Below are 72,089 nucleotides of genomic sequence, written 5' to 3' on the forward strand. Positions count from 1 at the left end.
TCGTTGGAATCTTACCGGGACTTCAAGGGGATTCATCTGCACGAAAGCCCCGGCCTTTGTAATTAACCCTAAAAATAATCCCAGATTATTACCACATTTCAAAGTTGGATGAGGAAGTCAAAACAAATATGGTAAAAATGACCATTAAAAAAGGAGAGATAAAACAGGTAGGTCGAGTAGAAAACCTCCCATGAAGAAGAAATAAGGAGAGATCATTAGCGCTTTCAACACTAGAAAAGGCGTTACAATCTCCAAATCAAAACCAATTGCAACTGTACCATCAGATACTTCTAGAGAAGATTCGAGAGAACCAAGGAGAGATAAGGGAAATGAGCATTTCGATCATATTCCCATGACAAATAAGGAGCTTTATTAACAGCTTTTTGACGCATATATGGTGTCACCATATCCATAGAAACCTCTAAAGCCTCCATACCCCAAGTAGCATGATGAAAATACGCACTGTGAATTCATGGAGGTGTTCCATGGTACAGATAGGGAAATGAGCATTTCGATCATATTCCCATGACAAATAAGGAGCTATTGAAAATTGCCTCGCCTTTAAGAAATTATCCAAAGAATGCACAATAGGAGCTAGATTCATTTCATAATTCAGAATCCCCAACGTTGCATAGAACACTCTGTCTAATCATCAATATAACGAGGAAAATGCAATCACCAAGGAGAAAGGTAAAAGCCAAACCAGAGTTTCCGAAGGAAGTCACTCTTGCTGGGTATGGAGGTAAATGATAAATGTGGGTTTCTTATGCCGCATCCTAGCATATCAGATTGCAAAGATGGTAATCATTGTTGTTATCACAATGAGGAAGGACATGATATATAATAATATGTTGAATTTAGAGCCTTAATCCATCTAATGATGGACAAAAAAGAGCTAGAATTTTACAATGAAAGCAATGACACTCCCGAAGTAGAAGGAGCCATGGCAAATGAAATGATGAAAGATAGGGCATCATAATGAGGCTTTATTCTATTCTGAAGCATCCTGTTGAACTTGTTTTTTGAACTTATCTATTTCTTTTTGCAATTTGTCTTTTGAACTTTCTTATATTCTTTTTATAAGGTTATTAAATAATTTTTGAATCAAATTTGTAGACATAAATTCTTTGAATATCAACTGAATTAAAAAACTTTGTAAATGATTCAGAGTACAGATTGACAAGTGACATGATAAAAATTGGTAAAATAATGACCCTCGATTTTACCCCAGTAGACACGTTCGAACATCATACCCTTCTCTTGCAAGAATCGATATAACCTCTCCTCTCATAAGGGAATGAATAAGAGGTTGGTATTAGGTGTGCATAGGTGTGGACAACATGGGGCATCCCTTGCGTATGACATTACTATACTTTTTTGAGGATGTTCAATGATGATCATGATCTTATAGATGGAATAGTACATTAGTGAATCTAATTTAGGTCAGTTGCTTGAAAATTGAACTCTAAAGACTTTATTTTGACTTTCAACGACACCTAGACTATAACAAGTTCTTCTTAACAAACTTAAGAAATTGGATCCGTATACCCATATTATAATATTATATGTATACAATAAAGCTTGAACTGTCCCTATAGAGAAATTGGTTAAACGCCTTATATTTATGGATAAGATTCAGCTAGCCTGATAAAGGTGATTATAATATCTATCAATAAAGCTTGAGCTGTCCTTCTAGAGCAATTGGTTAAACGCCCCCCAACTGTGTAGATAAGATTCAGCTAGCAAGACAATGCCAAATTAAATAAAATTTATCTAAATAAGAGTTTCAATAGATGACTAAGGGAGTTAAGGAACACCTATATAGTCAATTTCACACGAGCACTCAGGAATTTCATTTTTAGATCAATATTTTGGCACTGCCTTTGTTAGAGGAGTCTACGAAGCTTGAACAAATGGAAGATTTCAAAGAACCGAAATAAAAGATCTAGTAATTGATTATGCTAGTTGCGTCATTTTGTCCGCATCCGATTAAAATACCAAGCCAAGAAATAGGGTCATGTTGCAATGTTCAAAAAGACCAAGAAAGAAATGACATTTGGTGGCCAAACCTTAAGAAATAGGAAGTCACCTGAAACTGACTCATTAACTTGGTATTTGTCAAAGAGCTACAACTATGAAAACATTAAAGAGATATTGATTCTTTTGATTTTCTGCGAACTCATGTTTAAGATTTGATTTAATTTGATTATGAGCCTGAATTAAGGGGCAATGTTTTACAAAATTCTTATATTCTCATATCCTTATTTCCCTCCTAAAATAAAAGAAAGGATAAAAATATTTTCAAACATGACAGTCTCAAATGTGAAGGTCCTCAACGCTGGTGAGGCTCATTTTGCCTTATTGAAGAAAGCAATGCCAAATAATGGAGCATTTCACATCTTAAAAGCAAATTGATTCCAAGGACAAGACCAACAGATAAAAATGAGACTCCATCCAAGAGATAAAACAGAACTAATTCATGTTGCATGCATCTTAGACATACTTAAGAGAATCACATTTATCATTTTTCGCATACATAATTTTTTTTGCTGTTTTAGAGTCAAATTTTAACTTCAAGACGAAAGATACTTGATTCCAAAGAACCTTTAAAAAATATCGATGGTGGATGCTAAACTCAACGGTAGAAAGCTACATCTAAACCAACTTGACAGACTGGTTCGAGAGCCAATTCAGAACGGATCCAGTTCAGCTTAACTCAATAACGAGTGGCTATTTTCCAGTTAAAATTTTCAAGCTAGATTTCAACCCCATGAAAGATGATATCCGACTTACAGACTACCTCACTTGTCTTTCTCACAAAGAGGAGTCACTCGAAGAACATCTCACATGGCTTTCTCGTGAAGGGTAGTTATCCAAATATCATCTCACCTGGTTCAGACCCATAAAGGGGACCACATGACAGAATATACCACTTGGCTTTCCCAGGAAGGGGAGTCATTTAAAGAATTATGACCAGCTTAGACCCGTGAAGAGGAGCCATTCTTCACTTAAAGAAACTATTCGCAACATAACTCAACTATCTGTCAACAAAAACCTTCAAGTTCGATTATATTCAGCTTAAGGGCATATCAAATTTACAGCATAGCTCAAGGCGAGAAGGACTAACTGTCAACAAAAACCTTCGAGTTCGATTACATTCAGCTCAAGGGCATATCAAATATACAGCATAGCTCAAGGCGAGAAGGGTTATCTGTCAACAAAAACCTTCGAGTTCGATTATATTCAGCTCAATGGCATATCAAATTTACAGCATAGCTTAAGGCGAGAAGGGTTATTTGTCAACAAAAACCTTCAAGTTTGATTACATTCAGCTCAAGGGCATATCAAATTTACAGAATAGCTCAAGACGAGAAGGGCTACCTGTCAACAAAAACCTTCGAGTTCGATTACATTCAACTCATGGGCATATCACATTTACAGGATAACTCAAGGCGATAAGGGCTATCTGTCAACAAAAACCTTCCAATTCGATTCCATTCAGCTCAAGGGAATACCAAATTTACAGCATAGCTCAAGGCGATAATGGTTATGGCAACAAAACCTTCGAGTTCGATTCCATTCAGCAATGACAACGATGACTACTTTCCGGTTAAAGTTTAAGCCGAGGTCTTTAAGTCAATAAGAGGATATGGGGTATACTTAGCCTAGTAAAACATAGCTTAAGTCGAGAAAAGCTATCTGTCAACGAAAACTTTCGAGTTCGATTCCATTTAGTTCGAGATCCTATCAACCACATGGTAGTGTCGAGGAACTACTTTCCATTCGAATTTTCAAATCGAGGTCTTTAAACCGAGAAGAAGACTAAGGTCGACTACAATTTGGCAACAAGAAGTCACCTTTCGAATCAAATTCTGAACTATGATTTCAATTTCATATAATTTCAAGACGGACTCGACTTTGCGATGGATGAGTCATCCACAACTCAATTTAACAGGGAATTATTTCTAATTGCAATATCAGAGTCAATTTTTAACTCCACAAGGGAGGCAACCCTTCATATATGGTATATAGTATAATTTTTGAAAATAATTTTGAAAAAAATATAATATAGTTTTTTTGAAAACGGTTTTTGAAAACATATAATATATACTTTTAAAAAAATCGATTTTTGAAATATATATATATATATAATATAGTTTTTGAAAGCATTTTAAAAACATATATGATATATAGTTTTTGAAAACATTTTGAAAAATACATATATTATATAATTTTGAAAACATTTTTGAATATATATATATATATATTATAGTTTTGAAAATATTTTGAAAACATATATATAATATATAGTTTTTGAAAATAGTTTTAAAAATATATTATATAGTTTTAAATTTTTTTGAAAATATATATTATATAGTTTTAAAAATGATTTTTGAATATATATATATTATATGGTTTTGAAAACAATTTTGAAAAGCATATATGATATATAGTTTTAAAAATGATTTTTTATATCTTATATTAATATTATTTATTTTTATTTATTATATTAATATTTTATTTATTTTTTATTTATTTTCTTGTCAGGTCCATTTCAAAGTCTAGATCCAAATCCAAGGGCCCAAGCCCATCTACCTAACCCAACAGAGGGCTAGGGTTTCGCCATTTAGTCCTAGCGCCACATAGCCTATAATAGTTAGATCGATATGGGGATCAACGACCAAAATTGTAAGAGAGCTAGGGTTTGTTTAACCCTTCGATATCATCACAGCGCAGCTAAATCTGGACCGTAGGATCTGACCTAATCCAACGACTAGAAAATGATCTCAACAGGAATAACACATTACCAATCGGCCGAGATCCCTGGGACTGAACCATCCAGGGATTTTCGGTCAACCCACAACCACACGAACGCACAACCATGGCAACAACCCACGTGAATCCCGGAGATAGCCTCCGACGGTGGGGTATAAATACCCCTACCGAAGCTGTTGATGAGAACACAACACAACAGAACCAAACAGAGAGCCAAAAGCAGAATCTAAAGTAAAAATATCACAAAAACACACGAAGAAAGCCGATCAACCAAAGATCGAACCCCAACAGAAAACCGCAAATATCTATTAACACAAAAACAACCCAACCACATACGAAAATACCGAAAAACAAACAAAAGCATCCTAATATGGGCTTGGAGAAGAAGGAGCCACCGGAAGTCGAACAGTTCATCGGAAAAAGTAAAAATCGAGAAACTAAAAGTAGAGAGGTTTTCTAGAGAGTGTTTTGGATGGAAATGATTTTTTTTGTTTAGGGTTATTTATAGCCGAGGGACATGTGTGTAATTAGCTAGTGTAATTATTTACATGTTTCAATCCACTTTGAATTAATCATTTTTCACATGTTTCATTTTGGTATTTTCAATTTATATTTTCAATTTAATTCATGTTTATATTTTTTATATTTGCGAATTAACTCCCTAATTTTATTTTTTTCTCTTGCAGTTCATTTTTAACATTAATTTCAGTCCATAAATTCCAATTTAATTCAATTTGATCCTTTGATTTTTATCTATTTATGTATTTATTTATTTTCTATTTATTTTATTTTATTAACATTTATTTTCTTAACATTTTATATATTTTGTTTATTTTTACTTAAAAAATTTAAATTTTTTCTTTTTATTTTTTATTTCATTTTTATTGTAATATTCTTAATTTTATTTATCTTTAATTATTTTTATTTTATTTTATTTTTATTTTTTCCCTTTTTATATTTATATATTTAACCATTTAATATTTATCTTGACTTTTTAGGGACAACTTTAACCAATCAAAGGTGAGTAATTTGAATCAAAACCTTAAATTTCAATTTAAATTTCAAATTTTCGCCATTAAGACAACCGAAAAATTAAATGGTACCGAAAGGGTAGTTTAAGGGTGCTAATCCTTCATTGATTATAACTGACTCCCGAATTCGATATATTTCTGGTAAAACGCAGATCATGTAAGATTGTATCCGATCAACCTAAATATTTTTTAAATGATCGGTAGTGACTCTAACCTATTTATTCAAGTCAAAGCCCAATTCCGAGCCCACCCGAAAGACAGTTGCGACATTATCATTTTTTATTTCTTCTTCAATTACTCAAGATATTGATGAACTCATCTCATTATCTTTTTCTACTCTATTAATTTATTAAATTACTTTAAAACTCATAAAACTTAATCTAAACTCAAAACTCGTGAAAATTCAAATCATTCTAATCTATAATATCTATCATACTATTAATGTGGAATCAATATATACAATTTAGCAATAATCTGACTTTTTTCTCTCCAAGTTGATCGGTGGTAACATCAACTTTATTGTTTGTTGTCGAACATCGATATTTCTTATTATTTTTTTTAATTTTAATATCGAATATTTATATATTTTGTTTTTTATTTTCAATAAATCTTCATTTGATTTTTTGTACGCTTTTCGATTATTTAATCGTTGTTTTCACTTATTTTTTTAAAGGTTGATTTGACATCATCACTATTGATCAATATGATACATAACTGTTATATTGTTGATCTTCTTTGCTTTGGACCCTTGGATTAGATTTGGATACTCGTTATGCGTTTGTTCATGGTTTTTCACGTCGCTCGAGTCTGATTTACGGTTTGTCGGTGGTCTTTCAGTAGCTTGATTCTCTTTTATGGTTTGTTTACTGATGTGATTAGATTTATTTGCATCTAACTTTGTATGAGTTTCTTAGTTAGATTTTTATCTTCCTTATATGGTCCTTTTGTGATCTTAAGTTGCTAGTTTTTTTCAATGATTATAGGAAATTGTTTTAATTATATATTTTTTACTATTATAATTATAAATATTTTTTATAGGAGCCATTAATTTTATTCAAAATATTAATATTTAAAAAAATATTAATAACCACAACTAACTTTATAAATTAATAATAAATATACGTACTCAAATGCATTATCAACAGAGTTCATACATGCACCAAACAAAGTGGTACGAGGGAACAATAAAATACAAGCCAAAACTACAAGACATTAATTATCATGAAGTCTGGAATACCAATGATAATTTGAACCCATTTCAAATAACATATGGTTATATAAAGATAGATATAAAATTTTATGTTAAAAATGATAAATTTTTAAAAAAAATTAAAAGATAAAAATATATTATCAATATAAAATATAATATAAATATCTAAAATATATAATGATTTGAAATTTTGTGAGCAACGATTGACCGCTCCTCTCATTCCTGGTGCTGCAGTCGGAGAGTAACAAAAGTGACCTCACCTCCCTCTTCACCCATGAAGGCAAAGCAAAAGCAGCCTTATGCATCTGTCCATAACAACATAACCATATCATGTGCATATACATAGAAGACACATCCACATATGACAAATTATCTGTAAACGAGTTCTCACCTCAAAGTTCCCACTGGGCATTAAAGCTCTATCTATGGTCTCAAAGAATGGTTTTTCACAAGCTCTTGAGCAGGACCTACAGAATCCGATGAATCGACGATGATTGCATCGTACTTCCCTTCCGGAACACGACGGAGAAACTCAACACCTGTTAATATCATGCATGAAAAAAAAACTACCAGCTTGGGAATATGATAAACGTCCTCAAAATCCAGATTGTTTCGGCCTACCGTCACCGACAAGAAGACGAACAAGACTGTCCTCGAATCCGGAGGCTAATTCTGGAAAGAACTTCTTAGAAACCTGGAAGAAGAGAAAATGATAAATGTTTACTGAGTGGCATTTTAACATATAAATTAAGATGAAAAGAACAAGAGATGCATACGTCTATAACCATCCTATTTATTTCACATATATCAATGTGCTCAACTGAGCTGTGCCGAGATCTCTCTCTAAGAACCCCACCATCACCACCTCCAACAACAAGGATCTGTATTCAAGCACGGATATAAAATTTTATGTTACGATGACGAATTTATAAAATTTTAGGTGTGAAAACGGATTATAAATATAAAAAGAATATCTTAAATATATAATAATTGAAAATTTTCGGATTAAGTTTTAGGAGATGGAATTGAACAAAGGGGAAGATGAGTTATCATCTCTTGATATGCAAATTCATCTTTCTCTGAACCATACCATCAAGAACAAGAACTTTCCCATAGCTTGATGACTGCAGAAAAAAGGGTATTAGTCATTAGGAAGAATATGAAGAGGCACTAGAGGTACACAAGAATGGAGATGGTAAAAATAGAGTTGGAAGACCAAACCTCAAAGACAAGAACCTCTTGATAGTCCGACTTTTCCTGGTACAAGATGCTTTCAACTTTTATACAATGTGCTTATCCTGCAAAATAAAGAATTAATTTAGTATGAGAATCTGTCTCTCTACTCCAACTCAAGGCTCGGATTTTAACTTCATAAATTATCAACGCATGATGTTAAGAAATGTAACTAAAGATTTGATTAAATAGTAATTTTGGTTTTATTCATTTTTTGCAATTTGACCTATGATATTTTGTTTTAGGGTAAATTTTTTTTATAATGTTTGACTAAAAAATTACTTTAGCTCTTATTTGTTTGGAGTATTTTGACCCCCTACATTTTAGTTTAAGGGAAAAAAAACCCACTTATTTAACGTTGTTTGTCTGTTGATTAACGGTTTTCATCTATGAAATATTTTTTTTATCTAAAAATAAAACATTAGCGTCAAAATGTTCAAGGCATGATGTTAAAAAAATGCACTTAACATTTGACTAAATAGACATTTTAGCCCTTATTATTTTTTGGTAATATTTTGGTCTCAACGTTTCGTTTTTAGGCAAATATGTCCTTCCATCGATGAAAACAATTAATTAAAAAATGGTCGATGCTCTAAAATAGGGTTTTTTTCCTAAAATCAAAGAGGCCAGAGTAATTATTTAATGAAATGTTAGGACTAAAATAACTATTTAAACATTAGAAATATTTTTTAATATTATGCTAATATTAAAAAGTACAAACTTAATTAATTATTGCTAATTACACATTTAGTATCTAAATTATTAGTTTTGATCCGTTTTAGTACCTAAATTTATAATTTTTTAAAACCATACCAAAAGTTTAGTTTTTATTTCATTTTAGTATTTCGTTGTTAAAACTTTAGTTTTTGTTTCAGTTTAGTATCTTTGTTCAAAATTTAACGATAAATTTTGAGAAAAAATTGAAAAATTTAAAAGCTTAGGTACTAAAACGGACTAAAACTGATAGTTTAGGTACTAAACACGGGTACTAAAATAAAATGAAAACTAAACATTAGATATAATCTTAAAAAATGAAAGTTTAGATACTTAAACGGACCAAAACTGATAGTTTAGATATTAAATGTGTAGTTTACTATTAACTATTTGTTGGGATTACAATGAAGCTCAATTGAACAACCGAATATTGCCAAGAGGGGGTGAATTGGCTTTTTGAGTTTAGGGAGTAAGTAGTATAAAGAGATAGACAATTTGCACAAGGATTTATAGTGGTCCGACTTCTCAATCAAATCTACATCCACTACCTTAACTCCTCACTAAGGATTTTCTAACAAATTCACTAATTTGTTCTTTCTTTTTGCAGGATAAAGAGATAACATTTACAACTCTCTAGCTTTTCAAAGGTTTAGCTAGAACCAATCCCCTTTGCAAAAGGTATAAAAGATGTAAACAAGAAAAACCTCTAAAAGGTAGGTGTCTACAAGATTGAGCCCACTAAAACACTAATATTTACAAGAGAAAGGAAAATAAGAATGAAAAACTCTTCTCTTGTGTTTGATTGCTTGTACATGTATTATAACCCTTCTTCAAGTGTCCTCAACTTATTTTTATATGTTGGAATGTGTTTGTGGTCGTTTCTAGCCGTTGGGGATATTTTTTTTTGGAAAATAAAACTGTCGAAGACAGGGAGTATCGGTATTCCTTTAATGAGTATCGGTACTACCTTTTTAATTTTTAAATAAACTAGTCGTTAAAGACCGTTGTGCTTGACCAATATCTATACTATGCTTCATTGTATCGATACTACTGTGTAAACTAGTATCGATATCCCTTAGAGTATCGGTACCTATTTTGCATTATGAAATTTGAGCTATTTGAAAAACAACTGGTGGTATCGATACTGCCTAGAGAGTATTGATACTTCTCTTACATTTGGTATCAATTCCACGTGAACAATATCAGTAATGTTCATGCAATATCAATACTATAAGAACAATATCGATACTATACGTACGTACCCAGAAAAACAATTTTGTGCTCAAATTTTATTTTAATGAACTTTGAATTATTTTTGAAAACTTTCGAAAACTTTGAACAAATTCAATCAAGTCCAAAAACATTTTGCTTTAATTTGTTATATCAAAATGTTATAAAACATGGTTCAACAATCTCCTCTTTTTTGATATAACAAAACATTTGAAAAAAAAATGTTTTTGGTAAAACTCTCCCTTAATAAAACATTTAATGAAAAAGAGACATATTTGGAAAATATCAAAGCTCCACCTTTTTCATTCTTGAAATTGAATTTTTCAAACCTATATTTCTCCCCCTTTTTGTTATATAAAAAAATAATTCAACTTAAAGTTTAAAAATAACAATGGAGAGTAAGTGGTAAATTTTAGCATAAAAATCATTTGAAAAATCAAAGCTCCCCCCTCAATAAAAGCATTCCAAACAAAATTTTGACTTTAAAAGCTTGACAAAAAATTGAATTTCAACAAAGATGAACAAACATGTTAGTATCACATGAAATTCAATATATCCATGTCTAATAAATTTTATGCAATACCAATTTTTGTATTTAAGTGCATGTGCATAAAACTATCCAAAAATGTTATGCATTTGAAAAATTGATATCAATTGTTAGAGAGATATCATTTGCAATAAATTAAATGCATAAACATTTAAATTAAGGTCAAAAATTAAAATTTGTAAAAAAAACATTTAAAACCAATTTTGACCAAAATTTATTATGATGAACTAAAAATTATGAAAATTCATTAAAACTTTAAAATGTCCATCATAATACACTTTTCAACATACATGAGATGACAAAACATAAGAGTATTTAAAATCAAAACTCATGCATGCATACAACAAATAGGCAACCAATTAATCAAAACAAAAACATTAAGCTTAGAGGTTACCCATTCCTTTTCAAGTGTGACTAGAGTATTTGAGTGTCTTCACTTTCATCACCATTGCTCCCACACACCTATAAGAGACATTTATGTGGATTTTGGTATCCAAATTGCTTTGGATCCTTGGACGTTAGTTTCAATGCCCCATTGTTCCTTTAGGAACCCATACTTGTCCAATTTTAAAACATTTTCCTTTATTTAAAGGACAAGTATGTTTCATATGACCATGAAAATGGCAATGTGAGCATTTTTCCATTCTTAACATAGATGAATTGTTTTTAGAAATGATTTCTTTTTCTTTGTTAAGCATTCAAGCTTAACTTTTAATTCAAGATTTTCTTTTTCCAAATCTTCAATTTTGGTTTTGATAGCTCAAAATAATTTTTCAAAAATTCCATTTTGCTTTTCAAAATCCAATTTTTCTTTCAAGAGAAAATCATTTTCAACTTTGAATTTTGAAATCAATTTCTTATATTTGGAATTCATGGTCTCAAATTCCAAATACAATTCATTATAGGCAACTTGTAACTCATTAAAAGAATATGAATTTAATTCACTAGAGCTGGAAGTTATCATTGAATCTTCTTCGACGGCCATGAGGCATAGGTTGGCTACTTCATCATTGGAGTCATCTTCATTACTACAAGCCGCCACAAATGCTTTTTTCTCAATTGACCCATTCTTCTTTAGGAGGGGACAATCATACTTGACATACCCCTTCTTTGACATTCGAAGTACACTGGGGGACCCTTCTTTTTGCTTGATTTATGCTTCACTTCCTTAGAAGTCATGAATCTCTTGAATCTTTTGAAGAGCTTGGCCATCTCTTCTTCTTCATCTTCATCATCCACCTCTTCACTTGAGTCTTGATCACTCTCATTGGTGGATTTGAAGGCAATGTCCACCGCCTTCTTCTTCTTGTTTGCGAAAGGATATTCGCAACAGACATGCTTAGATTATAAGGAAACTTACAGCCCGATTGTGAAGCTAGTAACTGTTCGGATACTGTTTAGCTTTGCTCTTAGCAAAGGCTAGATTCTCAGGCAAATTGATGTGGACAATGCAGTTTTAAATGGGGATTTACCTGAAGAAGTCTACATGCATCAACCACCTGATTTTAAGAAAGTCGGAAGTGATGGAAGTCCATTGGTTTGTTGGTTGAAGAAATTATTGTATGGAAAATTCAAGGAATATCTTGTGAGACAACTTCGTTTTACTGCTTCTTTGGCTGATAGTTCTCTTTATTTTTTGAGAAACTAATGGTTCCAAAGCTTACATTATGGTGTACGTTGACACTGTAGTAGCTACTAGTGATAATGCCCAGGAAGTTGACTTGGTTATCAAGGACATTAATTTCAAGTTTTCTCTAAAGATCTAAGGAAGTTAAACTTCTTTATTGGAATGACAATTCACCACGTTGATCAGGAAATAGTTCTCAATTAAAGAAAACATATTATAGAGCTTTTTGAGAAGTTGAAGATGCTAGAAACAAATCCAACGCCAACTACAATGGTTACAACCTATAGCCTTTCTATTGAAGGTGGTGACCCTTGTTTAGATGTAACTTTGTACAGGCAAGTCGTGGGTGCACTTCAACATATTTGTACTATGAGACTGGATATTTTGTTCGCTGTAAATAAAGTAAGTCCATATATGCAGTCGCCTCTTGATAAACATTGGAAAGCTATTAAAAGGATTGTTAGGTATCTCAAAGGAACAGTGGATCATGGTTTAATTTTTTTTAGCACCAGTCCAGCTCTCACAACTTTAGTTGGTTACTCTGATTCTAACTGGGGTACAAACTCTGAAGATCGAAGGGCATTGTATGTTCTTAGGAGGTAATCTTGTTGCTTGGAGTTTGAAGAAGGTGTGATGTCTCGATTGTCAACTGAAGCTGAGTTTCAGTGTTTAGCCAATGTAATGTGGGACGCCATGTGGATCAAGTCTTTGTTAACTGAGCTTAATATCCAGTTCATCATACTAATCATGCTAAGCTCAAACATGTGAAGCTTGATTTGTGCTTTGTAAGGAGAAAGTTATGGATGGTTCTTTTCAAATTAACTATGTCCCTGCGGTGGATCAAGTTGTTGATGTGTTAACTAAGCCTTTGTCTGCTCCTTTCTTTGTTCGGCTCTGAGAACAACTAAGGGTAGTGTCAGCAGAGGAATTGAGGTTGAAGTCTGTCAACAATGTTTTTCTTCATCAACAAAAAAGTTTAGAAAAGTAGGAAGATAGGAAGTATGTTACAGTTATGGTTAGGATGATGGTTAATAAGTTAGGGAACGTTATAACTATTTTGTAACTACTGGAAGGTTAGTTGTTCAGTCTGTGTTTGCTAGAGGCTGTGTATAAACTAGTCATGTGTTTGTAAATAAGATGGGCTGATTTTGAGGTTATCTTTCTTAAGTTTGTTCAACATCTTTCACTCAATTCTTAAAAAATTAAGACTTATCATACATTTATAGGGAAAACAATTTGATCAACAAGAATCCTTGTTATATATCTTAATTAAACCATAGAACTATAATAAAATTCAACATAATTTTCAATTAAAATTGAAGTTAATACCAACTATTTTTATATTACGGGATGATATTCTAAAAGGACACCGATTTTTTTCATTGTCTCTTTCGAGCATTCATGCCATTGATTCTTAGATTTATGTGGTGCAAACACATAATTCAAATAGACGGAACATTCTTGTATGAGACGTATAAAGATAAGTTGGTAGCAACGATAAACTCCGATCGTGTCATTGAGCTCTCTCTAATGGAGAGCTGAATAACCAAGTTTATTTTTTTCTTTTATTCTTCTCTCAGTCTTGCAAACCAACAATTATCTGAATTCGTTTACATTGAGGAGTTATATCGAGACGTCGACGACTCAATAAATTGTCGATCGTTCATGGCATTTTATGAAGCTTTTGATAATTCTTATAGGCATTTTCCTCAATCAGAAGACCGCGACCCTGATTCTAACGAACACAACTTAGGTGCACAACCTTTGATCCCTAATACTGAAGCGTCTCATCAATAGGAGAAAATCGTTTCTTACCTTGACGCCCCGCCGTCACCTGAAAAATACATATATAAAATTATATATTAATACAATATAATATTATATATTAAATCAAAGTTTATATATAAATTCTATATTTATCCATATATAATACTTTATACGAATATAAAATCATACATTATTTAAGAGGTTTAATATAAAAAAGAAGTATCTAAACTATACATTTTTTAAGTAGTGCCTAAACTTTTTTTTATCAATCTAAATGTTTAACGTTTTAAACGTTATTATTATTAGTGTCCGGATCGTAATAATCATTAAATTTTATCGTTAAATGACATATGTCATATTATGGTAATTTTATTTTTTTAATTAAAATAAAAACTTAATATAATTATAATTTTAAAAAAACTCAAAATTTTAGAGAATCATAAAAAAAAAACTCAAAACTTTGAAAACTATTACTCCGATCCTTATACTCAGGTTGACCCCCTATTTGTCGTCATTACCATCGACAAACTTCACTAGACCAAACCGCCACTGATGACACGTCCACCCAACGACAAAATAACTCGAAAAACCCTTAATCAACATTACGAAAAGGAGAAGTTGCTGAACTTTATTTTTTTCACTCATTGGATACGGAAGGAATAAATGAATAAAAAGAAGAAAACAATGATTATTGATGATTCCAATTTACAACATCCAACGAACCTTCTGAGAAGAAGCAGAGCAGAGACGAAAGAAGAAAGGTAAAGTGAAGATGGGAGCAGAGCAGGCTCTTAAGATAATTCTACGCATTAAGTTCCCTCAAAGGCACTCCAAACCCCCTGCTTCAGGTTACTCTCTTCTCTCTCTTTTTATGTCTTCTTTTTGGGTTTCATGTCATCTCATCTCTGCCTTTTACTGTGTTGAAAATTTGAGTTGCTTACTATTCTACAAATTGTGTTCTGAAATCAGCCTCTGGGTTTCCTTTATCTACCTTAAAGGATCTGGTCTTGGGGAGTTTCTTGAGCGTTTAATTGAATTCACTAACCTTTTGTTTCAATTCTGGCTTTCTTTCTACGTTTAATTATCAAGGTATTAAAGCTGCTTCTTTGTTGATTTCGCATGTTGCAAAATGGTCCACTGTGAACTGCTGATGCTGGATTTAGTATATACTTGGTGATGGGAATAAGTTTGGGTAGTTAGTGATTCACACTTTTAATTCGGACGGAGAACCGAAAGATCGGCTGTTGGCCCGTGTTTGGAGAGAGAAGAGAGTGAATTATCACGAGGAAGGAGAAGGAGGTTCGACTGGTTATAGATGGCTCATCTTTCCTCTTCGTCTTGGTCGGGTATTTAGAGGGACTCAATGTCAATAGTATGGCTATTATGGCTATTTTTAAGTTAACAGGTTAGGTAGATCTGGTAGTTCGATTTTGGATTTCGTTCTGATGCATTATGTGGCCTGTTGAAGGTCTTGTTTATGCATTGTAGTTGATCAGAGATATGTGTTTAGAAAATATAGGCAAGTCAAAAGTTCGGAAGTTTCCGGAGATCTACCCCGTAGGTATAACAATACAGATTTCTTATTTATTCCCAGGGACTTGCCATTTTTGTTATCTGAGCATTTCATATGGATATTTGCTAAGAACACTTACCGTTGGTTTTAATGAAATCTAGACAATTGGGATGGATCTGATTAAAGTTCCAACATGCACCAGCCTTACCTGGAAAAAAAACAGAATCCCAAAATAGATTTCATCATAGTCAAGATTCGAACCCTAAATCCGAAACAATAGCATGTATTGGAAACAAAAAAGCTTGACGATGCAAAGCAATACATGTTGAACATAACAACTCCTGAGAGCTAAGAAATCTACCAAATTTGGCTGTGATGTAAGTACTTGTAGTATTGAAACATTGCTGATGTAGTTCTAGTTAGAGATTGAAGTTTTACGAACTTTGTTTTCTTTTCCTTGGGATGATCAAGGATGGATCGTTTCGAGTTAGTGATATCAGAAAATAAGAGTGCTTTATGCATTCGATATCATTGATTATCAATTTGTCATGTTAAGTTGTTTAAGACTAGGATTATATAATCTGAATACATGCCTTGAGTTGAATGAACTAATTCTTCTACTGAGTCATTAACTCTTAACTAGAGGAGGCATACGGGTGGATCAGGTTTGGTTCTAGTCGATTTTTAGTTGTTTCAGATTTGAAAATTTTCATCTTTTAGGTTTGCGCTATGTTTAGGGAAGATATAGCCATTTTAGCATATTCCAAATCACTTTTAAAGTTTGTGTTGTTGTGTAGGATCTATTGCTGAAAATCAAGCAACAAACAAACATGCAGAAATCGTCAATGGCTTGATTGCAAGGTCAAGTTCTGACGTTCCCGCTCCACCTATCAACACTGCTGTTGGAGAAAAAGCATCTCTTTTACCGAAACGTACTCCTGCCTCCGAGAGGGAGTTCGAGGCTATTCTGGTAAGTAAAATGATCTCCTGCAGTCTTAGATTCTTGCTTCATTAGAACGTAGCTAATCCTTTAGAGTTAAAACATATGAATCCAGAACCTAATTTAGTTGGCTTATGCTATCATTCTTAGGAGCTATGTATCATCTAGCAAGTTTGACATCTGTCGCGATCGTCTTTCAGTGGGTCCGGAATTGATATTCGACTTGAATGGAATGATTAGAGTCACCACTGATCATTTAAAAATAATATTTTAGGTTGATCGGACATTATCTTATCTGATCTGCGTTTTACAAGAAATATGTCGGTTTCGGGAGTCGGTTACGGTCTAAGAATGACTAACACCCTTGAACCGTCCTTTTAGTACCGTTTTAATTTGTCGGTTATATTTACTTGTGAAAATTAAAATTTAAATTGAAATTTAAAAATTTAACTCGAATTAGTTACCTTTGATCGATTGAAAGTATCCCTAAAAAGTAAAAAATGTTAGATTGTAAAAAATATATATATAAAAAATATTAATATAATAATAAAAATAAAATAAATGAAAAAATAATAAAATAAAAAATAAAAGTAGAAAGGTAAAAGTAAAAGAAATGAAAAACTAAAAAAATGAATAAAAAGAAAAAAATAGTTAAAGTAAAAAACATGAAATAATAAAAAAACCTAAAAAGGATTATCTAAATAAAAAAAACTTGAAACAACAACAAAAATAATATTTAAAACAATTTAAAAAAGAATAAAAGAATAAAAAATAAAATAAAAGAAAAAAATGACACGAAATTCACCAAAAAAAAAAGATAATAATTAACTCAAATTCAATCTAAACCACTATACAGATTAAAATAATTAAATAAAACACACCTTAAACCACTATACCTTTTAAAATAATCAAACCACTACACTTATTAAAGTAATCAAATTTCTACACCTATTAAAATAATCAAACCAATATCTATTAAAATAATTAACTCAAACCCACTACAAAATTAAAGGAAAAAAAACCATAATACCTAACCCCTCTAATCATATCACAGAGAAGACTTTGGGTAAGAGAAAAAAATAATGGGGGCCTAACAAATAAAAATAATGAATGTTAGGTAATATATATATATATATATATATATAATATAATATTTAATAAATAAAATAAATAAACCCAAAAAACGTTATGATAAAATATATATATATATATAAGAATGTTTTTTTAGAAAATAACTAAAAAGAACAAATAATATATATATATATATATAACGTTAGAAGAAAAGAAAAAATAATAAAAAAGGAAATCGAAACGGAAAAAAATAGTAAAAAATAAAATAAAAATAAAATATATAATAATAATAACCAAAAGGGCTAAATTAAAAGAAAAAGAAAATAAATGATAATATTTAAAAGGAAATTGAAGTTAACATGGGGATTTAGGGGTTAAACGAAAGCTTTAAAAATTGTGAGGGACAGAAATGTAATTATCCCTTTCGTGCTAAAAAAGCACGCAGATCCTCTAGTTGGGTGGATCGGGTCACGGGTTGGACGGGTCAACTATATAAGCCAAACTTCATAACCATGTTTTCATTTTTTCACTTATCTCAAAATGGATAAAAAATCGACTCTTGCAAATCCTCTGGTGTTCTTAATGTTCTTCGTGAAATGAAGAACACCATCGAAAATTAAAATTAAAATTTTAAAAATTCAACTTGAATTAATTACCTTTGATCGATTGAAAGTATCACTAAAAAGTAAAAAAAGTTAGATTGCAAAAAAATATAAAAAAAGAATAATAAAAAATATTAATATAATAATAACAATAACATAAATGAAAAAATAATAAATAAAAAATAAAAGGTAAAAGTAAAAGAAATAAAAAAAACTAAAAAACTAAAAAATGAATAAAAAGAAAAAAATAATTAAATTAAAAAACATGAAATAATAAAAACCTAAAATAATAAAAACCTAAAAATGATTATCTAAATAAAAAGAAAAACTAAAAACAACAAAATAATAATAATAATAATAATATTTAAAACAATTTAAAAAAGAAAAAAGGAATAAAAATGAAATAAAAGGAAAAAAAGGACACGAAATTCACTAAAAAAAGATAATAATTAATCCAAATTCAATCTAAACCATTACACCTATTAAAATAATTAAATCAAACCCACCCTAAACCACTACACCTATTAAAATAATCAAACCACTACACTTATTAAAATAATCAAACCACTACCTATTAAAATAATTAAATCAAACCCACCACAAAATTAAAAGAAAAAAATAAAAAATAAAAAAACCTAATACCTAACCCCCCTCTAATCATATCACGGGGAGAGACTTTGGGTAAGAGAAAAAAATAATAGGGGCCTAGCAAATAAAAATAATGAATGTTAGGTAATATATAATATTTAATAAATAAAATAAATAAACCCAAAAAACGTTATGATAAAAAATATATATAAGAATGTATTTTTAAAAAACAACTAAAAAGAACAAATAATATATATATATATATATATATATAAACGTTAGGAGAAAGGAAAAATAATAAAAAAAGAAATCGAAACGAAAAAATAGTAAAAAATAAAAATAAATTAAATTAAAATATATAATAATAATAACCAAAAGGGCTAAATTAAAATAAAAAGAAAATAAATAGTAATATTTAAAAAAAATTGAAGTTAAAATGGGGATTTAGAGTGTAAAATGAAAGCTTTAAAAACTGTGAAGGATCGAAATGTAAGTACCCCTTTTTTGCTAAAAAAACATGCGGATCCTCTAGCTGGGTGGATCGGGTCACAGGTCAGTCGGGTCAACTATATAAGCCAAACTTCAGAAACATGTTTTCATTTTTTTACTTGCCTCAAAATGGATCAAAAATCGACCCTTGCAAATTCTCTGGGTGTCCTTCATGTTCTTCGTGAAATGAAGAACACCACCGCCAATACCCAATTTTCGGTCGGCCACCGCCTCATCGGTCGCCGTAGATCGACGCCGGCCGCCGTTCATCGACGATGGCCAAATAAAAAAGTTTGTTTTTTCAAAAGCTTTTCCCCTCTCCATCTCGAAAATCTGAACCATTTTTTAAAACTAGCCTCGGGGACGGCTAGATCTGAGATTTAAGATCTCAAACCCCCTTAAGTTCATCGGCCATTCGATTTATGGGGCTTCGAATAAAAAAACAACAAAATACCACACGCAAGTGCAAGGCCGAACAAGGTAAGTGAAAAAAATACATGTTTTATTCAATATTTCCTTTCGAATATTACAAAAGTATGCTTCGTTTCTCACTATTTTCTCGTGTGTTTTCTGTTGTGTGTTTTTACACTTATTTATAGCTTAAGAAAAACCTATTTATTTTTTATTCATTTTGTGGCGGTAACCGACCGGAAACTGGGTATTGGCGGTGGTGTTCTTAATTTCACGAAGAGCATGAAGAACACCTAGAGAATTTGCAAGGGTCGGTTTTTTATCCATTTTGAGGCAAGTAAAAAAATGAAAACATGTTTATGAAGTTTGGCTTATATAGTTGACCCGACTGACCCGTGACCCGATCCACCCAGCTAGAGGATCCGCATGTTTTTTGAGCACAAAAGGGGTAATTACATTTCGATCCCTCGTAGTTTTTAAAGCTTTCGTTTTACCCCATAAATCCCCATTTTAACTTCAATTTCCTTTTAAATATTACCATTTATTTTCTTTTTCTTTTAATTTAGCTCTTTTGGTTATTATTATTATATATTTTATTTTTTATTTTTTACTTTTTTTCATTTCAGTTTCCTTTTTTTATTATTTTTTTCTCCTAATGTTATATATATATATATATATATATATATATATGTTGTTATTTTTAGTTGTTTTCTAAAAAAACATTCTTATATATATATTTTTTATCATAACGTTTTTTGGGTTTATTTATTTTATTTATTAAATATTATATTATATATATATTTTACCTAACATTCATTATTTTTATTTGCTAGGCCCCCATTATTTTTTTCCCTTGCCCAAAGTCTCCCCCGTGATATGATTAGAGGGGGTTAGATATTAGGTTTTTTTTCTTTTAATTTTGTGGTGGGTTTGATTTAATTATTTTAATAGGTAGTGGTTTAGGGTGTGTTTGATTTAATTATTTTAATAGGTGTAGTGGTTTAGGTTGAATTTGGGTTAATTATTATCTTTTTTAGTGAATTTTGTGTCCTTATTTCCTTTTATTATATTTTTTATTCCTTTTTTTCTTTTTTAAATTGTTTTAAATATTTTTTTTTGTTTTTAGTCTTTCTTTTTATTTAGATAATCCTTTTAGGTTTTTTTTATTATTTCATGTTTTTAAAATTTAACTATTTTTTCTTTTTATTCATTTTTAAGTTTTTTTTTATTTTTTATTTATTTTACTTTTACCTTTTTACTTTTATTTTTTATTTATTATTTTTTTCATTTAATTTAATTTTATTATTATATTAATATATTTTTATTATTCTTTTTTTTATTTTTTTACAATCTAACATTTTTGACTTTTTAAGGATACTTTCAATCAATCAAAGGTAATTGATTGGAGTTAAATTTTTTAAATTTCAATTTAAATTATAATTTTCGCATGTAAAGATAACCGACAAATCAAAGCGGTATCGAAAGAACGGTTTAAGGGTGTTAATCCTTCCTTGACCGTAACCGACTCCCGAACTCGACATATTTTTGGTAAAACGCAGATCATGTAAGATGGTGTCCGATCAACCTATAATATTATTTTTAAATGATCGGTGGTGACTCTAATCATTTTATTCAAGTCAAAGCCTAATTTCAGGCCCACCTGAAAGACGATTGTAAAAGCTTGATGACTCTGCTGGGGACAAGTAAGTGAGTTAGGTCAGAATTAATTTTCGGTTGTCTTTTTAAGCAAAAATGATAAATTTTAATTTTAATTTATTTATTCGATTATAATTATTTATCTTTTATTATTTTTCAAATAAATAATTGCACTGATGTTTTCTTTCAATGATTTCAGAATTTTGAAAAAAAATTTATCTCTGGCTCTATACCCGAGCTCCAAACCCTTTTAAGTGGGGTGAAAGTGACGTATTCGTGGGAATTTATTCTCCGTATGGGCATAAGAGAATGTATCCTCTCAAGTTTAACTTAGTTCACACAAGCTTGTAATGGGCTTAAGACTAAGGGTCTGGCAAGCTCAAGGGGACACCATCAAGGAGAACTCGGGTACCCTTATTTAGAACCTAAACGGAAGACTACAGAGAATTAGAGCTCACCCCAAAACCTCATTTCAAACCCTAGGTTGCTTTGAGATTATTTCATGCTTTATTTTCTGTTCAAAACATGTGAACTAAAAATTTTTATAACTGGTTGAAAATTAACATGTGGGATAGAAATCATGTTTGGCTAAGAATAATAACCATGTGGGGTAGGATTTTTATTTTCACTATTGTTTTGATTATTATCATTACCTCACTAACTCTTTTCATGTTTGTTATCCTTTATTTTATTTTCATCATTTGCATCATTCAAAAGAAGTGTTGATCCACCAAAAACGTGTTTGTTAAACGTAAATAATTTGCATTAATGAACAAAGGGATTATAATACAAGAGGTGAAAAACACAAAAGTCCGACCGCGGTCAGAAAAGACTCAGAATGGACTAGGTTTACACAAAGTACATTAAAAGTCAACTTTTTCAAAACGGGTTGGCAAAAGTTGCAGGGGCAAGATGAGAAAAAGGGTTATTGATATGGGGAGTCCCTTCGAAGACAACTAGAACAAGATGACAAAACGATAGCTAAAATTGGAAGTCATTTTTGACAAATTCAAGAAACAAGCAGATAAACTTCGGATAGTTCCTATCGATGGAGAGTTCCAATGACGCTTTCTTTGAGAGCAGACTCAGCGGGGAGTGAAATCCAGATATGCAGTCATTCGAGACTTCTTAGGACAAGTACGAAAAGAAACTCAAAGAGGTCGGAACGGTTCAATAGGGTATTCAACCGGTGACAGGTAAAGGCAGAAGATAAGTTAACATGTCAGAAGTTGTTCGGGGTCTAGAAAAATTTACATTCAAAATGTTTTTTGCCTTTTAAGAAATAACACTTTTGTCCCCAATAAGAATTATTTATAATAACAGACACATTTTTGGATCAATGCCTCGAACATCTCATGCATCATGCATTTAGATAGATTCTACATTTTGTTATTTTCATTTCTTTACATTCACATTAACTAATAGAATAATGTCTCATAAAAAGGAACAAATACTGGATACACTACCTCAATCATTGGACACACCCCATCCGCATAACACCCGCTCATAAAAGAAGAAGATGAAAGCGAAAATTGCTCAACTCGAGGAAAATATGTTGAAGTTACAGAGAGAGCTATATGATAAGATAAACCAGAGCAGTCTGAGCACTCTGATACAATCACGAAGAACCAAGAGTCCTTGGTCGATCAGATTTTTGCCAAGCTAGCTGACCTACGTCAGACAAGTGCACCTGGGGCAGGTTCATCGGAAGGGGTAACTATGCCACCTACCTCGCAAGTGGTTGTCTCACCTGTAATCTTATCATAACTTCAATGGGACTCATCCGTTGCAAAAGCAAAGACCCCATCTGTTGCAAAGATACAAACTGTTGTATCTAACCTTAAGAACAATCCGGGTTATTACCATATATCGGATTTGGACGAAGAGGAAAAAACAAAGAAGATAGAGGAGAAAATCAAACAATTGGAGGACCAAATGAATGTAGTTAAAGAAGACCATTACTACAATGGAGTCAATGCCGTGGAACTCAGTCTAGTCCCAGACTTGGTTCTTCCTCCAAAATTTAAGTCCCCAAAATTGGAGAAGTTCAATGGAAACAGCTGCCATCTGCCCACATCACCATGTTCTGCCGAAAGATGACAAGATATGGAGGAAACGACCAACTCCTGATCCATTGCTTCCAGGAGAGTCTGTCGGGCTCAGCCATCCGGTGGTATAATCAGCTAAGTCAATCTCATATTAAGACTTGGAAGGATTTGGCCAAGTCATTTCTAGAACAATACAAACACATCAATGACATGAGGCCAGATCGAGTTATAATACAAAGCATGGAGAAGAAGCATAACGAAAGTTTCAGACAATACGAACAGAAATGGAGGGACTTAGCTGTGCAAGTTCATCCACCTTTGGATGAGAAATAAACCCGAAAGCTCTTCATGCAAACACTAAAGGCTCCTTACTTCTGGCACCTAGTTGCTATCACATCCGGTAATTTTTCAGACTTAGTCATGGCCGGGGAGATGGTGGAAACGACCATAAAGCAATGAGAGAATGAGGAAGGGGAGACAAGCAAGAAACCTCCTATGAGGAAGAGGGATGGAGAGATTAACAACGTCAACACCTACAATACTAATAAAGGTGTTACGATCTCCAAACCAAAATCAACTACAGCTGTACCGTCAGCTACTTCTAGTCAAGATTCCAGAGAGCCTAGGAAGAAAATGGAACATTTCGACCCTATTCTCATGACCTACAAAGAGCTTTACCAATAACATTTTGACACCCAAGTAGTGTCACCATATCATGTGGAACCCATGAAGCCCCCATACCCCAAGTGGTATAATGAGAATGCTCATTGCGAATATCATGGCGGTGTCCCAGGGAACATTATTGAGAACTGTTACGCATTTAAGAGAATCGTGCAGAAGATGCGTAACAAGAACTGGATCGACTTCAACAACTCGGAGGCATCCAAGTGAGAAGGAAGATCATTTCATCATTTGCAGGATCCTGCTTGAATTCGTTTTTTGAACTTTCTCATATTTTTGGTGTAATTTGTTTTTTGAACTTTTTTTATATGAATATTTAAATAAATTTATGCTACTTCAAAGATTGTGAGCAATGAATCAAATTTGCAGACTTGAAATTCTTTGAATATCAACCGAACTAAAAAAACTCTGTAAATAATTGAAGTTATAGATTTTTGACAAAGTAGCAGGATTAAACAAGGACTTTTGACCTTACCTAAGAAGATACGCTAAAACACTGTATCATTCTCCTGTAAATAACCAATATAGCCTTCTCATCTCATAAGGGAATGAAAAAGAGGTTTGGTATTTAGATGTGCATAGGTGCGGAAAACATGGGGCATTTTTTTGCATATGACATTACTATACTTTTTGTTTAAGATGTTCAATGATGATCATGATCTTTACAGATGGAATAGTTGAGTAGGTGAATCTAGTTTAGGTAAGTTGCTTGGAAATTGAACTCTAAAGATGAAATATCTTGACTTTCAACAACACCTAGACTATAACAGGTTCTTCTTGATAAACTTAAGAAATTGGATCCGTATACCCAGATTGTAATATTATATATATACAACAAAGCTTGAACTATCCCTATAAAGCAATTGGTTAAACGCCTCGGCTTTATGGATAATATTCACCTAGCCTGATAAAGGTGATTATAATATATATACAATAAAATTTGAGTTGTTCGTCTAAGACAATTGGTTAAACACTGCGGCTTTATGGATAAGATTCAGCTAACTTGATAAAGGTGTTTATATATTGAGTTGTCCCTCTAGTGCAATTGGTTAAACGCTCCGGCTTTATGGATTCAGCTAGCCATACAATGGCAAATTAAGTCAAATTCACTTAAATAAGGAGTTTCGATAAAGATGGACTAAGGGAGTTAAGGAACACCTGTTATAGTCAAATTCACACGAGCACTCAGGAATTTCATTTTTAGACCAATATATCTACACTGCCTTTGTTAGAGGAGCCTACGAAGCTTGAACAAATGGAGGATTTTAGAGGGCCAAAATAGAAGGTCTAGTAGTTGATTATGCTAGTTGCGTCACTTTGTCCGCATTCGATTAAAATGTCAAGCCAAGAAAGAGAGGCATGTTGCAATGTTAAAAAAAGACACTTTGGTGGCCAAAATCTTAGAAAATAGGAAGCCAACCTGAAACCAACTCATCAACTTGAATATTTGTCAAAGAATTATAACTCTGAAAGCATTAAAAGAGCTATTGATTCATTTGATATTCTTTGAACTCATGTTTATGATTTGATTCGATTGCGAGCCTAAATTAAGGAACAATGTTTTACATAATTCTTATATCATTTTCCCCTCCTAAGATAAGAGAAAAGAGAAAAATATTTTCAAACATGACAATCTCAAATATAAAAGGTCCTTGAAGCTGAAACCCGAGAAGAAAATGGGACAAGATTGATTTCCAGGACCAGATCGATTCCCAATACCAGATCGACATACAAAGAACGAGACTCCATCCTGGAGATAAAACAAAACTAATTCATATTACATACATCTTAGATATACTTAAGATTATTTTTTGCATACATAATTTGTGCAGCTTTTAGAGTCAAGTTTCGACTTCAAGACGAAAGATACTCGATTCAAAAGCACCTTCAAAGATCGATGGTGGTTGCCTAACTCATCAGTGAGAAGCTACACCTCAAGAAACTTGACATATTGGAAGATCGACAGATCTCAAAATCAACTTCAGACAGGGTCAAGATCCAATTCAGAATGAATCCAGTACAACTTAAGTCAATGAGAAGCGGCTATTTTCAACTTCACGACGAGTGATATCCGACTAATAGAGTACCTCACTTGTCTTTCTCACAAAGAGAAGTCACTCGAAGAACACCTCACATGACTTTCCCGTGAAGGGGAGTCATCCAAGGACCATAATAATTGGTTCAAACCCGCTAAGGGGAACCACCTGAGAAATTATGACCGGCTTAAACCCGCGAAGGGGAGCCATCATTCACGTAAAGGAACTGTTGGCAGCATAACTCATGGCGAGAAGGGTTATCTGTCAACCAAGACCTTCGAGTTCGATTACATTCAGCTCAAAGGAATATTAAATTTACAACATAGCTCAGGCGAGAAGGTCTATCTATCAACAAAGACCTTCGAGTTCGATTACATTCAGCTCAAAGGCACATCAAATTTACAGCATAACTCAAGGTGAGAAGGGTTATCTGTCAATGAAGTCCTTCAAGTTCGATTACATTTAGCTCAAAGGCACATCAAATTTGCAGCATAGCTCAAGGCGAGAAGGGTTATCTTTCAATAAAGACCTTTGAGTTCGATTACATTCAGCTCAAAGGCATATCAAATTTACAGCATAGCTCAAGGCAAGAAGTACTATATGTCAACAAAGACATTCGAGTTCGATTACATTCAGCTCAAAGGCATATCAAATTTACAGCATAACTCAAGGCGAGAAGGGTTATCTATCAATAAAGACCTTCGAGTTCGATTACATTCAGCTCAAAGACATATCAAATTTACAACATAACTCAAGGCGAGAAGGGTTATCTATCAATAGACCTTCGAGTTCGATTACATTCAGCTCAAAGACATATCAAATTTACAGCATAGCTCAAGGCGAGAAGGGCTATATGTCAACAAAGACTTTCGAGTTCGATTACATTCAACTCAAAGGCATATTAAATTTACAACATAACTCATGGAGAGAAGGGTTATATGTTAATAAAGACCTTCGAGTTCAATTACATTCAGCTTAAAGGCATATCAAATTTACATCATAGCTCAAGGCGAGAAGGGCTATCTGTCAACAAATACCTTCGAGTTTGATTCCATTCAGCTCAATGGCATGTCAAATTTACAGCTTAGCTTAAGTTGAGAAAAGCTATCTGTCAACAAGAAACTGTCGAGTTCGATTCCATTCAGCTCGATGACACATTAACCACATGGTAGCATCGAGAAAATACTTTTTGGTTGAAGCCGAGGTTTTCAAGTCAAGAAGATCTGGGGTAATCTGTCAGCTTAGAACAGCATAACTCAAGGCGAGAAGGGTTATCGTTCAATGACAACTTTTGAGTTCGATTCCATTCAGCTCGATGACGTATTAACTACTTTCTGGCTAAAAGTTTAAACCGAGGTCTTTAAGTCGAGAAGAAGACATGGGTTAGCTGTGCCTTAATGACAAGAAACCATTTTCCAGTAGCATAACTTAAGTCGGGAAAAACTATCTATGTGGAGTCAAGAAACTATTTTCCAGTCGAATTTTTAAACCAAGGTCTTTAAACTGAGAAGAAGACTTAAGTTGACTACAATTTGGCAACGAGAAGCCACATTCCGATTCAAATTTAGAACTACGACTTCAATTCCATATCATTTCAAGATGATCTCAACTTCGCGACGGAGGAGTCATCCGCAACTTAGGGAGTTATTCTTAATTGAAATATCAGAGTCAATTTTCAACTCTACCGAACGAAAGTTTGTGTCATTTTATTTTTGTCCTATTTTTTGTTCCACGAAAAAAGATAAAGAGGGATAGTTGTGGACACTAATTTTCGTCTATATATATATATATATATATATATATATTACTTAAAATAATACATTCTTTTTTCTTTTACAGACCCAAGACCAGAACCCAAGTACAAGCAACCCAACAGTGGCCCAGCAAAACACCCGAGATCAACAAGCAACCGGTGGCAGCCCAAGACCTGAGACCCGGATTCGTTGGAGGCCCAATACGAACCAGTTAGGGTTTCTAAAACCCTAACTTTCCACTTTGCGTCGTTCCAGCTGCACCCATCCGAAGATTCCTCACCCAGCCGCAACCAACACCGGTTTTCTCGGTATAACCAACCCAACGATGTGTGGAACAAGGACAACCAACAAACAAGCATTTTAGTCAAAATCAAACACTAAAACTAAACCTAAAAATAGGTTTTTCTTAAGCTATAAATAAGTGTAAAAACACATAACAGAAAAAAAAGAGAAAAATAGGGAGAAACGAAGCATACTTTTGTAATTTTCGAAAGGAAATATTGAATAAAGCAGGTATTTTTACTTACCTTGTTCGGCATTGCACTTGCATATGGTATTTTATTCTTTTTGTTGTTGTTTTTTTATTCTAAGCCCCATAAACCGAACGATTGATGAATTTAAAGGGGTTTGAGATCTTAAATCTCAGATCTAGCCCTCCCCAAGGCTAGTTTTAAAAAAGGGTTCAGATTTTCGAGATGGGGAGGGGAAAAGCTTTCGAAAAACAAACTTTTTTATTTGGCCACCATCGATGAACGGCGGCCAACGAGGTGGTGGCCGGCTGAAAACTGGGGTATTCGCGGTGGTGTTCTTCATTTCACGAAGAACATGAAGAACACCCAGAGAGTTTGCAAGGGCCGATTTTTGATCCATTTTGAGGCAAGTGAAAAAATGAAAACATGTTTCTAAAGTTTGACTTATATAGTTGACCCGACCGACCCGTGACATGATCCACTCAACTAGAGGATTCACGTATTTTTTGAGCAAAAAAGTGGTAATTACATTTCGGTCCCTCACAGTTTTTAAAGCTTTCGTTTTACCCCATAAATCCCCATTTTAATTTCAATTTTCCTTTAAATATTATCATTTATTTTCTTTTTCTTTTAATTGAACCCTTTTGGTTATTATTATTATATATTTCATTTCATTTCATTTTTATATTTATATTTATTTTATTTTTATTTTTTTACTATTTTTTCGTTTTGGTTTCCTTTTTTATTATTTTTTTCTTTTCTCCTAACGTTTTATATATATATATATATATATATATATATATATATATATATATATATATATATATATATATATATATATATATTTATTTGTTCTTTTTAGTTGTTTTCTAAAAAACATTCTTATATATATATTATCATAACATTTTTTGGTTTATTTATTTTATTTATTAAATACTATATTATATATATATATATTACCTAACATTTATTATTATTATTTGTTAGGCTCCCATTATTTTTCCCTTACCCAAAGTCTCCCCTGTGATATGATTAGAGTGGGTTAGGTATTAGTTTTTTTTCTTTTAATTTTGTGGTGGGGTTGATTTAATTATTTTAATAGGTAGTGGTTTGATTATTTTAATAGGTGTAGCGGTTTAGGTTGAATTAATTACCTTTAATCGATTGGAAGTATCCCTAAAAAGTCAAAAATATTAGATTGTAAAAAATATATAAAAATAATAATAAAAATATTAATATAATAATAAGAATAAAATAAATGAAAAAATAAAAAATAAAAAATAAAAGGTAAAAGTAAAAGAAATAAAAAAACTAAAAAATAAATAAAAAGAAAAAAATAGTTAAATTAAAAAACATGAAATAATAAAAAAACCTAAAAATGATTATATAAATAAAAAAAGACTAAAAACAACAGCAACAATAATAATATTTAAAACAATTTAAAAAAGAAAAAAAGGAATAAAAAGAAAAAAAGGTTACGAAATTCACTAAAAAATATAATAATTAACCCAAATTCAACCTAAACCACTACACCTATTAAAATAATCAAACCACTACCTGTTAAATAGTTAAATCAAACCCACCACAAAATTAAAAGCAAAAAATAAAAAATAAAAAACCTATTACCTAACCCCCTCTAATCATATCACAGGGGGAGACTTTAGGTAAGGAAAAAAATAATGGAGGGCCTAGCAAATAAAAATAATGAATGTTAGGTAATATTATCTTGCTTTCGCCCAGCCACCGCCTCACCGGCCGCTGTAGATCGGCGTCAGCCGCCGTTCATCGGCGGTGGCAAAATAAAAAAGTTTATTTTTTCGAAAGTTTTTCTCCTCCCTATCTCGAAAATCCGAACCCTTTTTTTAAAACTAGCCTCAAGGAGGGCTAGATCTGAGATTTAAGATCTCAAACCCCCTTAAGTTCATCGGTCGTTCGATTTATGGGGATTCAAATAAAAAAAACAACAACAAAAAGAATAAAATACCACATGCAAGTGCAAGGCAGAACAAGGTATGTAAAAAAAATACCTGCTTTATTCATTATTTCCTTTCGAAGATTACAAAAGTACGCTTCGTTTCTCATTATTTTATCGTGTTTTTTTCTGTTGTGTGTTTTTACACTTATTTATAGCTTAAGAAAAACCTTTTTTTAGGTTCGGTTTTAGTGTTTGATCTTAACTAAAATGCTTGTTTGTTGGTTGTCATTGTTCCACACGTCGCCGGGTTGGTTGTGCCTAGAAAACCAGCGTTAGTTGCGGCTGGGGCGAGGAATCTTCGGATAGGTGCGGATGGAACGATGTAAAATGGAAAGTTAGGGTTTTAAAAACCCTAACTGATTTGGGTCGACCTCCAACGGATCCGGGTCTCCAGTTCTGGGCTACCACCGGGTTGCTTGTTGGTCTCGGGTGTTCTGCTGGGCCACTGTTGGGTTGCTTGTACTTGGGTTGTGGGCTTGGGTCTATAAAAGAAAAAAAGAATATATTATTTTAAGTAAAATATATATATATGATATATATATAATTATATATATGGACGAAAATTGGTGTCCACAGCTGCCTCTCTTTATCCTTTTTCATGGGACGAAAAATAGGACAAAGATAAAAGGATACAAATTTCGTTCGGTGGAGTTGAAAATTGACTCTGATATTTCAATTAAGAATAGCTCCCTGAGTTGCGAATGAATCCTCCATCGCGAAGTCGAGTCCATCTTGAAATTATATGGAATTGAAGTCGTAGTTCTGAATTTGAATCAGAATATGGTTTCTCGTTACCAAATTGTAGTCAACTTCGGTCTTCTTCTCGGTTTAAAGGCATTGGTTTAAAAATTCGACTAAAAAATAGTTCATTGACTCCACCATGTGGTTGATAGGCCCTCGAGTTGAAAGAAATCGAACTCAAAAATCTTTGTTGATAGATAGTTTTTCTCGACTTAAGCTATGCTGCTGAAAAATGGCTTTTTGTCATTAAGGCACAGCTAACCGAGGTCTTCTTCTTAACTTAAAGACCTCGGTTTAAACTTTTAGCCGAAAAGTAGTTGATATATCATCGAGTTGAATGGAATCGAACTCGAAAGTTTTCATTGACCGATAACCCTTCTCGCCTTGAGTTATGTTGTACTAAGTTGAGAGATTGCCCTAGATCTTTTTCTTGACTTGAAAACCTCAGCTTCAACCAGAAAGTAGTTTCTCGATGCTACCATGTGGTTAATGTGTCATCGAGCTGAATGGAATCGAACTCGATAGTTTCTTGTTGACATATAGTTTTTCTCAACTCAAGCTAAGCTGTAAATTTGACATGCCCTTGAGCTGAATGAAATCGAACTCGAAGGTATTTGTTGACAGATAGCCCTTATCGCCTTAAGCTATGCTGTAAATTTGATATGCCTTTGAGCTGAATGTAATCGAACTCGAAGGTCTTTATTGACAGATAACTCTTCTCGCCTTAAGTTATCTTGTAAATTTGATATGTCTTTGAGTTGAATGTAATCGAACTCGAAGGTCTTTGTTGACAGATAGTCATTCTCGCCTTAAGCTATGCTGTAAATTTGATATGTCTTTGAGCTGAATGTAATCGAACTCGAAGGTCATTATTGACAGATAACCCTTCTCACCTTGAGTTATGTTGTAAATTTGATATTCCTTTGAGCTGAATGTAATCGAACTCGAAGGTCTTTGTTAACAGATAGCCCTTCTTGCCTTGAGCTATGCTGTAAATTTAATATGACTTTGAGCTGAATGTAATCGAACTCGAAGGTCTTTATTGACAGATAGCCATTCTCTCCTTGAGCTATGTTGCAAATTTAATGTGTCTTTAAGCTGAATATAATTGAACTCGAAGGTCTTTTTTGACAGATAGCCCTTCTCGCCTTGAGTTATGCTATAAATTTGATGTGCATTTGAGCTGAATGTAATCGAACTCGAAGGACTTTGTTGACAGATAACCCTTCTCGCCTTGAGCTATGCTGTAAATTTGATATGCCTTTGAGCTGACTGTAATCGAACTCGAAGGTCTTGGTTGATAGATAAACCTTCTCGCCTTGAGTTATGCTGCCAATAGTTCATTTACGTTAATGGTGGCTCATCTTCACTGGTCTAAGTCGGTCATAATTTCTCAGGTGGTTCCCCTTAGCGAGCCTGAACCAAGTGTTATAATCCTTGGATGACTCCCCTTCATGGGAAAGCCATGTGAGGTGTTCTTCGAGTGACTCCTCTTTGCGAGAAAGACAAGTGAGGTAGTCTGCCAGTCGGATATCACCCGTCCTAGAGTTAAAAAATAGTTGCTTGTCATTGAGTTAATCTGAAATGGATTCGTTCTGAATTGACACTCAACCCTATTTGAAGTTGATTTTGAGATATGTAGATCTTCCAATATGTCAAGTTGCTTGAGGTGTAGCTTCTCACCTCTGAGTTAAGCAACCACCATAAATCTTTGAAGGTACTTTTGAATCGAGTATCTTTCATTTTGAAGTCGAAACTTGACTCTAAAAGCTGTAAAAATTATGTATACGAAAAAATGATAAATGTGATGCTCTTAAGTATGTCTAAGATGCATGTAATATGAATTAGTTTTGTTTTATCTCCTGGATGGAGTCTCGTTCTTTGTCTACCGATCTGGTCCAGGGAATTGATCGTTCCCCATTTTCTTCTCGAGTTTCAGCTTCAAGGACCTTTTATATTTGAGATTGTCCTGTTTGAAAATGTTTTTCTCATTTCTCTTATCTTAGGAGGGAAAAAAGATATAAGAATTCTGTAAAACATTGAACATTAATTCAGGCTCGCAATCGAATCAAATCATAAACATGAGTTCAAAGAACATCAAAGGAATCAATAGCTCTTTTAATGCTTTCAGAGTTATAATTCTTTGACAAATATTCAAGTTGATGAGTTGGTTTCAAGTTGGCTTCCTATTTTCTAAGATTTTGGCCACCAAAGTGTCTTTTTTGAACATCGCAACATGCCTCTCTTTCTCGGCTTGGCATTTTAATCGGATGCGAACAAAGTGACGCAACTAGCATAATCAACTACTAGACCTTCTATTTTGGTCCTCTGAAATCCTCCATTTGTTCAAGCTTTATTGTATAGATATTATAATCACCTATATTAGGCTAGCTGAATCTTATCCATAAAGCCGGGGCATTTAACCAATTGCTCTAAAGGGACAGTTCAAGCTTTATTGTATATATATAATAATACAATCTGGGTATACGGATCCAATTTCTTAAGTTTGTCAAGAATAACCTATTATAGTCTAGATGTTGTTAAAAGCTAAGAGATTTCATCTTTAGATTTCAATTTCCAAGGAACTGACCTAAACTATATTCACCTACTCGACTATTCCATCTATAAAGATCATAATCATCATTGATTGTCGTAAACAAAAAGTATAGTAATGTCATATGCAAAAAAAAATGTCTCATGTTGTTCGCACCTATGCACACCTAAATACCAAGCATATTTCATTCCCTTATGAGAGAAGAATGCTATATTGGTTATTTGCAAGAGAAGGGTACGATATTTGAGCATATCTTCTTGGGTAAGGTCAAAAGTCCTTATTTAATCCTGCTACTTTGTCAAAGATCTATAACTCCAATCATTTATAGAATTTTTTTAATTCAATTGATCTTCAAAGAATTTCAAGTCTGCAAATTTGATTCATTGCTCACAATCTTTGAAGTAGCATAAATTCATTTAATTATTCATATAAAAAGAAAGTTCAAAAAACAAATTACACCAAAAATATGATAAAGTTCAAAAAGCGAATTCAAGTAGGATGCTGCAAATGATGAAATGATCTTCCTTCTCACTTGGATGCCCCCGAGTTGTTGAAGTCGATCCAGTTCTTGTTACGCATCTTCTGCATGATTCTCTTGAATGCGTAACAGTTATCAATAGTGTGCCCTGGGACACCACCATGATATTCGCAATGAGCATTCTCATCATATCACTTGGGGTATGGGGCTTCATGGGTTCTACCGGATATGGTGACACTACGTGGGTGTCAAAAGGTTATTGGTAAAGCTCTTTATATGTCATGGGAATAGGGTCGAAATGTTCCCTTTCCTTCCTAGGCTCTCTGGAATCTTGACTAGAAGTACATGACGGTACAGTTGTAGTTGATTTTGGTTTGGAGATCGTAATACCTTTATTAGTGTTATAGGTGTTGATGTTGTTAATCTCTCCATCCCTCTTCCTCATAGAAGTTTTATTTCTTGTCTCCCCTTCTTCAATCTTGACTTGCTTTATGGCCGTTTCTACTATCTCCCCGGCCATAACTAAGTCTGAAAAATTATCGGATGTGATTGCAACTAGGTGCCCGAGGTAAGGAGCCTTCAGTGTTTGCATGAAGAACTTTCGGGTTTATTTCTCATCTAAAGGTGGATGAACTTGCACAACTAAGTCCCTTCATTTCTATGCGTATTGTCTGAAACTTTCGTTATGCTTATTCTCCATGCTTTGTAGCAAAACTCGATCTGACCTCATGTCATTGACGTATTTGTATTGTTCCATAAATGACTTGGACAAATCCTTCAAAGTCTTGATATGAGATTGGCTTAGCTGATTATACCACCGGATGGCTGAGCCCGACAGACTCTCCTGGAAGCAGTGGATCAGGAGTTGGTCGTTTCCTCCATATCCTGTCATTTTTCGGCAGAACATGGTGATGTGGGCGGATGGGTAGCTGTTTCTATCGAACTTCTCGAATTCCGGGGACTTAAATTTTGGAGGAAGAACCAAGTCTGGGAGTAGACTGAGTTCTGCGGCATCGACTCCATGGTAGTCATGGTCTCCTTTAACTACATTCATTTGGTCCTCCAATTGTTTGATTTTCTCCTCCATATTCTTTGCTTTGTCCTTTTTGTCTAAATTCGATATATGATAATAAACCAGATTGTTCTCAGGATTAGATACAATAGTCTGTATCTTTGCAGCAAATGGGGTCTTCGCTTTTGCAATGGATGAGTCCGCTTGAAGTTCTAGTAAGATTCCAGGTGAGACAACTACTTGCGGGGTAGGTGTCATAGTTACCTCTTCCGATGAACCTGCCCCAGGTGCACTTGTCTGACATAGACCAGCTAGCTTGGCAACAATATGATATCAAGGACTCTTGGTTCTTCGTGATTGTATCCAGAGTACTCAGTCTACTCTGGTTTATCTTATCTTCTAGCTCTCTTTGTAACTTCAACATATTTTCCTCGAGTTGAGCAATTTTCGCTTTCATCTTCTTCTTTTTTGAGCAGGTGTTCTACGGATGGGGTGTGTCCAATGCTAGAGATGGTGTATCCAATATTTGTTCCTTTTGATGAGACATTCTTCTGTTAGTTAATGTGAATGTAAATAAATGAAAATAACAAAATGCAGAATCTATCTAAATGCATGATGCATGAGATGTTTGAGGCATTGATCCAAAAATGTGTCTGTTATTATAAATAATTATTATTGGGGACAAAAGTGTTATTTCTTAAAAGGTAAAAAACATTTTCTAGTTCACATGAAAAGAGATAGTGAGGTAAGGATAATAATCAAAACAATAGTGAAAATAAAAGTCATACCCCACATGATATATACTCCACATTCTTATTATTCATACCCATACATGATCTCTATCCCACATGTTAATTTTGAACCAGTCTTAACCGCATAAATTTATAGTTCACATGCTTTGAACAGAAAATAAAGCAGAAAATAATCTCAAAGCGGCCTAGGGTTTGAAATGAGGTTTTGGGGTGGGCTCTAATTCACTGTAGTCTCTCGGTTTAGATTCTAAATAAGGGTACCCGATTTCTCCTTGCTGGTGCCCCTTGGGCTTGCCAGACCCGATTTCTAAATAAGCTTGTGTGGACTAAGTTAAACTCGAGATGATACATTCCCTTATGCCCATACGGAGAATAAATTCACACGAAGACATTAGGTATATGAATCCCGTAGGTTACTTGCTAGGCCCATACGGAGAATAAATTCCCATGAAGGCGTTGCTTTCACCCCCACTTAAAAGGGTTTGGAGCTCGGGTATAGAGCTAGAGATGATTTTTTTAAAAAAAGATCTGAAATCATTGAAAGAAAACATCAGTACAACTATTTATTTGAAAAATAATCAAAGAAAAATAATTAGAATCGAATAAATAAATTAAAATTAAAATTTATCATTTTTGCTTAAAAAGACAACTGAAAATCAATTCTGGCATGACTCACTTACCTGTCCCATGCAGAGTCGCCAAGCTATCGCGATCGTCTTTTGGGTGGGCCCGAAATTGGGCTTCGACTTGAATGGAATGATTAGAGTCAGCACCGATCATTTAAAAATAATATTTTAGGTTGATCGGACATCATATTACCTTATATGCATTTTACTAGAAATATGTCAGGTTCGGGAGTCGGTTACGGTTAAGGAAGGATTAGCACCCTTGAACCGTCCTTTCGATACCGTTTTAATTTGTTGGTTATCTTTACTTGCGAAAATTAAAATTAAAATTGAAATTTAAAAAATTCAACTCGAATTAATTACCTTTGATCGATTGAAAGTATCCCTAAAAAGTAAAAAATGTTAGATTGTAAAAAATATATAAAAAAATAATAAAAAAAATATTAATATAATAATAACAATAAAATAAATAAAAAATAAAAGTAAAAAGGTAAAAGTAAAAGAAATAAAAAACTAAAAAAACTAAAAAATGAATAAAAAAATAGTTAAATTAAAAAAAACATGAAATAATAAAAAACCTAAAAATGATTATCTAAATAAAAAGAAAGACTAAAAGCAACAAAATAATAATAATAATAATATTTAAAACAATTTAAAAAAGAAAAACAAATGAAATAAAAGGGAAAAAAGGATACAAATTCACTAAAAAAAAAGATAATAATTAACCCAAATTCAACCTAAACCACTACACTTATTAAAATAATAAAACCATTACCTATTAAAATAATTAAATCAAACACACCATAAAATTAAAAGAAAAAAAATAAAAAATAAAAAACCTAATACCTAACCCCCTCTAATCATATCACGGGGGGAGACTTTGGGTAAGGGAAAAAAATAATGGCGGGCCTAGCAAATAAAAATAATGAATGTTAGGTAATATATATATATATATATATATATAGTATAGTATTTTAATAAATAAAATAAATAAACCCAAAAAACGTTATGATATCATACTTGTCTTAAGTTTAATCTCCAGTCCAAAATTCACTTCGATCAGAGTTCATTAGATCCTTCAAATACATCATTCAAGTTTTATCGGCAGATTCGGTCTAGAATATTGTCTAATTTCTTGAAAATTCTACAGGAGGAATTTTGTGGTGAAAATTTTCAGATTGAAACTACATATATTGGAGATCATTCACACAAAAAATAAGAATTTTTGGAGATCAATAACAACTTCGAACAAAGTGATCAAGAAAACAGATTGTTTGAGGACTCACCTTTCAACAGAGTATACTGGATACTACTGAAGGTATTTGGTTCTGAAATTTTACAGGTGGTTTCTTGACGCATCGAAAGACATTCAAGAATTTTTCCAGAATTTTTGGATACCGGTAACCTCCTCAAAAACGTTGCTCAAGTTGATCCAGCGTTTTCTAGGTTTTCTGGTTTGGTCCTTTTTTTCTTTGACTCTTAGTGCTTTAGGTTCTTTTGTTTTTCCCTGTTATTGTTCTTTTGCATTATCTAACACATTATCTTCCTTGTGTTAGTAGGACTAAAGAGTTTTCATACTTCTTCCTTCTTTGCATTCTCGTTCTCTTGGAGTCTAACCTTTGTTTGGCCTCTTAGAGCTTTTAGGTTTTTCTTATCGCCTTTGCTAGTAATCAAACTCCGATACGAACTGTGAAAGACTACTTCGTAATGTGAGTTTTAAAGAGTACAAGATCGGCTTACTTGCCTCTCGTTGTGTTACTTTCTTGGAGTGACTTGTGAGGTTTCTTGCTTTGTTGAATTTTCTTTCTTTTATTTTTATTTTACTTTAAAATTTTCTTTCGAGTGTTATGATTTCAGGATGTGTGACAATAACAACAAGACACTTACGGCTATCTTAGCCGCACTTGCACGACTCACGACTCAAGTTGAAAGATTTGATGAACTTACCAATACCGTGAGAGAACGACAAGAACCACAACTGGATCTACCAAACCAGAATCCAAGACTAAACAATGCTGAACTTTTGGTACCCATGCGAGAACAACCACGTTTCCAAGCACTCGAACTCTTTGCAAAACCAAAGTTCATGATCTCGTCTTTCAAAGGAGAAAACGATCCGGACAAGTACATCGAATTGGGAAGGAAAATTTGATCTCATATTCGCATACCATGACTACCCCCAAGCTAAACAAGTTCCCCTCATCACCATGCAATTCGAAGGATATGCTCGAACTTGGTGGATGCAAACAAGGAAAAAGATCCAGAATTTCTAAATTGCAACAATCACTTCTTGGACCGACCTCAAACAAACCATGAGGAAGTGATTCCTACTAACACATTATACACGAGAAGTTAAACTACGACTTCACTGACTTCAACAAGGTAGAAGTTCAGTTGAAGACTACTACAAAAAGATGCAGTCCTTACTCAATAGGGCTAACATAACCGAAAAAGAAGAGGTCACCGTGTCAAGATTCGTCGTCGGCTTGAACTCAAACATCACTGATCTTCTTGACCTCCATGGGTACGAAAACCTTGAAGATACACTAAAGAAAGCAATGACAATCGAAGTACAAATCCAAAGGAGATTCCGAGAACATTACCAAGGTACTTCATCCTCTTACCAAGGTAATCCTTCAAATCCTTCCTCGTCTTCTGCTCCATCTTCTCTTAAAAAGCTAAGAGATGACAAACCTGACAAGGAGAAAGAACGACCAGTAAAGAATAACACACTTCCAGCCCCTAAAGATCAAATGATAATTTGTGAGGAGGTAGGGAAAGCAAAAAAAGAAAAAGCTGAGAAAGAGGCAAAAGAAAAAGAGGTCACTAGTTACAAAAGCCAAAAGAATAATGACCCATGGGAGGTGAGTGAACCTAATTGTTAGAAGAAAAGAGTTACTCAAAATCTATGTGTGAGCACAAAAGAATTGAGAGAGAACCTTCTTTACAAACAGCCTTCCATCCTTGTTCGCTTTAGAGAATCAATTGTTTCGATTTCTAACATTAACAAGGATTTGCCTAGTGTGTTTTCATCTTTGTTACAGGATTTTCAAGAAGAATTAGGTGATCCACCTGACGGATTATCACTGGAAAAAGGAAAACAACACCAAACCAATCTAATTCAAGGTTCCATCATACCTCGTCAAACATACAATCTCGAAGAAACCAAAGAGTTAAATTTGTTAGAAAAAGGCTACATCCATGAAAGCCTTAGTCGTAACGTCATCTTAATGACGAAACATGACTTGAACAACTCCACATGCTTTATAGTTCATGCACAGGGAATCCATGTAAATGATGAGAAAGTAAAAGCAACATGAGACTGGCCCACACCATCTTCTATCGCCAAGAGTTGTCGAATAGTGCTAGGTGACCCTCCTGACGGGTTACCACCTGAAAGCCCTAATCACTATGCTATATCAATGAAGAGTCATGATTTACGAGAGTCCAAAGGTAAGGCTCGTAAAGTTGTCATCCATACTAAACACAACTCCTTTAAGTGCGTAACATATAGAGGTAAGCAAAACACAGTAGACGATACACTACCACAAAGGTATACTCTTACCTATCAAACTCATACTACTATTCCGAGAACTGAACATATCAAAGATTTATATCACGATAACTTGGATATTTTTGATATTTCTACCCATACTTTTAAATGTGCTTTTAATGAGCTTTATCTTGTATATGAGTTTCCTTGCCAACTAAACAGGTTCTACAGTCCACAAAGCTCCTCCCGGGAATCATTAATTCATGAACCCCACTTAGGAGACTTAAGGGATTACTTTAACAAACCAGTTGACATGGTTTTTAAACACAAGTTTTTCTTTAAACACATCTAAATCTCTTTCTCTTGGATTTTCAGATTCGAGGACGAATCCTTTTGAGGAGTGGGGGAATGATACATGCACCAGAGTCCATAATACATGCTTCTTTGGACTAATGTTTCTACTTGAACCTATTAGAAGAATAAAGTTCTTAAGATTCAAAGCATATCTATTCGGTAAGTATAATGTGAATGAATCATTAAACGATTCTAATATTGCTCCCTTTAATGTTTCAGATTCGAGGTCGAATCTTTTTGAAGAAAGGGAGGATGATACATGCATCACAAGGCTCACATCAAAGGAAGAAGTAATAACTCTTCCAAATGATCCACTCGTTCAAGCATTGGAAAAGAAGATCAGAACAGAAGCAGACTTACGACGACTTTTTGAATGTGATCATGATCTTATTTAGTTAAGATGTCTTCTGTAGATACGACCGTCTGTCTCTTATCTTTCTAACGGTTCTTGAATCGCATCAATCCGATATCGGGAACTCAAGATATGACTATTTTACTGAATACGGTGCATGCAGAAAATCCTATGCGGGATTAATACGGAATATTGTAAATATTACGAATTTTCAATATTTTTATTGATTATTTGTAATATAACTTAATATAGGATGATGCATTATTTTTTAGGATTAGATTTATTATTTTATTAGGAATTAAGGTTGGGTTAAAAATATTATCTTTAGTTATTATTATTTTATTAGGAATTAGAGTTAAGATATGTTTAGTTTATTATTATTTTATTCATTAGTTATTTAGGACCTTTAGAACTCAGCCCCTACATAAAGGAGGCTTCATTAAACTTTGTAATTCAAGATTTCTTTGATTAATAATACAACGAGAGTTCGTTTTTGCAAGTGCTGATTGCCTTGTGCCTTCGAAGCTATATGTAAAAGAATTGCTTGCTAAAGTTGAGAAAGATCAAAACATCAAAATTGATCTTTAAAAACCATTTTCTTTGACTTCATTCTCGACTAAATAATATGTTACTGATTTTACAATAACTGTGACAAGTCCTCTGGTCGGGCTACTAAACCTCCGAAATTCTCAACATCATTCTAAACTTTAATCTAAACTTTCCAGGCCCTTTGTGCAGACAAAGCTTTCCTTGGTGATTGATGCTTCCCAATGCCTCCGGTCGGAAACTCTTTTCGTTTCATCTGCTCTGTTATTAGATTGATCTCTTCTTTCAGCACATTGTCACAAACAATAACAATCAAGATTTCCGATGCTTTCAATCTCCAGCCGCGAACACACCTTCCACATTAGTTGTGAAACGTCTGTATTCTGCCATAAAGTTCTCGATAATCATCTTGCTCCACACCAACTTATCTGCCACATTGGTTGTGCAAAGGATGGGAAATATTTAGCCGACAACAAACGTAAGACCAAACTGTCCAGAGAGCGGAGAAGCCGCCACACTTGTTTACGGAGGAGTGCAACTTGCAACATTAAACAACGGAAGGTCTCGTAATCCCAAATCACCTACCCGCTTTGGTTTACAAATAGAAGACCAAGCAACATGGACAAACCTCGATCGTCTAGAGTACCCGACCATCAGTAATCCCGGAGAGCACTTGTAAGTTGTAACTTCCTTAAGGTTTTTTTTTTTTTACAAAAGGCATGTAAGGACCTCTTATTTAAAAAAAATCTATGTAACCATCATATTTTTTTACACTCAATATGACTCTCAAACATAGAAAACAAATCTATTGTGGTCATTTGATCAACTATTTTTGTCGTTGACTGTTATAACATTGACATGACACTTTACAATGCTGACATGACAATCCACAATGGTTAGTGATGTGACTGATGATGTGGTCGGTGGATCAAATTAGGTTTTTTGGTTGAGTTTGATGGTCAAATTAATTTTTTTTTTCTTTTTAAAAGCTTATGAACTTATTTGATTTTTTAAAAGAAATAAAAATGTTTTTAATTTAAAATATAAAATTATTCAAAAAAAATTAAATATCAAAATATCAAAAGTAAAAATTGAATTACTAAAAATAAAAAATATATATTATTATATTTTACCTCAAATCTAATATTTATTTTATATAAACATGAACTTTTCCATCCTATAAAATTTTATTTTATACATTTACCTTTAATTATCTTAAACTCTAAATGATTTTCCAAATTGATTACACAAAATTTTTATAAAATTGAACTAAATAAAAATTTATATATAAATTAGCATAAGATATATGATGAAAAAAAATTAGAAAAATAGTTATACAATTAAAAAGAGTATGTTAGTGAATATAACATGATAGAGGAAAATAAAATTCACTAAATATGGAATCCATGTGTTTGAGATTTTTTTTTATTATCTCTTATATTTATTTTTTAATTTTTCAAGAAATATAAAATTCGTCTTTATAAAATAAAAATAAAATAAAACTCACATTAAAATTGACATGTATGAGCATAACAATATAATTATATTGCCAAAAAATTAAAATTCACATTAGAATTCGTCTCTAAATTGAATGAATTATTTAATAATAACATTTTCAATAACTTTGGTTAATATATATATTTTTTATTTTTTTAATAAATTAATTATAATTTTTAATATTTTTATCTTTAGTTGTTTTCTATATTTGTATAGTTTAAATTAAAAATTAAAAAAACATTTTTCTGAAAAAATTAAGTAAATTCTTGAATTAAAAAAACAATTGAACCTCAAACTCAACAAAAAAAATCAATTTAGTTCATTTGTTATATCATCAATTGTGTCACCAATCACTATGGATTGTCTTGTCAAAATCATGAAGTGTCATGTCAATACCGTAACGGTCAACAACGAAAACCGTTAGTCAAATGACTACATTGAATTTGTTTTATAAGTTTGAGGGCTGGTGTAAAAAATAAAAGTGAATTGTCATGCTAATATTGTAAAGTGTTATGTCAATACCGTAATAATCAACAACCGTTAGTCAAACGACCTCATTAAATTTGTTTCATAAGTTCGAGGACGGTGTAAAAATTAAAAGGGCCATTTTTCTTCAAGACAATTGAATTGTTCCACACGTGAAAATTATGGTAGCAAAGGATGGTTGGAATTGAAGTCCCAAAGTAAACAAATAATAATTCATGCTTTGAAAAAAAAATATTGAAAACTCATTTGGCTGACACCTCCACTCCTAATCAAAATCAAGCACTTCCTTGAATATCATACAAAATTCCAAAACCTTTCATGTAACATTCTTGTTCGCCAACCAATTTTTGACTGATTGATGTAATAGTAAACTCTAGGCACCCCCAAACTTATGTATCAAACAACTCAATTAATCAACCAATCAAGATGTTGATCTCCCTCCATGAAGGTATATATTGTCATTAAGTTAGGAGAACTTTTAACTGATATTATATTGTAATTATTCCAAATAACTTAGTTCATGTGATTTGATAAAGATAACAATGAATAAAAAATCACAAAATAACAAACGAAATGTTGATAGTAATCTTTGAGTTTTGTCGGTCATTGATTGTTCACTCTTTCTGGTTCATGCAGAGAGCTACAATCGGTGGTTGAATGACCATCTATCGATAATAATAATAATGATGGAGAGACCAAGAGTTATTATTCCTGAGAGAGAATGAATCGATAAAGAAGAGCCACCCTTTCTACCCGTCGTAAAGGTTTACATAATGATTCTGTTTACATAATAGTGTCAACACAATATTACAACCGTCATTTAACAAAATTAGGATTGTTATGTATAGGGAAACAAAGTGAATAAATACAACTGTTATTTAACAGGTTTAATCTTACAAATTTTTCGAATTTATCAAAAGTTCTATTAAATGTCTCATCGAGGATTATGAAATTACCTATCCGAATGTATAACAAGAAACAATATTGTATAAACATCATCCTTGTATATATATGAACAAATACAAATTTCTGCTGCTTTCCCATGTTATTTACATCCTACATGGAGATTGTATCATAGAGGAGAGGAAGTTATCCTAGCAAATAAGATAGAATTATTTCTCAGGAACTGACTTCTGGTTTATTTAGCATTAACTGTATAAGATATCCATATGACAAATTGACACTACTGATATTTTTGCCATTACTTTATTACTCAAGCAACTAATGCCTCTCGGAGTTACCGCATTCTTCAATCTTTGCAAACCTTCCGCGGATCCTCGGTTGACTGTCAGCAAGAGCCTTCCTGCAAGCATACTGGAATAATCGAAACATATCATGAGTTCGACACGAAAGTCAGGGAAAGGATCAGAGAAATAACCATGGACTCTGTACATGTCCTTCCTTGTTTAATTGTAAAAGCTAGTGAACAAATGCAACAGCTATGCATGGGGATTGAAATACCTTGATTTTCCTTCCAAAGTTCCTCTTCGTCTTCTTATTCCTGTATCTGGAAAGCTTTTCCCTTCGATCCTCTGCGGAACAGCTGCTGAGAAATATCGGTCGATCTGGAGGCGAGCGGATGGTACTCACATTACCATTGCCAAGAGTCTGTCATAAAAATTCAATACCAATAACCTTGATCATCCTAAAATATGGTGCATCAGCTAAAGAAATCAAGTCTTGAATCAGATTAATCTTAAGACACTAACCTGTATATCTCCTTCACTAAATGCTCTCCTCATTCCGAAAGCAGAACCAAAATCCGTTCGAGTGAAATCCAGAAAATTAGGCTTGATCACAGCCCCTTGCACCCATTCCATTGAGATTAAACAGCCCGAGCTGACACTCTTCTGTAACGGTAACGACATATCGGTATCGCAGTGCACTTCGCTTAGAAGATATCGGTTTTCGTCGGTCTTCACAAGATCGAGGACGTCGGGAAGTGGTGTTTCTGTCACGGCTTGTGCCATCATATCCTTTTCACACCCATAGAGAACCTCTAAAAGCTGCTCATTTTGGATTGATTCAACATCTGCTGCCTTGAGTCCTTGTGACATTAATGAGATGTCACCTAGTTCTTCAATGATGGGTTCCGGAGCTTTGAACAGATCAGCTTCTCCTCCGAGGTCGTACTCGGATATCGTCGAGACCCGAACGGAGTTATTCTGCATTAGGCATCAAGAAATATAAACAAACATTATTAATTGTACAGATTCTGAATTGACCTACATAAAACTGCAAGATTCTAGAGTAAATGTCACCGCCAGACACACAACTTGGCTCATTTTAAAGTGCTCTATTTCCCATTTACACTCAAAAACATCAAAGAACAAAAACTAGTGGCTTTTTTTCCCTTTTTTCTTATCTCTATTTATAAGTGCCTTGAAAAGTGAAAACCCCAGTAACCAGTTCACACCAGAAGTTTAAGAAATTGGAGGGAATCTTCAAGAACAAGGAACTAGTGACCTGGAAATAATTTTCCATTTATATTCCAACTTTTTTCTTTGTTATTTTCCTTTTTTTCCTGATACCATGCCAATATAATTTCATTTTAACCAGCGACGGTTGCAAGATTTCAAGAGACCAACTTCTAAAATTTTAAAAAGAAACATTCTTTTAAATTTTAAAATTATAGAGGTGAAAACATACTAAAAATATAAAAATATAAATAAAAAATCTAAAATATATAATTTAAATTTTTAAAGATAATTGTGTCTTCATCCCATATTCATCTCTGATTTTAGCCATTATTAATTGTTGAGACTAGAGATTTAAATAATAGTACGCTATTAATAGCGCTTGCTATATAACTGGAGCAGCGCCGTCCAAAATTATAATTGCATGATTGTGATATCCGAAAACACCACAACATCTATTATGTCCGTAATTACGATAAACCAATGTAATAAAAACGCAACCGAAAGTGCAATTTAAATCCCCGGCTGAGACTGGTTTAAGAGAATAAAGTAATCAAAGCCACCCCCAAGAGAACTCAAGAGGCATACAGCATCAAGGCTGAGGCTTCCAAATCCCTTTTTTTCTTTGTCATCACAAGGGAATATGAAACAGAAAATTCCAGAAATGACTGAAGGATCGAGGACACACAATTCTTGAAACGAAGGTAAACAAAACCGGACTCAATCAAACAAGTGCAGATAACATTAAAGAGAAGAGAACAAGGGAAGTGATAAAAAGAAATCAATGACAAAGATTGAGATATTGAGTACTGTGGAAGCATCGGGTTTCTGGGTTTTAAAGCTATCTTCAAACTGCTGAAAATCCTGAGAAAAGTTGTGCATGTAAGGGGAAAACAGCCCTGTGCCTGCATACATGTTATCGTCCCCGATTATTCAGAATTAAAACAAAGCACGGACCCCCTTTTCTCTCTCTCTGATGAGCAAGCGATGTGACTCGCTAGGAGAAAATAGAGTTCCAAACAAAAGTGGAAAAATAAAAGCGGAGCAGCCAAAATGGTAGATTGAGAAATTTTGGTTAGGTACTTCGGCTTGGATGCAGGACTTAAATAAGCGAGATAACTTTATAATGAAATAAGATATTATTATCCTAACTACCCATTGATTTATTAGGAATTTAAGATGAAATGTTTTCTTTCAAATAAATTTTAAGATTTGAATTTATTATAAATTATTTATTTTGTAGTATGGAAATAAAGCTTACTGTAATAAGGATCTATTAAGATGAAATATTAGTTTTAAAATAATCATCTCGATAGATTTCTTGGTAAATTATTGATATGGGTTTAAAAGGCGTTATTAAATAAAAAAAAAACCCTAAGTTATTTTGTTATAGTAACCTACCCAAATTTGTTAGAAAAATGACCCTTAAGTTGTCCACGTAAGTATAACTCGCATCCTAAGAAACGCGTGGTAATGTCTCGCATTTTACATCAAGCGAGATACGTCTGACATGGATGCACTTTTCGTAGAACGCTATATATTGGTATTAATAACCTCGCGTCACGCAGAACGTGAGGTTTACGAGATATCGAACCGTCACGGTAGAATTTATCGATAGTGATATTCAACCTACCTAGCGTATTGGAAAATGCAAGGTATGTTGTTCGCCAGCCGAAATCGCAAGCTCTTATAGGCATGTTCGATGGTATTTTACGGTATTTAATATCAAAATTTTCGTAATTTATAAGATTGCATGCATAATATTGGAATTTGTCTTCCAGTTGAAGCCAATATCAAGACATACGAGATATTGTAAGCGAGTTAAAAGTGCGTTGAAAATGATTCCAAAGTTTATTTTGTGCATGAAGAAAATGATAAAATGGTTTGATAGACATATTCGAGGGGGGTTTTCAAGTGTTTAATATGAAAAAAATTGTAATTTATAAGATTAGAGATATAATATTGTAACTTATCTTACAATTGAGAGTAATATCGGCACATATGAGACATTATAAGCGGGGTAAAAATCGCTTTCAAAATGATTCCAAAGTTTGGTTTTTTACATGAAGAAGAAGCTAATATGGCTTCATAGGAATGTTCAGGGCAGGTAAAAATCATATTGTTGAAAGATAGCTTAAACAAATTAATAATTACAACTTAATTAATAATTAAACAAATTTTAACATTATATTCGATTTGATGATATATAAGTTAATCGATATGAGGGCGTGATCGATTAGGACATTTGTTATTCGAGTAACCGTGTTTCCTACAAATACTGCAAAACTTCGACTGTCCAGTTCTTTCTTGACGTTTGACCAAATCTTTGTCACAGTAAATCCTTGTTGATCCTGGACGAACATTTCTCTCACATCGTAGTGCAAAATATGGCCTTATTGTATATTCATCATCAACTTCATTCGGATCCCTTTCATTTCTAATGAGAGGAAACTCGTACTGATACAAATTGAATACGGTTTCAAGTAAGTATACGAGATCAACAAATTACATGTAGTCAACCCGTACAGAGGAACAAGCAGTAATGTCGTGCTGACACGAGTATTTGAATGTTTGGAATACTCCATATTCGAAGGTTCTATCACATAGATTGACAACATATGCGTTGTGATGTATGCCTCCAAATGGCTCAAATATTCCGAAACACATTATTTATTTTGATCTCAAGAGACGTATGTCGTATTCATCCCGTTTGAGTGCTGCATAAAGGTTTACAATCTTCTGTGGAGGTCTGGGTGGATTTTGTTGCCACCTGCAATCAAGTAAACTGCTTGCCTTCCCAAGGTTGTAAACAAGATTACCAACTGATAATATGTCGCTTTGAAAATAGAAGTGATAGGTAAATGTCACACTCCCTTTAGTGACGAGTTGATCACCTCAGCCAAGTTCGTTGTCATGTGATCATATCGTTTACCCACATCAAATGATCAAAGCCATTTCTCTTTCGGGATATTAGCAATGTAGTTGTAGCCTTTTTGATTCTTGAGTCTCAATTCTTGAAACAACTCTTCAACCTCGCCTACGGAATGCAAGTTACTTAGCCATTAAAAATGCAACAGTTAGTTATAAATAATAAATGAAAAGATATCTAAATCCAAAAAGAGTGAAAGTCGTACCCATTCGAAGCACCATTACGTGTTGATCTTTGTTCTTAAACTTTTGCAAATAATTGACAACAATATGGCGTAAACAATACCGATGATAAATATAGGGAGGTTGCCAAGTCAGTCTCATATGCTCTATTGCGTATTTGATCCCTGTGCCTTTGCAAAAAAAATAAGACATATCCCACTATAATGCTCATGCAAAACATGTGATAGAACATATTTGTGCGTGTACTTAAGAAAGAATTCCAAAGACTCTATGTCTTTCTTTTCGACTCCAAAGACTCTATGTCTTTCTTTTCAACTATTACGAAGCCGATGAGAATAGTTTTGACATTGCCGTCTTGTGAAACCGCCAACAACAGTATTTGTGTGTATCTGCCATACAACAAGTGTCGTTAATCCTAACCATAGGCTTGTAACGTCGGAGTGCATTAACACAATGCGAAAATGTCCAAAATAGCCTGTGGAATTGGAACGTACCTTCTACAACACGATCATTTTCGTACTTCAGCATAGTTTGAAGTTTCACAACTGTTCCCGATATGTGTTTCTTCATAAATTTTAGCCATGGCCATAACTCTTTGTAAGATTCTTCCTATTTGCCAAACACTTTTTATCGAGTATGATACCTACCATGCATTATGGTAGTTAACCATGTATTGGGATGTAATTGCAGTAATACAACTGGCAACTGATATACGTTGATTTTCTTTGATCAGTGATATGAAGGCATCATAAAGAACATGAACATTTAAGTTTGGATGATCTTGATTGAGCTTATTGATGGTGCATATACGAGGTTGCTCGTATATGGTCAGCTTTATAGTTTGCTCATCCTCTTCAATCGTGATATATGAACCCTCTAATTATATCCCCCATGCTTGTGTACATATTCAACCACATACTTGTCCATGTCTGTTTTTGCACAGTCGATGTAACAGAGTTGCACATATTGTAGTTCTTAATTGCATCCATATTGAGTTCTTTTGTTTTGAATGTCATTCCAGTATATAGCTCACCATCACCATGTTGGTTGTATTGATCAAGTTGTGGGAGTTGCAAAATATTCAGAGCATTGAAAGGTTCCAAATCAACCGTTGTGAAGTGGGATAGTAGCTGGTAATAAGAAATATGAGGCATAACATGTGGAATGTCATCATCATTCGCTCATTTCGGCATGTCAAGGTCCTCTGGTTCTTTAGTTAAGGGGCCTACCTCATCACCATTTAGGCTAATCTACCTTACCGATTATTCGTTAAAAATATCCCCTCAAACTAGAATAGTTCAACATCATCGACTACTAAGATAACATGAGCAACAGTTGTGCATCGATCACGAGATCGCTCATAAGAATGCTCACGAACTGTACTACCAAATCAAAGTCAACAACACCAATATAAGAATGTCTCCCCATAAATGCTCAGAAATCATCGAATGACTTAAACACTTCATGTTCTTACAACCTCATATCCCATTGATAAAATGATGCATCCACACCACTACTGTATGGATTGTACATTGAAAGTTGCATTGGTGGAGATTCATGTCAAAGTCTAAGCTAGCAATGTTGGCATCGAAGATGATGATGCAACCAAGTCATTGCCCCAACTTTGTACACTTAATAAGTTGAAGTCGTTACGTAAACTAATTTTCAGACTATGAACATTAGGATCGAAGTCAAAATCTACCCGTCTCTAATTTGGGACACTTACTTTAGTAACATCATTAGCATCAGAAAACTTGCATATAGCTCAAGTGGACCCTCCTAATGAATGTTGCATGTGGAAATCGATCATTATGTCCACATCACCATGTCTTTAATGTTGTATACTTCAACGGTTGAAGTTTTTTCCCACGACCATGCGGGACATTATTCTTGACTTCTTTCATCAACTTCTTATAAGTTAATTTCTTCGAAAAAGTTATTATCACAGTATGTGTGGGCTGAAAGAAGATATCGAGAGATTCATGATGCATCATTTTTCTATCATAGTACACCAAAGTAGTAACACTTATTCTTCTCGACATGTTTTGAAAATATCTACGATCATGCAAAGAGAAGAACAAATATGAGCGAAATTGTAACGACTTCAAACTATATAATAATTGAGAAACATTTAATAAACTTGCTTGAAGAATGAAAATCTCATTTTTTTTTAGTAGAATATATTCTCAATGTGAAGTGGAAAAGACATGGGCCTACAAAGAATATATCCTTGAAGTGATCTGGCATGGAACTCACATTTTGAAAAATCAAGTTTTGTATATATTCTTGATGTGGTAACAACTTATTAAACTTGGTAGTTTGGCGTATGAGATGACTAGTACCTTGCTAAACCTTCTTCTCAAGGATAACTTCTAGTTTGAAAAGACACTCTCTTCAAGTGGCATTGTTTAAAATAGCACCATAAATGATTTATCCATTTTCAGAACACTTATAGTTAAAAAAAAACTATCTTCTGGTGGCATCATTTTCATTTCCCACGCTAAAATAAACACCATAAGTGCTCCGACAACATCAGATATATAGGAATATTGTTCGTGGTCAATACGAACCTACAATATGTGAGGTTCTTTCGTTGGAAACACTTTTGATCTTTTTCTTTTGCATTTTGTACCGACGGTACCAAGAACACTAGACATCCTCTTCTGGTGGCATCTAGATTTCCTCTTGGGCCTCTCAAGAAACCTCTTACTCAAACAATTAAATCCAAGTGAACACCTTTTGAAAAATGCTTTTGAGTTTTTTACTTTGTTCTGTACCGACGGTAGTAATAACATAAGTCTAAGACCATAATTTTTGAGTTGTTTACGCCAATATAAGTTATTTACAAAAATATGTTTGTTAGTTTTCAATTTCTTTTCGTTTGAAAGTACTTTACGCATTTTGTACCCCGCTTACAATTTCTCATATGTCCATATCAGTTTCAATTGAAAGATAATAATGCCTCCAAGCTCAAACATTTCACAAATGTTTTAAAATGATAATGCTATTTTACAAATAAATTAAAGGGTTCTTTCTAAAATAAATGCCTTCATTATACAAATTATGACCTGTGTTTTGCATAGAGCGAGGTCCATTACATCACATTTATTCAATTCAAATTCAACGTACCTCATGTCTTGTGTTACACGAGTTGTTTTTCTGATACATTGGATATTATTCGATTTAAAGGGTCAGCCTTTTCAATGTACCTCACGTTCTGGGTAACTTGAGTTCCATATATTCCTCGCTTCGGGATGGGTGTAAGGACGATTATAAATTGGGACCACTTTGGATAGATTCATAAACCTACTTCAATGCAAAATGGCAAAGAAAATATGTTTTAATATTGTCAAATTATTTCTGAGAGAAGTATTATAAAAATTCTTGTGCATGTGGCTTCTAATTCTATCGTCGATTTCGTCAACATATAATTGAGTTGCAAGAGTTTTCGTGAAGATGTTGATCAAAATTACATTTTCATAACATTTCTATGAAAAATTTTCATGTTATGCCATGGAGTCAAGCCAAGAAAATGTTTCAAGAAAGATTCCTTGCTACTAATAATCATAAAGCTTTATATAAAGAAGGAATGTATAATTATTTTAGTGCAATAAATTTGGAGTTCGGTCTACATTGTTTGAAGCAAGCAACCAATAAAAGTAATATCAACGCCATATATATCTATGGCCTTATTCTAATTTGTTTTGGGGAAAAATTAAGGGATGAAAGACTTTAAATTGTGAGACCTCTCGATCTCGTGAAAATAAATTTAGAAATTATTCCGGAGATGAATCCATTTTAGGCTTAATGTCATGGAGTCATCACAATATTGCCTTCCCAAAACAAATCGAAATATACAATTGTCCTAACAACTGTTCGCGTAATTCATACCACAAACTTTGCCAAATAGACTATAACAATATGTATTTGTTATGCTTCTTGTTTATGTAACCTTTTTACATAAAGGTCATGTTTATAATTAGTATTGCCTATTTATAACAATCTAGTGTTTATGTTATTTTATTAAATATTATGTAATAAAAATATTACATTCAAATATTCAATAACATACAAAACATCATACCTCACATCTCCATGATCACGACAAATGAAAGTGGCAATGCATTGCACAAGGAAGTTATCTAACCGCATTCAACAAATACTGGTAAAGGTGCCTTTAAATACCTTTAAATACCCTCTCAATGTGGGATATAGTCAACACACAATTAACTTTAAGAATACATGAATCACAAGTTATTATTGAATTAAATTCTAAAAGATTGATTCATTATTTGATCATTTGAAAGATTAATATTAACGTGAACATTTAGCATATTATAGAGTCCTTGATATAGTTGGAGTCACATATTAGTTCGATATCGGTTCAGTCAAAAATGACTAAAATATTTTTTTTAAATGACAATTAATATTATTGTAAGTAATTTATCTTTGCATACTTTTATATAATATTTAGATAAAATAATTTAAAATATTGAGATTCAAATACAAGATTAATAAAACAAGATATACTTCTTTTATCACTCCATCTATGATCATTTGTTGAAGAAATTTCAAAAATATATTATTCGATAAAGTATTTTCATTCACACACGTTGTGTGATTAAATTCAATACTAATTAAAAAGGAAAAAAACGCAGGATTGAATTAATGATTAGGGCACGTTGGTCTGTAGGAGGGGTCATTACCCTCCTAAGACAATCTTCAGCCCTCATCTCTACTCTACAACATTTTTCTCTACTCTAAAGATGAAACAATAATTCATCTTCAACACTATCTACATTACCACCAACTCTACTTTATTCACATATTTAACTATTATGATATTGATTTGTAAATATAAAATAAAACATATACATTTCTAATAAATATCAAGATAAAAAAAAAATAAAATATTCATAAATAACATTGCAAAATAAAAATAAATAAGAAAATTACAATTCATAATAATAATGCGAAAAACATAAGTTACATAATTATATATTTTAATTCTCTGAATTGGAATATTCATTCAAAAATGCTCAATTAGTGCATTTCGTAGAGCAAAATGTCGACAAAGTCATGCACTAATTTCAAATCGGGTGAATATCGATACCTCTACAATGTATATCTTGATATTATGCAAGATCCGATCATCGGCAACAACCAAAGGAAAGATAGTTTTTGGTAGCGTGTTGAAGCAAAACACAATGGCAAATCAAAACCTTCTCACATTGTCAATCGTAATAAGATCGATACAATGTCGCATGTCTACCATTCTTAAAGACAACCGCAAATTCAACAATTGTATACAACAAGTTGAACATAGTCATCCAAGTGGTACAAATCAACAAATAATCGTAAATAGTAATTTATATTATTTTCATTATTTTTTTAGTTTACATGACAATAAATAATTTTATTTCTATAATGCAGCTACAACGTGCAAGTGAACTTTTCGTGCAAGAAAGGGGTTGTGCGTTTAAGTTGATCATGTGTTCGATTTGGTAAAAGATATTTTTGCAACTTGAAAAAACGAGCGCAGTTTCTTCACTGCCTCTAGAAAATATTTCAGATTACGTTAACCCTTCGTTGTCTTCATTTGAAATCAATTTAAGCAGTGATGAAAATATTAGTACATGTGGTTCTTCTTCCCAGCGACAAGAGGGTGTCAAAAAATCCAAAGCAAAAAGGAATCAAATCGAAGAAGCCTCTATTCTTGCAAATTCCTTCAATGAATCAACTGAAAGCTCGGGAAACATTATCTTTATCAAAGGCAAAAAGGGATCTTGCTCTTCAACTGGAAAAGGAAAGAATAGAGGACATGAATAAAAGGTCTGAAATTACACAATTGAGGAGAGAACAAGCTTCTAACGATGGATCCAGATACCATTCCTGACCCTGAATGACGCCACTATTTTTGAAACGAATAATAAAAAATTATTCAGAAACGAAAAGAAGAAGAACAGTCAGCATGTACTACTTTTAATGTGTTTAGAATGAACTTTGATGATCTTGGAGGGAGTGGAGGGGGTCTGCCTGGTTATTAGTTAAATTGTTGTGTTTGGGTTGTTGGTTAAAATGTTGTTTGAGTTTTATTAGTATTTCTATGTTTTTATGTTTGTTTTAGTTTTTATGTTTCAAAAAATTAGTATGTTTATTTATCTAATTTCAATGTATTTTTATCTATCTTGCAATTTAATCTACTTGAATTTATTATTATGTTTAATTTTTATTTTATTGTGTATAAATTACAATAAAAACATAAAAGATAGAATAAGAGAAAATATGTAACAAAGAAAAAGAAAGAAAAGAAATAACAAAAGAAATAAAAAAATAAAAATCATGAAAAAAAATGTAGCGCAGCTACATTGCAACGCCAGTTGTAGTGTGCACTGTAGCCTGACGTCACAAGGAAGCATAACAATGGCGATGAGTTGGAGCATAGGATCATCTCCAAAGTGGAGATGAATGCCAAATGCGCTGGAGATGACATAACTTTGATAGTTTAATTGAATTTTAAGTCACTAATAGTTTTTAAATCATTGAAATTAAACTTTGGTTTTTCCAATTTTTCTGATTTAATATTATTTTAGGATCTTATTAATTTTAAAATTAATTAAATTAAAGCTTAAACTATAACTTTTATGATTTAATAATTTTTTAAAATTAGATTTGAATTCCTTTAAATTTTATAATTTATTTTTTTCAGATTTTTTCTGAAATTAAATGACTGAATCCTTTTTTATTTTAATCTTAATTCCATCTTGTTCATGTACACAACTATCTTGATTTTGAAGAAAATATAACAGTTAATTTACACATGTTAGAAAGTTAATGCCTATGCAATGTCATGGGGCAAACACTTGAGATAATAATAATGAAAATATGGGGCATTCAGTCCCACCACTTGGCACAGCCGCTATATAGGCAGTGGACTTTACCAGACAAAATGTCTTAGTTGATTGAATCCATTTTCATTTTTGGAGAACAATGGAATTGGGCAGTACAGTTTCCATTGAGCTGACTTGAAAAAGAAAACTTTACAATCATTTGTTAATGGAGGAAGTGAAATGAATCTAACCATCTCATTGGTAGCTACTTTCCTTATTATGACACAAGTGCAGTCGCTGCCTCCACTTTGTCTTTGTCTCAAATTGAAATCTAACTAATAAAATAATTATTTCCTTTTATTTTCATACTAAGACGGCATCTCTCAAAAGAAAGTAATCAGCTGAACAACACCTGCTGGTTTAGTATGAAAGAATGTCATTTGGAACCTGATACTGCTTTTTGTCTGTATGTAGTAAATGGCATATTGGTATATGGGACCCCAAACTTGATGCCACATTTTTTTAGCCATTGATGCCACTTCTTTGATTCTTGAGGACCAAGACAAGACAAACAAACACTGAATAAACACTTGAGATTGGCTAAACTTCCACTTCCTTGCTTCAATCACACTCCACTCCACTCCACATACATGAAAACCTCTTGTTTGTTCCTTTCCTTTTTTTATCAATGTTTTTAAAACTAGACCGGACATTGAACCGGTGAAGGTATTGGTTCACTGATTCACTGGTTCAACCGAGTTCAACCACTGTTGAACCGGATTTTATAAAATAATATTTTTTTAATTTTACATAATATTCAAAGCAATATTAATATATATGTAACACTTTTTTTAAGTTTACAATATTAAAAGGTATAAAAATATCACAAGTCATAATATATATAAATTAAAAACCATAAAATCAAGTGAAACAAAATGATTCAAATCAACTACAACATAATATTTAAGGTAAAATATATTAAATAATAAATATATTATAACTATAATCAAAAAAAATAAAATTGAGGCTTAAAAAATCATAACAAATGATGTCATTTGGTTTAATTAAAAAAAACAATCTCACATGGCTAAAAAACATAGAAAAGATCCCAAAAGTTTAAAGAGTAAAAATATGAGAATAAAACAATCACATGGCTAAGAAACATAGAAGAGCATCCCAACTTACTTCTATAAATAAATAGAGGTAAATTGACATTCAAATCATGAAGCCTTTTGGTAAGCACATAGCGAACTATTCTTTCGCTTCAATTGAGCTCAAATTTTAGGTTCAATCGAACTTCTAATTTTTTTTGAGTTCGAGCCTTTTTTAGTTCAAGTTTTAATATATTTTCGAGTTGAACTTGATAATTTTTAGCTCGTGAGTTTTTTAGTCGAGTTGAGCTTACTTTTAAAGTTTTCGAGTTCGAGTCGAGCTCAGCAATACTCGAATTTGACTCGGCTCGTTGAACAAACGACGTCGTTTGGTTTAATTTTTTTAGAGAAAAAAAGTGAACTGGCGGTTCAAATCGGTTTTGCCGGTTTTCACTGGTTCACCCCAGTTTTGCGGTTTTCAGCCAGTTCATTGCCATTCCGGTTTTGTGAGGTACGGACCGGACAGGCCACCGGTTCACGGTTCAACGGTTGAACCGGCGGTCCGGTCGGTTTTGATAACCATGTTTTTTATTGATAATATTAAAGCTTAATTATAAATAAGTGCAAACTATACCATTTTTCCAATAGGTGCCCAAAACTATTTTTTGATTCATCCAAGTGCCTAACGTTGCAACATTACACTTTAGGTGCCCAGGCCATAACCGCTATAAAATCTTCTGTTAAAGAACACGTGTCACTTTCTGATAATTTTAGCTTTTTTATTAAAATTAAAAAGTAAAATTATATTAAAAAACACAAAATTTCAAAATAGCCCAAAAGCTTTGAAAACCCTCATTTCAATTCCTAAATCACACCGTTCATTGCCCTTTATCGTTGACGAAGCTCACATGACGATCAATAACCCTATGAAATTGTGACCAATCGATGACCAATCAACGTTTTGTACCCCACAAATCCTACATTGAAAATCATAACCCCACATGATCCATACAACCAAACGGTGTCAACTATGACAACATATGTCTAAAAGATGATAGGGACTATGTCGACGGTGATGGTCGTAGCTGGTAAAGGTGTTGATAGTGGTTAGGGTTAGAGATTTAGGATTTTAGTATTTATGGTTTTTTTTGTAATTCAAGAGATATTATATTTTTTATAAATAATAATTTTTATTTAAAAAAATTATCAGAACGTGACATGTGCTACTTAATGGATAAAATTAAATATATACAGTCCATACACTTAAATCGGTAACGTTGTAACATTAGATACTTGAATGAATAAAAAAACATTTGAACACCTATTGGAAAAGCGATATACTTGGACACTTAGGGGTTGTTTGTTACTTCAGAATGATTAAGCGCTGAATGATTCAAATGCTTAATGATTCAGAGGCTCTGTATGAATTAGCTCTGAATGTGACATGCTATTGATAATGGCTGAATAACGTGCTGAATGCTGAACGGTTCAACATTCAGCGCTGAATGGTTCCATTAAGAGGCAAACAAACAATCCCTATTTTATAATTAAGCTATTAAGTTTGTAACATTAAGTTTGTAAATATCAAGTAGTTATGATTATTATATTTCATAAAGATAAGTAAATTATATTAAGTATTCATGATCGATTAATTGTATCATTTAATCTAAATCATCAATTAATTGTTATAATTTATAAATTTTGTTAAATGTAATCTAACTATTAAGAAATAGTTAATCATTATTAACAGATCAATTATAGATGTAACGTATTACAAATTCTTTTTCAAAGATAACACAACATAAAAATTTTAAAGTTTCACACTATAACTTGATACTACAAAATAATCACCATAAAAAATTTGGCATGTCTTAGCCATTTATGATGAGGGAATTATTTTAAAAATATGTAATCATTGCAATCTTTTCGACCTTAAAGTTTATGTTGCAGAGATGACTTTTGTATGAATGTTAGGAGAATGCTATAATAGATAAATTTTTAGTATATCAGATTCTGGGATACATGAGATATTATATTTTGTATTCTTTGTGATTTCTAGATTTATAACATATTATTTATTATTATTATTATTTTATTATTATTATTTTATTTGTGGAAATAGGTAAGACCAATTCACTTTAAATCCGTCTCTACTCTCACTTTTATTCTGTTTTGGTCACCCAACTATTTTTTAAAATTATATCTAATTTAGCTTTAGTTCATTTTGTCCTCATCGTTAAAAAAATTAATGGTGATGTTGACCTATCATCATAAGATAATCCACATCATCAAATAAAAAAAATAAAAAATGTCAGGTTAGTTTCTACTAATTATTTAACGTTGGATAACCAAAATAAAAAAAAAACTAAATGTTATGCATGATTTTAAAAAAGAAAATAATTGAATAACTAAAACAGAATAAAATGATAATTAGATTATTAAACTTGTTGTTTACCCTTGATTATTTTTCACTCTCAAATTTCTTACCCTCCGTAAATAAAAAATATTAATTTTTCTAGTAATAGAAAAATTCCACATCATCTCACTTAATATCATACTGTATAACTCTTATTCTCGTGTGTTACAAATAAATTTGAAAATATTATTTTTTCATATGTGATGAATACGATGTAATATTTGTTTAAAGATTCAATCATTTAATATTGAATATATGTTAAAAAAGGAATTGTAAGATTTCATCTACATTCATTGAACTTCAACTTATAATTGTTGTATAACTATCTAAGTACTCGTTTACTAATTACAACTGCTAAAGTAACAAAATTCATCACTACCCCTCAAGTTCGTGGAGTAAAAAATTTTAATCCAAACTTGGATACTAGGTAATTATGTTGTAAATACCCAAATTCTTTTTCATAATGTCTGCCAAATTATTTCTTTGAAGCCACATATTTTGTTTGTATCAAACCTTCCTTAATATTTCTCTTATTAATTGACAATCTATCTCAGTATGCTTTGTAAGCTCATGGTGTAACAGTCCAAATCCTGGGTTATTTAACCCAAGTGAGTTTAAGTAACCCATTAGCCTTGTAGGATATCATGGACCAAGTGAGTTTTTGTTTGGGCTTGGTTTAAGCTCAACATAAGTTGAAAATGGGTGTTTTGAGGAGCAAGAGAGCAATTCACCCATTTTCTTTTAAAAGGTTGAAATCTTTAAATATTGGTGAGACCACCTGTTGATTCCTCTTTCCCCTTTTCTGTCATTTATTATCACAAAGAGACTTAATTTTTCTATTCATCTTCTTCCTCAAGCTCAAAATAAAAGGTATAAACTCTGAGGTCTTCTAGTTACAGTAAGAGAGTTATAAGGTAAGAATCATAATCCTCTCATTCCAAGCCCTCTTTTGCAAGTTTTGGCTATGGTGACAAAAATTTGGGTTTTGTGAGGGTTTAAGGAACTTAGGTGATTAATTCATTTCTAAAGATTCAAAGTCTTAAAAAGTGTTATTGAACCTTTCTAATCTAAACCTTTAAATTAAGCTAGTAACACTTGTGGTCGGCTTTTGTCTAGTGACAGAATTTGAAGAAAACTCCAAAGCCAGGGGAAAGAAGAAGCTCACTCTTGGTTGAATCTTAAGTGTTTACACAACTTAGGAATCCCATGTACTGACTTCTAACTCAACTCTAACACATGTAGGACATTAGATATGTTTTGGTAGGTTGCATGAGTTATGATCATGTTCATGGTAATTGAGAAATCAGTGTTTCCCAGCATGTTTATGAACTCTTTATGACCCCATAATCATGCATAACTCTTTAATATGTTTGAGACTTCAGTAGAATGTTTGGGAGTATGTGGGACATTTCCGTGCATAAAGTAGAGTATTTCTAGGCATGAGTATCAATATTGTTCTCAGGTGTTAAAAACAACGAGTTTTTGGGTATAAAGTACCAATACTCATGCAATAGGTTTCGATACTATAATAGGTATCGATACTTATAGGGTGGTATTGATACCGAGTTCACTTAGTAGACATTAGTAGCTAAATTCGTATCGATACTCATGGGAGTTATTGATACAAGTAGAGTATCGATACTCCCTAATAGGGTTATTGATATTTAGGCATTTTTCAAAACATTGAAACCAAATTTAGTATTGGTACTTAGAAAAGTATCGATACCCCAAACTAGAAGTATCAATACTCAAGAAGGAGTATCGAAACCAACCCTTCGTTATCAACCTTTAACCAGTCAGTATCGATACTTAAAGGCCAATATCTTTACTGATGAGCTAAGTATCGACACCCACAAATAACTTTGGATAAGAAACCTGAAGGTTTAAGGGATAGAATTAAGGAACCCAATAACACTAGAATACCATGAAATAAAACTACAAGTGAGAACAAATAAGCTCAAAATAGTTAGAAACAAAAACAACCAGGATGACATAAAACTAGCCTTATTCGACACTCAAGACACAGTCAGGATACCCGAGTTACTCTAGTATTTACGATTGTATAGTTGGATATCCCAGTAGGTGCCGAGGCATTTTAGTCACCAGTTGGGCACAAAGCCCCAAGACTTGACGAAGTAAGTTTGTCGGTGTACGTTTCAGATGTAGCTCCCGATCTTATCCAAATACCAAATGGTATTTTAGAAAGGCTAGAGGGGTATGTGATCTTCGAGATGTAGAACCCTCAATCAGACCATGATGCATATATCAACATGTCTGATAAGTATTTCCATGTCTTTATACCTATGCCTTTAGCATGCACATTTAACGAATGCATGTAGTATAATACAATTATTAGTGAGGCACTGAGCTCGTATTGATTATTATTAGAGGGCATGTACTATTATAGACCATTTGTATTCAGTCGTAACTCTATTTTGTTTTGAACTCATTATATTATTTTGGGATATTTTGGGAGCTTTTTTACTTGTTAAACATATGTATTATGTTTTATTTACATGTCCATGGATGGAGTTTTATATAATGGTTTACAATGTTTTAAAGAAAAGTTTAGGTTAGCCACTTTGGTGGTCCTGTGTGACGTTATGATCTAGTGATCTTTGGGTCAGACTGGATTAGGGTGTTACATTTAGTGGTATCAAATGTCAGGTTTAGTCATTCCTAGGACACACGTGTTAGAGTCAGTCATCGTCTATAGTGTACTGCCTCTAGAGAGTTAAAAGTACTTTAATAACTAAATAACCTCATTTTCTTTCTAATTTCATTAAAAAATCTTGGAAGATCACCTAAATTTTAGTCATGATGAAAAAGATGAGAGTCATGCCTCATTGGTAACTGACATCGGTGATGAGTTCATCCTGAATACAGAACACTTTAGAGACCCTACTTCCACCCTTAGAAACATTGTTAGGCCATACCTAGCGTCTTAATTACACCACCTCCCCTACCAACACCTTTAGCCCAGCCTATAGTAGCGCTCAACAGTCCTCAGTAGAAAGGCTACAAATACAAGACCATCGAATTTCATGGTTCAGAGGATGACGATCCCATAGCGCATACCAATGGCTTAGGGAGACCCTTTGCACTCTCTGAAAGTTTCACCTTACCCCATAGGGTAAGCTCAAGTGCGTCATCTCCCTACCCAAGGGTGATGCTATAGACTGGTATGAGACTATAGAGTTGGTGTTGGAGCTAGAGAGACCATCATGAGAGATCTTATCGTAGTTCAGATAAATACATCGGTGAGGCTCACACCAATGACTTGAGGGAGTAATTGTTACACTTTACTTGGGACAGGACTGTGATGGAGTATGAGAGGGAGTTTCTCAAGCTAAGCAGATTTACCTTAGAGTTAGTATCGACGGAGGAGAATAGTTGTTATAGGTTTAGGAAGGGCCCGCGCCTCGACATTCTTTCATACCTTACACCTGACCCGCCCAAGGTCTTTGCCCAATTATCTTAGTAGGCGAAGATGGTAGGGAGGGTCTTGAGTAGGAGGACCCAACTGTCAAGCAAGATTATGTGGTAACCTAGGAGGGTTATTGAACCAGCAAGTCCATTTCAGACTCTAGTTAAGAGGGCGAGAGATAGTCAGGGTTCATCAAGAACTCTAACATCGTAGACGATAAGAGCCTAGAAGAGTTCAGATCGAGGGGTAGTTTTGAGTATAGGAGGAAACCCCTAAATTTTGTTTTCATGGCTAGTGACAGTGATTTAACGAGGGTTTTCACCCATATCGTTTTTGCTCAATGTGGAAGAAGACACCCGGGGACATACCACCAGGGATCTAGGGGTTACTTTAGTTGTGCCTCCTTGGATCACTTCGTAAGAGATAGTCCAAGAACTTAAGGAGAGACTCCAGTGGTGACTCAAAGGTTAGTACCATCCGTATAGAGAGATCGAGGGCCAATGAAAGGTGACAGTACTGTATATGGACAATAGAGTAGAGGGACACCCAGGTCAATTGCTGGTGCAGAGCCGAGGGTAGCATCCAGACAATATACGATATGAGCCTATGATGACTGTTATGTAGCATTGTAATCACCATTTTTTGGGCCCGTTTATTATTATTATTATTATTACATGATTTAAGTGTTTCACAATTGGTGCAAGTGTACACATCACAAGTTAGTATAGAGTAGATATCATCTCCAAAGGGATTAACTCTGTGTTCTAACTTCTTGCACCGTTAAAAGCCGAGTGCAGATAGTGGGTTATGTGAGTAGTCCGTTTGGATAGTCTGAGTAATTGATTGCCAAGGTAACTCGATTGCCTTGATACCTAAAAATGATTCAATTGCAGTTCAATTTACCCACTTTTTAAGCAACCTAAGTTCACTAAGTCCCCTTTAATCAACAAGTCACAACCATGCCAAATTATATTTAGCATCGTAGTAAATCCTAAGCATTTTCCATGAAAACCCTAAAATTAAGGCTCTATCAATTAAGTGTAGTGGAGAAGTTCATAATTGGATATTCACAAGTCTAAGCAGTTTAATCCAGTAAAAATCATGGCAAGTAATATATGCAACTATATTGGATGACTAAATGAATGCAACTAATTATAAAATAACCCCCAAACTCGAGAGGAACATTGTCCTCAATGCAATCCAAAGCGAATGTGTTAGTCAGAAAGGTTGTCACCTTGACTGATGAGTGTCGTTCGAGTCGATTATTTGATTCACTTGTTGGCTCGCGGTGGTTGGAAGTGTGTTGCTAGTGGTACAGTTTGAACCTCTATGTCGTTAATTTATCACTTGGTACATTCCCATGTATGGCCTCTTTGAAAGTTTGTGCTTTGCGTTTTGTTTGTGCAACCAGTGGTGAATGCTTCGGTTTAGAGATGGACTCATCCGAACCTGAAGCTACATAAAGAGATGTAGTCTGAGTAGGTGTAGTCACATGTTCTTTATTTTTTTGTTGTGCAGCTGTTGCCGTGACATCTTCAACTGTCGTGGCAAGTAATTCAGCAGGGAAATCGAAGTGGGTATAATGCTATCAGGATAATTCTCCAGAATGATCTACGTGATGGTTGCATTATGATCCATCATATACCACATAAAAAGTAGTTGACGGGCCTCCAGTTGTTCTAATCATTGCGAAAGAGGGTAGATTAGTTATACTATTTGGTTTAGGCTTGTCGGAACATGTTCACTGGTCGAGGCGTTAGACCGACATTTTTACTTGCCCGAGAAATTGTTGGAGCAGGAGATTGTTTTGGCAATGATGTTTTATTGGTCAGTTCTTCACCCCTTATCCGTAGGTATTGAGTCTGAGTCCACCCTATCTTTTCGGGCATTTTCTCATCCATAGCATCACTAGGCATATATTGCTTCTCGCATAATGGAGATATTAAGCTAGGGAAAAAGAGACTGCTTCAAGGCACGCCGATTCCACTCGACTCCTTCAACCATGAGGTCCTTGAACGCTCTTTGAATTTCATCAGTCGTAATGTTGCCCACAAAATTTGTGTGTTCATCATTCTCAATGTATACCCCATAAAAATTGTTGATTGCATAGGCATCAATGAGTATTGCCCTGTAACAAACATACACACAAGGATTATTGGGATTAGAAGAATGAGAATAGAACTCTCGTACCTAAGATATATTTCTGGGTTAAATTTGTCATTTGAGATGCTCGATAATTTAAAAGACAACTGCATCAAGCCCAAGATTCTTGCGAGAGGTGTCGTAGGCGAATCCTTGTTCTTTTCACACCTTTCGGGTCATGAATTTGTTTCAATAACGTTCTTCAACGGCTAGTGTTACAAATTGACGAAATGGATGATTTGTTTCTTTAAATGAACTCGGATAAGCTAAGGTTTTGAATTTTGTGGCTATGGATTATTGCTGGGATAAAATAAGAGAAATAAGAAAGCAAACTAAATTCTTGAGTTCAAAGAAAAAAATGGAAGAGTGCAAATGATAAGAAGTATCGTATGAAGAAGGGAAATAAAGAAATATGGGAAGAAAAACAAATAACTTTGTTGGGTGAGGTGTGTAGTAAAGGGGATTGGGGGAAGACTAGGGGTTGAGCGGCTAGAGTTTTGTAACACCCATCTTCCGTATACCCTTCCGTACACGAGAGACAGATGTCACGTCACTTTTAAAATAATTTCATTTTTGAAAACCCGTAAAATTTTGTTCATTTTTATAAAACATTTTAATATAATAATAATAAAACATGCATTAAATTTACGTAGATAAACAAATGTAATATTCAAACATTTCATCATTTTACATAATGGTAAATCACATACTTTCCAGAATATTTTTACTAAATCTATTACATGCCAACTAAATACATCAAAAGTAGACATAGATGTCGTACTGTTACTGACGAGGCGATACTTGCTTTGATGTCTGATGGTCTCCTTACTCAGCTTGTATTAATATCTATGCATGAAATTAACACACGCTAAGAAATTTCTTAGTGAGCATAAATAATCATAAGCAAAATTCTAAACACAAGTATATAATGACCATTTTGATGTCCATTAATCCTTTCAATTTCTTTAAACACTCTATAGTTCACACCTATAGTGTTAATACATTCATTTTCCAACCATTCCTATAATTTACGTAGGTTGCACACACAATGCCAATACGAAGATTCATATAACTTCTCAGTTTTTGAACATAAAGTGCTCATACGAAAATTCATAAACTAATTATGAATTTCTTAACTTTTTGCACACAAAGTGTCTATACGGAAATTCATAAACTTGTTATGAATTTCTTAGCTTTTTGCACACAAAGTGCCCATACGGAAATTCATAAACTAATTATGAATTTTTTAACTTTTTGCACACAAAGTGCCCATACAGAAATTCATAAACTAATTATAAATTTTTTAACTTTTTGCACACAAAGTGCCCATACAGAAATTTATAAACTTATTATGAATTTCGTAGCTTTTTGCAAACAAAGTGCCCATACGAAAATTCATAAACTTATTATGAATTTCTTAGCTTTTTGCACACAAAGTGCCCATATGGAAATTCATAAACTTATTATAAATTTCTTAGCTTTTTGTACACAAAGTGCCCATACGGAAATTCATAAACTTATTATGAATTTCTTAACTTTTTATACACTCGGTACCATTTGGTAATCACCATACATATATCAATCAATCATACATCTATGACTATCGTAACATATACATACATAATAAATGCACTCACCTAGATTATCTCGCTATTGTATCCAAAACACAAAGTTGATTACTCATGTACTTTGCCTTTGCCTTTTATTTTACTTGACTCGGGAGCTTGATTTCATAGAAATAAACCAACTTTCCAGATACTTCTTCCTTTTCCATTTCTTTGCTTAAATATCTTATAAAATGAATTTTAAATTCATTTCTTGTCTAAAGATCATTTTGCCCTTCCAACATTTAATTTTTTCTAATCCACCCTACATAAAGAAATTCCAATTAAGTCTCTGAACTTTTCAATTTATCATAATTTAATCACCAAGTTTAAAACTCTTACACTTTGATCACTAGTCCGGTATTTGAGATGTTACGTCAACTTTCATGAAATGTGGGGTGAATGTCCCGTCGACGTTAATCTTAAGCTCCCCTATCATCGGCCTGCTATATGTTTGCACACCTCAACCCCAACCTGCAAATCCCAACCCCCATCTTGCACGCCACACCATGCCTATATGAAATATAGGTGATCAATGAAGTTGGTATGTAATTCGAGCGACTTCATTATGTTTGAATTTTTAATTTTAAGAAAATTAAAATGAACAATGAAGTCGGTTTGTAATTAACCCAACTTCACTTTTATTAGAGAATATACAATAGATTAAAAAATAATAACAAGTGTACAACATTTTTAATAATAAAAAACCTAAGTACAATGTCACCATAATTTCACCCAATAAAATAATATTTTAACTAAACAAAATATAAGATACAACAAAGGTGACACAATTTTAATATGAAAACTGAAAGGATACTATGAAAAGTAAAATCAAAATCTTTTCTTAAATACATGTTTCATCTTTCAAAAAAAAAAATTAACAACTATCAATAATTTACATGTATCTATTTGAACCTAGATGCAATATTAATGAAAGAGTGAAGATTAAGATAATTAATCTGACAGATTTCTTCACGAAGGGTTCTGAATGCATCGATAAACTACTATGAAAGGGATCTAATTATACAATAGTATCCGTCTTTCTGAATGTGATGCGATTAATGCAATACAAAATGCCAAACTATCATAAAATTATACAAAATCATTCCATAAAAGAAGACGAACAAACGTTTCATAAAATCAAATAACCAACTCTTCAAAGATATACACAAAGAAAGAGATCAAGACAGAAAGATGTTTGTTTAAATCTAATTTTAAAAAAGTAAACAAAAGAATAAGAATAAGAGAAATAACGATTTTGAAGAGCTTATAATAATTTTTTTTAAAGAATATCCGGTTTAGTTAAAATATTATTTTATTGGGTGAAATTATAAGATATCCGGAAGTAGGATAAAATAATCGGAGTTGAACCCCAGAAAAAAACTAGACTCATTGGGGAAGAAGAAATGACTGTTCAAGAGAAAGAAAAAAACAATCGAATGAATACTTGGTCGGGAAGAAGGCCCAGAATCATGGCTTCTTCAATGTCATTGCCTCAAAATACAATCACCGACATCCTCTCTAGGTTGCCCGTCAAATCCCTAACTCCATTCAAATCCGTTTTCAAGCACTGGGCTGACCTCACTTCAAACCCTTCTTTCATCGCCGCCCATCTCCGCCGTTCCTCTCCCGACCCGTACCTCCTCATACGCCGCTGCCACTCCCAATCCGGTTGGGACTACGGGATCTGGCTCATCACTGACCCCATTCTAAATTTCGCCACCCAGCTGCTTCGTATCCCCTTGGAGGAATCGCTCCCTCGCTTCCCCAAAATCGTCGGTTCCGTCGATGGTTTAGTTTGTCTCGATATCTCCCTTGTTATGCTTCCGATTTCGTTATGTGGAACCCTGGAACCATACAGTTTAAACATCTCCCTTCGCCGTTGATCACTTCCTCAAGAGATAACCCTATTTGGATGATCTTTCATGGCTTTGGTTTCGACTCCTTTAACAATGATTATAAACTAGTCAGGATCGTTTCTTTTAAGGGAAATGATGCGCCTGCGTCGCCTTTTCTTAGGGTTTAAGTTTATTCATGGAGGGAAGGGGTTTGGAAGGAGATAGAAGAACGTTTCGAGTTAGCTCTGTTATGTGGAGGACAAGACGGAGTGGCTGTTGATGGTTGTTTGAACTGGGCTGCCATTGGTTTACAGAGATCCGACGATCGGAAGGTTATTGTATCCTTTGATATGGGAAGAGAGGTGTTTAAGACAGTACCATTGCCGCCGGTTACTCGGTATGGTAATGTTAAAGTTGTGTCTTACATGGGATTACTGGATGTTGCTGTATATCGTTAGTTTTTGCTGGTACTGGTAATAATATGAATCGGTTCGAGTTTTGGGTACTAACTGATTGTGAAGACGGAACGAAATGGTGGACTAATTTGGTTTTGGTTGAGAATTTTTCGAAGTCTTTGGTTCCGGTAGGGACTTGGAGAGACCGTGAGCTGGTGTTTAAATATATGGGAGTTAGAGACAGAGAAAATCAGTCAAGTATCTTTCTGTTTGATCCGGTCTATCAAAAAACTAGAGATTGTGTTGATTTCTGTTTTGAAGGTTTCAGTTATGTGGAGAGCTTGGTGCCTGTCAATTGAAGAAGCTAAAGATGGTAGTGGAGCAAAGGCATATCAGAAGTTAGGTCATTTTGGTCTATCTCTACTCGCTTAGGCCTTTAGTTTAACTTCTTTTGTTTTATAAATGAATATGGATGGATATTGTGTTTATAGTCTTTGGTATATTACATGGTGAACTTGGCAATGGATTGCTCTTTCCTGCAATTATTACATGTTTTCTGATGAAGTTTCCTGCAGCAGCATTACTGTTTTACTTATTTATGGCAGTGCAAATCAGAACTAATCGATCTCGTAGTTATTCAGAGCATGTTTGTTCTTTCTTAGCATATATAGTTGTCGCCATGGTCCAACCCCAAAAAGGATGGCTCTTTGGGTAGTTGGAAAGCATAAAACTTTTGGTAGGGGAAATCAAATGCCTTGCTATTATGCTACAAATCTGTGTTTTGGTCCTTAATCTTTTCACATCATTAGCATGTCATTATAACAGAGATTAGTAGACTGTGATCGATGCGAAAATTCTGTGTTTCATATATGCTTTGTTATTCACCTTGCTTTATCGAAGCTGTTCCTGCAGTAGTTTCTTCTGCTTCCTCTGAAACTTCAAATTTGCTTGATTCCATTGCAATGGCCTCGTTTGCTCGCATTCGCAAGCAAACTTGGAGCATTACAGGAGGCAGGAGCTACCACTGCTGCCCAGTCTCCATTTTCCGTTGTTTATTTGGACTTGGTTCTGACTTGAATTTCATGGGAACTTCTCTTTGATTGAATTCCGTTGAAAGGTGTAATAGAAGATGGATATATCCATTCCCGAGCTGTTTTTCTCAAGAAGCGACTTGGCCGGATAAACATCGAGGACATTGTCGTAACCGTCATTCGGATGAGCTCAGAATCAGACTTAGACTTAAATTTAATGTGTTAGAGCCGTCACTGACTATTTAAAATTAGGTTGACCGGATACCTTAACTTACCATTTATCTGATATGCGTTTTTCCAAAGATTAATCGGATTCGGGAGTCGATTACAGTCAGGGAATAATTAGTACTTATGTACTGCCATTTCGGTACCAATTTAATTTCTCAGTTGTCTTAATTGCGAAAATTAAAAGTTAAATTAAATTTAAAAGTTCGATCTGAGTTACTTATCTTTGATGAATTCAAAATTGTCCTAAAAAATCAAATTAATGTTAGGCAATAAAAAATAAAATAAATAGAAGAAAATCTAATAGAATTAATGTTAGAGTTGAAATAAAATAGATTAAAAAAGACAATAAGATAAAAATTTGATAACAATTAAATAAATAAAAAAATACAAGAAAATTTAAATTAAAGGATTATATTAGAAGGAATTAAAAAATTGATGATCAAATTGAAGTTAATTGAATGGTGCAAGGAGAAAAATAAAAGTTTGGGGGTTAAATTGCAAAAAATATAAAAAATAAATAGAGACTAAATTGAATTAATTTAAAATTATAGGATAATATTACAATAGGTGACCAGAATGAATTACGCATCAAACTTGCACGGATCGTGAAAATAATTAAACTATTTGTTATTTACCCTCTGCCCACTATATAAAACCCTTTTAACCTAAAATATCATTTATTTCCATCATTTTCTCAAAATCAAACATTACCAACTCTCTCAAATATTCTCCCCTCTTTTCTATCTTGCCAAAGGCCGACTATCACTCCAGCAAAATCCCACCGTCCCAATCGTTGCTTCGGTCACTGCCACTGATGGCCAGAAAAATTTTAACTCCATCAAAACATTCCTCCCAAATCATAAAATTGAAGCCCAATTGTACAAAAAACATACCAAATCGACGTAGATCTAAGCTTTAAAGTTTAGACTTTTACCTTTTCCGGTGAACCCCTTTCGACTTCTGATGGACGTTTCTTTCCCGAGCCAAGACTAACGCCGCGTCGATGTCTTTTGTTTGCGTGAATACTTTGTTTGGCTATTGGTTTCGATTTTTTGGCTTTGCTGTTTTTGGTTTGGCCTAATATTGCTTATTTTGGCTTGTTGGTTTTCCTTGTGGTTTTTTTTTGTCCTTGTTGTCTCAATTGTGCATGTATTTATAGAGCCCCGTCGGGCTGTTCTCGGTTGTTTTGGGGGTCGTTCTCCCCATTCCCGATTTACTCGGGCTAGTAGAGGTTGTTGGCCGAAACATTTAGGATGGGTCAGTCTCGAATCGAGCCTAATTTTGCTGTGATTTGAGTGCTTTTAGATCTCGAAAATCTCGACCAGCTGGTCACCGGAAATTGACCCGAGATTCTCGGATGAAAGCTGGCAGTGCGTGGTCCTCACGCGTCCTCTTCTCGTGCGGCGTCAATGCTAAGGTTCAAACCCTAACTATCTTTCAATTTGGACCGCTGATCTTTGTCCTGATCTAACGGCCAAAACGTGTGCAGCATGACTGCTTAGTATAGAACCCTAATCTGGCTCACTGGGCTTCCCGGGTTGGCTTGCTAGGTCAGGCTAGCCTACCCGATTAGGCTCCTTGCTGGACTCTTTGGACTTCTAGACTTTTTATTAGGGCCCTAAAAAAGAAATAAATTAATTAATGGTAAATAATAATAATAATATATACTATATACTATATAATCTATAAATGTATATAATATAATATAATATATTATAATATATATAATATATATTATATACTATATATATATTATATAATATATACATATAAAAACAAAAAGGTCGGACGAAAATGAATGTCTACAGCTGCCCTTCTTTGCCTATTGTCGTGTAACATAAATAGGGCAAAGATTAAAAAGACACTATTTTCGTCTACCATAGGTGGGTCTTCGGGTCTAGCATCCTCCTTTATGTGGTCGATTCTAATTTTATCGAATATCCTCTGTCGCAGAGTTGAAATCTGATCTGAAAACCTAGGTTGTGACTAATTTGTTGTAATCAATTTGAACTGAATTATGGATGACTCCCTCTTCGTGAAGTTGAGTCAGTCTTGAGATGACGTTTTGCACGATATCCTTCGTCATGAAGTTGAAATCATGGTTGACCATTTCATCGTGAAGTCGAGTCAATCTTGATGCTTTGAGCTTGATATCCTTCGCTGTGAAGTTGAAATCTAGCTCAATGCTTGAGTTAGGCGGTAACTCATCGTCTTAGTTGAGAAATAGTTCTTCGTCGTTGAACTATGTTGTAGATGACCCCTTTTCCATGAAGTTGAGTCGATCTATTAGGCACGATAT

General features: G+C 33.3%; 2 protein-coding genes and 2 pseudogenes across 3 annotated transcripts; 2 read left to right on the forward strand and 2 right to left on the reverse strand.

Moving 5' to 3' along the window:
- Positions 1 to 290: 290 nt before the first annotated feature.
- LOC120172165 lies at positions 291 to 8,405 on the reverse strand (annotated as a pseudogene).
- Positions 8,406 to 14,810: 6,405 nt separating this feature from the next.
- On the forward strand, positions 14,811 to 28,171 carry LOC120172144. Its single transcript, XM_039179685.1, has 3 exons — positions 14,811 to 14,983; positions 16,455 to 16,618; positions 28,010 to 28,171. The coding sequence occupies exons 1-3, from the start codon at positions 14,908 to 14,910 to the stop codon at positions 28,154 to 28,156; spliced, it is 387 nt and encodes a 128-aa protein (XP_039035616.1). The 5' UTR covers positions 14,811 to 14,907; the 3' UTR covers positions 28,157 to 28,171.
- A 16,201-nt stretch (positions 28,172 to 44,372) lies between these two features.
- LOC120172143 lies at positions 44,373 to 46,716 on the reverse strand. Of its 2 annotated transcripts, XM_039179684.1 has the most exons (5): positions 46,488 to 46,715; positions 45,219 to 45,425; positions 44,970 to 45,110; positions 44,722 to 44,868; positions 44,375 to 44,574 (listed from the first exon to the last, which is right to left on the reverse strand). In XM_039179684.1, exons 1-5 carry the CDS (start codon positions 46,590 to 46,592, stop codon positions 44,482 to 44,484), a joined length of 693 nt encoding a protein of 230 aa, XP_039035615.1. In that variant the 5' UTR covers positions 46,593 to 46,715; the 3' UTR covers positions 44,375 to 44,481. The 2 variants fall into 2 exon arrangements, with proteins under 2 accessions (XP_039035614.1, XP_039035615.1); XM_039179683.1 differs by having other exon boundaries at positions 44,373 to 44,574; positions 44,970 to 45,425; positions 46,488 to 46,716.
- Positions 46,717 to 67,697: 20,981 nt separating this feature from the next.
- On the forward strand, positions 67,698 to 69,076 carry LOC120172141 (annotated as a pseudogene).
- Positions 69,077 to 72,089: the final 3,013 nt, after the last annotated feature.

This window comes from Hibiscus syriacus, unplaced genomic scaffold, assembly GCF_006381635.1.
Source record: "Hibiscus syriacus cultivar Baekdansim isolate YM2019G1 unplaced genomic scaffold, ASM638163v2 tig00111843_pilon, whole genome shotgun sequence".
In the NCBI taxonomy this organism is placed as follows: Eukaryota; Viridiplantae; Streptophyta; class Magnoliopsida; order Malvales; family Malvaceae; genus Hibiscus; species Hibiscus syriacus.

Bases quoted from the DNA above. Each gene is read 5' to 3' on its own strand.
- LOC120172143 (XM_039179683.1), bottom strand. From the start codon at position 46,592: ATGTATGCAGGCACAGGGCTGTTTTCCCCTTACATGCACAACTTTTCT. The intron at 45,426-46,487 runs GTACTCAATATC...TGCCTAATGCAG, and splicing joins AGAAACCCGATGCTTCCACA to AATAACTCCGTTCGGGTCTC. The intron at 44,869-44,969 runs GTTAGTGTCTTA...TTTTTATGACAG, and splicing joins TTAGTGAAGGAGATATACAG to ACTCTTGGCAATGGTAATGT.
- LOC120172144 (XM_039179685.1), top strand. From the start codon at position 14,908: ATGGGAGCAGAGCAGGCTCTTAAGATAATTCTACGCATTAAGTTCCCT. The intron at 14,984-16,454 runs GTTACTCTCTTC...TAGGATCTATTG, and splicing joins CTCCAAACCCCCTGCTTCAG to CTGAAAATCAAGCAACAAAC. The intron at 16,619-28,009 runs GTAAGTAAAATG...TTTCTTTTACAG, and splicing joins GGGAGTTCGAGGCTATTCTG to ACCCAAGACCAGAACCCAAG.